Source organism: Macrosteles quadrilineatus, unplaced genomic scaffold (assembly GCF_028750875.1).
Source record: "Macrosteles quadrilineatus isolate MER2022 unplaced genomic scaffold, UCM_ALF_1.0 Scaffold_2__2_contigs__length_208266976, whole genome shotgun sequence".
Lineage (NCBI taxonomy): Eukaryota > Metazoa > Arthropoda > Insecta > Hemiptera > Cicadellidae > Macrosteles > Macrosteles quadrilineatus.
The window spans coordinates 49,084,978-49,157,066 of NW_026542595.1; the positions used below are offsets into that span (position 1 = coordinate 49,084,978).

General features: G+C 33.6%; 5 protein-coding genes across 5 annotated transcripts; 4 read left to right on the forward strand and 1 right to left on the reverse strand.

Moving 5' to 3' along the window:
• Positions 1 to 13,838: 13,838 nt before the first annotated feature.
• Positions 13,839 to 17,230, forward strand: LOC128984172 (translation initiation factor IF-2-like). Its single transcript, XM_054403465.1, has 4 exons — positions 13,839 to 13,919; positions 14,891 to 15,046; positions 15,375 to 15,461; positions 16,352 to 17,230. The coding sequence occupies exons 1-4, from the start codon at positions 13,839 to 13,841 to the stop codon at positions 17,228 to 17,230; spliced, it is 1,203 nt and encodes a 400-aa protein (XP_054259440.1).
• Positions 17,231 to 17,470: 240 nt separating this feature from the next.
• LOC128984173 (uncharacterized) lies at positions 17,471 to 19,372 on the forward strand. The gene is made up of 2 exons (XM_054403466.1): positions 17,471 to 18,155; positions 19,038 to 19,372. Exons 1-2 carry the CDS (start codon positions 17,471 to 17,473, stop codon positions 19,370 to 19,372), a joined length of 1,020 nt encoding a protein of 339 aa, XP_054259441.1.
• A 555-nt stretch (positions 19,373 to 19,927) lies between these two features.
• LOC128984174 (uncharacterized) lies at positions 19,928 to 23,152 on the forward strand. The gene is made up of 3 exons (XM_054403467.1): positions 19,928 to 21,215; positions 22,035 to 22,196; positions 23,067 to 23,152. The coding sequence occupies exons 1-3, from the start codon at positions 19,928 to 19,930 to the stop codon at positions 23,150 to 23,152; spliced, it is 1,536 nt and encodes a 511-aa protein (XP_054259442.1).
• A 2,587-nt stretch (positions 23,153 to 25,739) lies between these two features.
• LOC128984175 (uncharacterized) lies at positions 25,740 to 26,468 on the reverse strand. The gene has a single exon (XM_054403468.1). It carries the CDS (start codon positions 26,466 to 26,468, stop codon positions 25,740 to 25,742), a length of 729 nt encoding a protein of 242 aa, XP_054259443.1.
• Positions 26,469 to 29,182: 2,714 nt separating this feature from the next.
• LOC128984176 (ATP-dependent DNA helicase PIF1-like) lies at positions 29,183 to 30,289 on the forward strand. Its single transcript, XM_054403470.1, has one exon. It carries the CDS (start codon positions 29,183 to 29,185, stop codon positions 30,287 to 30,289), a length of 1,107 nt encoding a protein of 368 aa, XP_054259445.1.
• The last annotated feature ends 41,800 nt before the right edge of the window (positions 30,290 to 72,089 follow it).

Here is a 72,089-nt window from a genome sequence, read left to right on the forward strand (position 1 = left end):
AGTGCAATATTGTGCTGCTGTAAACATGTTGGTGCCACTAGAATAAACCTCTTTATTACTTAGTGTTAAATATTTCACTAATATTAGATGTTATATTTATCGTGTTTTATTACAATTAATTATGTTTGCATAAATTTATAATCATTAACTGGTGAACTTGGACAAAATAGAATATTAATAAATACATCTTATTATTGTCAGATGTTAAAAAATAATCAATAAAAAAATGTTTTGTTTGAAAATAGGCCAGTAAGTAAATATAAGGTTTTTTAAAACAATACTTAAACAATTAAAATCAATTTTGATTTCATTTATAGATTTGTTATTATATCATAATTACGCAGGTTACTGAGTAAAATTAACTACCATTTGTGACCCAACTTCACATCATTGTACGCTGGGTTTTACCGTGTTACCCTGGAATATTTTTAAACATTACTTCAGGCTAGGTGAATGGTGAGATTTAAATTCAGGGAATCGGGGGTTAAACCCCTTAGACCAGTTATCTCCTCCCACAAGATTTTTTATAAAGATAAGCTACTACTGTACTATACAGGGTGTCACAAAAAAGTGTGATGGGCTATACAGGACCTAATTCTACATGCAAAAATAAGTCAAAAATGAAGAATAATTTTTTTTGGATTTCGGCTTAGTTTAGCCGTAATCCGCCATTTTGTTTTTTGGGGAAAATATTTATTATTTCAAAATCCCTTTGAGATATTTTTACGAAACTTGGGAAAATTGTTTACACTATAGTAAGTAACATTTATAAAAAAAATTATTATTTTAACTTTCCAAATTTCAAAATTTCGGCCGTTTGAATTCTTTAATGCCAAATTTCATGAAAACCGGTACCTAAATCAAAATTTTGTAAGACACAAAAGTTTTAGTATTTATTATGACAAATCCAATAAAACAAAAATGAATAAAATCGGTTCATAAATAAAGAAGCTGTGTTTATTTTAGTAATTTAGACTGAAATTATTAATATTAAAATGTATTAAATGTAATGTAATAGTTTATGTAACGTATTAAGTAATTTCAGTCTAAATTATTAAAATAAACACGGCTTCTTTATTTATAAACCGATTTTATTCATTTTTGTTTTGTTGGATTTGTCATAATAAATACTAAAACTTTTGTGTCTTACAAAATTTTGATTTAGGTACCGGTTTTCATGAAATTTGGCATTAAAAAATTCAAACGGCCGCCATTTTGAAATTTGGAAAGTTAAAATAATATTTTTTTTTATAAATGTTACTTACTATAGTGTAAACAATTTTGCCAAGTTTCGTAAAAATATCTCAAAGGGATTTTGAAATAATAAATAGTTTCCTCAAAAAACAAAATGGCAGATTACGGCTAAACTAAGCCGAAATCCAAAAAAATTTATTCTTCATTTTTGACTTATTTTTGCATGTAGAATTAGGTCCTGTATAGCCCATCACACTTTTTTTGTGACACCCTGTATATACCACTGTTTTAACTTGTATACCACACACTGTACACAATACACTAATTGTAATTGTACACTGTTAACTGTATATGATAAAAATCAAAGCAGCTATTCGTATTTAGCAAAGATTGCAACTACACGAGGGTAATAAATTAGCAACAATGATTCTTATGAATGAATACTAGGGGGATTGATCAGATGAGTTGCTTCAAGGCTCTTTGAGAATATTTTCAGGCTTTATTTCGAGTCACAGCAAAATGTTATTTCTGTAATAAACTAGCATTGACCTCAATGGACCTCAGTACATCACAGAGGCATATTATGTAAAAAAAATACCTGAAAAATCATTATGTGGAAATGCAAAATGTCAGTACCAGTGAATGAGTAGTCATACTATAATTAGGGTTTTATCCACGAACAAAACTAAAAAAAGCTGTGATAATCATATTCTAGCACTCTGCATACGTGAAACTAAGTACCACGGCGAAACGAAGTAATTGTAAATATGAGTAAAAACTTAAAATATCGTCCAACGGAAACGTTTTTGGACTAAATATTTTTGGAAAAATCTAACCACAGCTTAAAGAGAATGAACCCCCGCTTGATGCTCAGTGCACAACAGTTCAGTGACCGCTTTATCTAGAGGTACCCCCCAGGGAATACGTAGAGTCATCATTGAGTACATTAACACGAGGGGTTGAACGTTCTTGACACGACCCACTGGAACATTTTACAGATAACCTTTGATTTTAACCCCTTTAATTTAGTTTATAAATTAAAAGGAATGGCAAAAAGTTGTTCTAAATATTTATCAAAGCGGTTGAGTATATTATGTTATGGCATAATATATTTTCAACATTATAACAATACATTTAAACTGTATTTCACAATAAAAATTATGCATGAATCATAATTTTTTGTCGTAGTAATCCAATTTGGGTTAGTATATTTTCATTCCAATTCCTTAAGTACTTTTTTGTTCAAAAGCATATTGTCAAAGCAATACGTAAAGAATAGTATCCACGAAATATCTTTCTGGTTTCTTAGATGTGAAGTAAATCAGAAAATATATAAACATTAATATATTGAAATTAATCCCTAGTTTCTTTAGGTTTATTTGTGCCAAAAGAAATATTTTTTAATTAGACTTGTCCTTAGGTGATAGCTTGCAACTGAGATGTTATTGGTTTGATTCCTTTGCTAAAAGACCATGAAGAAGATGAGAAACATCTAGGTTAATACTAAGAAAATCAGTTTATCCGTATTTAAAACAATCCACACTATGCTGTTAATAGATTGATGGATAAAATATAAATTAATTAAATTTTGTATTCACTCAGTTTCTTGAGCTGTACATGGATATTCAAAACTTAAATAATATGGGAATTGTTCCCGCATCATCTGACAGCTTCCTATCTCTTTCAAAAGTATTCTATGCTAGAATCAGAGTTCACGAGTGTCTGAAAACTTGTTAGTTGAGTTCAGTTGAGTCGACGTGTTGAATATTTGCAGTTATAATGCAGTCAGTTGCACTCCAGCGAGTCCTCAACAAGTAATTTCAATATTAGTTCAACAAAAACGATCTAATTATAAACAATATACTGTTCTCTTGTTTTATAACCAAAAGTCAATCACGATTCATAAAATTAACCCTAAGATAGATGATGACACTAGCGCTCAGTGTCACCAACCTGAACCAGACATAAAAAAACCAGCGTTAGATTTTACAATGGAATGAGAAGTATACTTGTATAGGTGGTCTATGGCAAAACTCAAATACGTATGCTATTACAAATTCCTATTCAAACCCGTTGTACTTAAATTGATCCAGTAAAAACTCCCACTATGTAAAAAAAATAAATAATAAAAAGGGGATCACATCTAAGCCACGCGCAAATCCTCTATACCCAAGCAGATCGAGATAAAAAGTACGGTTGAAAAATCTTAGGTTATATTCAACGTATAATATTCCATGGGAGGTTTTAGTAACTCTCTCTATACTTTACCTAACCAATAGCCAGCTCTTCTACACGACGTAGAAATTAGCATACTCTTCTTTATATTGTACTAGCTGTAACCCGCGGGCTTTGCCCCGTTTAACTTCTTAATTTTCAAGATTATCTCGTTCGTATGGCTCAATCACGTCCTGGTTGGAGCTCGTTCGCTACGCTCACTCACCTTTAGGTTGGAGCTCGTTCGCTACGCTCACTCACCTTTGGGTTGCAGCTCGTTCGCTACGCTCACTCAGCTTTAGGTTGGAGCTCGTTCGCTGCGCTCACTTGCCTTCAGGTTAGCTCGTTCGCTACGCTAACTCGCCTCCAGGTTGAAGTTCGTTCGCTACGCTCACTCACCTTTTGGTTGCAAATTAGCTGTTGTCATAAATGTAAAAGAAATAATAGTGCTGCACCCTGTTGGTAATCCTTGTAACTTTAATGCTATTGAACATCATAGAACAGAACCAACTTGTTTAATTGAAACAGCTGTTAAGATTCAATAATTCCATTTCTCATAAGGTTAACATGGGAAACTCCAGAGCCACTGGGGCGGAGCCCGAAAGGATTTTTGAAATAAGAATATGCCTATATGTTAATCGGGAATGTGAGCTATCATCATGCCAAATTTCAGCCCAATCCGACCAGTATTTTTCGAGTTTACTTTTCCCATACACACATACAGCAACCACCTCTTTTTTATAATAGTATAGATATGTTTACAATTTAAAAGACTAAAAGAGTGTAAGTTGAATTCATACAAAATAGCCTACCTAGTATACAAAATACTTCCACACAGGTTCAGCTAAGAGTTATGTATTGCTTATAAAACGTTACCTTTCATGAATTTGACTAATGTATGTTCAACATCATTTAAAAAAAATGTAATGATTAGCTGTTAAATGTAATTAGTATATAGTATTGAGTTGCTATACTCATGCGAGTAGATACAAGGATTTAAGTTGAAGGCTATAGAGATATTTGAGACATGAATAAGTCACCTTTATATGCAAGACTCACCTCTCAGACGCCGCAACATTTACATGCATGGAGGAGGAAAGAGAGTTTTCTCAGCGCCTTTGTGTGTTTGAATCTGGATTATGCTGCATTGTGCTGCTTTATAAATCTACTATCAGAGACTAGATTACACACATTGTTAATTTTTACTGACCTAAGCCTGCATTTACTACATGCCTAAGTAGAACAATAATATTAGTTTTTGCTGCCAGATGTAAGCTGTTACCACTTAAAAAAATAAGATACTAAGTTCAACTGACGGCATGTAAAATATTTTATTATGAATCAATATTTAAAAGTAACTGAGGATAAATTATTTGAAAGTTGAGTACAGCGTCTGGAGTCAAATATCTAAATAGGATATTACTGATAAAAAGGTATTTTACAGATTACATAATAAGTTATTGGCTAACGAGAGTAAAAGAAACATATTCTTAAAGGAATCAAGTTAACAACAACCAATTACTTGTGGCTCCATCCATTGGCCTACTGAACAAGTAGGTCGCATCTATTTCATAATTTTGGTTTCGTGCCAGAACAAAGTTACAGTACCAACTTCATAGTTAATCAATATGATCAGATATCATATATTACGTTACCTGCAATCCCTGATTAGGCAGGGTGCCAGTCTGTAAACCAGACTAGTAACACTTAACTTTACGAGTACTATGTGACTGAGCAATAATATATCTCGTTACAAGGTTGTGTACTGTACTAGCCAAGGTGTAACACTGTACATTACGAGTACTTTGTGACAGTATATTTATGTTTTAATATTTGACAAACTTAGTTAAATCACAGATTAACATACTAAGTTAGATGTCTTTTTAAGCTCTTTTAAAAGGTTTAAATATCAATTTTGAAGGTTTATGTTTGAGGGTCAAAAATAAAAACCAATTTCATCCCCTTAAAGTCCCGTTCCCATGGTCCGATCATACTGGTTCGCGAACTATTCATGTTTATCCCGCCCTACACATTTGGACACCAAATTTCATCAAAGTCGGAGCGAAATTACTTGAGTTATCGCGTTCACGGACACATCATGCGAAAAATTTATAAAAATTTGAACAAATGGTGTTTTTTTGGCCTCAAGGGACATCAAATAAAAAAGTATATTGGTCCCAGGTCTAGGTCTTACCATGCCACCTACGGTAATAGCTACTTCCCTAAAGGGAAATTCACTGAACATATATCACGTACGTTATTTTTACTCATTGCACGAAACGATCGAACCGTTGATCAAAGGTTCCAAACTTTTTCTATACCAAGCTATATTTATTTATACTAGAGCTCGCCCTGTGGTCGAAAACTCGACCAAAAAAAAATTTTATGAACAGACTTCTCTTTATTCACCCATGCTGTAAATAAAACATGTGATTGAAATTTATTCAATTTGTTTTGATTTTCAATTTATATTTTGTTGCTATTTCGTCATCAGCATGGCAACCCATAATAAGGCCCATGTTTTTTTATATTTTAAATTAATGTTTCGTGCTTATTTTTGAGCCTATTTTAATTTATAAAGGTATTCTGCACATCTACAGAAAAATATCTTTCTAACAGTATGTGTATACTTTCCCTGTGGTGTACACGAGCTGAGAAAAAGGTTTTAAAGAAACGTGCTTGTATATTAATATATAGATTTATTTACATTATTTATATTTATTTACATTTGGTATAAATACGAATTGTGCGTTGTCGTTCTAAAATAATAATTGCACAAGTTTATACAAGTTTAGTAAAACCGACGTTTTTATTTTCCAAAACCACTAAATACGAGTGCCACCGTCAACTAATACAGTTTAACATGGTGATGGACATTCACATGATATTGCTCTCATGATATACACTGTATGCATTTACAACCATCTGTTTGGTACATTTCAATATTCCAATATCCGCAGATAGCCAATGTAGCTGTCGTAACATTTGACAATACCGGATTAGACAGAATGACGTTTGCAATTCTATTTCGTCTGCAACATACTTTGATTCCTCATCTGCAATGGATTTAGTCGAACGATTTTTTATTTCATCTTTACACAAATCTTTCTGTTCTAGCATAGCTCATTGACAAAATACTTGTAGTAATCACTTTATAGACTACAAGAAAGAAAATTAAACTCAATTTCTAATAAGTATACTGTTTAAAAAAAAAACTCATAGTGTATTCATTTGATCTCTATCTGGAATGTATTAATAAAATGTTTGTTATTATTAATTAAAGGGAAACCTTTACATGGGGTTGTGACTTTTCATGAAATAGGGTCATCAATAAGTAGAGGTTCAATAAAAAACATAGCACTTTTATATTCCCAACGACTCGTTTAACAGTGTATTAAATCCTACCTAGTATAAAATAATATTAAACTTAGATTATTTCTGAAATGACTGTTTAGAGATGTCAAAGATATTAAGTTTGGCCATTTTTCGGGTTGTGCATGTGCTGATAAAGATATCACTAATAACATACTGTACGGTGAACCAAAGTTCTAATGTTGACTTAAATTAATAATTCCAACCATTCTGAGATAGTTAACAGCGTTATAAATTGAAGCTCCGTAGTTTGTATTCAAAGGAGTCGCCCTTAAGATCTTCACTAATGTGTAGATTTATATTTTTTCCTGATTCCAAGATTTTTTCGATGTATAGTTCAATGGAAAAAACTTTGTAAATACAGAGGGTCTCACTTACATTGAACAAATAGCTAACGTTTTTATTATAAGATATACAGTTAACTTCTTATGAGGCCCTCCCCTTTATTTTTTAAAATGTGTTTTGGGATGGTTCCGAATTTAAAAAAAAATATATTCGCCATTTTTCCAATATGGCCGACAACTGAGTTATTTCTTATGGAGCATCATGTATTGTATGATTGAACTAGAATGTAAATGTGATTTTAAGAACATTTTTATTCATTACCTTTTTTCTCTAAAGCAACTTGTTTAGGAGTTACAGCGTGTTACATCTAAGAAATAAAAGGCTTGTGGTGTACATTCTGCATCCTGTATGCCATAAAAAAATTTAGAGAAAATTCAAAGAATAAATAAGTCTTAACATTGCATATACGTTCTAAAAAAATGGCAAAATACGTTAAAAATATTGACACTGTTGTTTTAAAAATTGCCACAATTTTCAAAAAGGGCAGATAACTGTAATATCAGAACACTTGGTATATTATGGTCTTTTTAGGATGTAGATGCGATTTTAAGACTTATTGATACCTTCCAATTCTCTCTAAACTTACTCCTTTATGAGCTAGAGGATGGAGAATGTACACAAACAGCAATTTTTTCTTAGGTTTACAGGTTCTCAGGTTTGTTACACACTATAACTCCTAAACGAGTAGCTACAAAAGAAACATGTCATAAAAAGGAATACAAATGTTTAAAAATCGCATTTATATTCTAAAACTACCATAAAATGCAGGGTGCTCCAATAGAAACAACTAAGTTGTCGGCCATATTAGAAAATGGTGGATATATTTTTAATATTCAAATCTATTCCAAAACGCATCATAAAAAATCAAGAGTAGTGCCTCTTTAGAAGTTAACTATAATATGTCTCATAATGAAAAAAATTAGCTATTGGTTTACTTTAGGTGTTTTGAGACATATAATAATATATTACTTGTATAATATTACTTTTGGTTTCAAGGTTGTAAGTAAGAACTAAGGTGGACGATTTAATTGTCGATGTAAACTAAACATGTTATTCAGATTTTTACTTATCATCGTACTCTTTTCTCCAATTAATCATGATTTCGTATTATTGTAAGTTATAATCAAGAAAATGTTTATAACACATACTAAAAACTAAAATTACTATCGTAATAAAATATACACGTTTCTTTGTGTATGCAATAAATACTACCAATGACTTTGCAGTGAATTTTCTATTTATATTTAAAACCGCGATTAGTTTTGGTTGACAACTAATATGGGATGAATATTATTTTACAATATGTCGCAATAAGTCTTTAAACATTATAGATATGGATGAGAGAATGAGGAATGCTAAGATTGCTTTAGTTACTTCAGATTTCCATATAAAAACATACTTTTGCCATTAAAGTATGAAAGTACATTTACGTCAGTAAAAATACAAGAGAGAATGTCATATAATTATTTTACATTTCCTACGGGATAATGTTCTGTGCTTCGTGAAGATAAAGCGAAGATTAAACAAGTGAAAGTAATCAACTCTAAATTAGAAATATGGCGTAGCATAATTTCATTCAATCACTGTTTTGACTATTTCAAAACCTTGCTTCAAACTTATTAATAAAAAATCTTTTAAGATTTTGTACGCCGCCTCTATACTTCAACGTATTAGCTAGCCAAACTAAATAAATCTACTCTACCTCTCCGAATTCTTTCCAAGGTAGAAAGTACACAAATCAACCAGCCACAACCAGGTGAGACAGTCAATGCAGCCAACTCCAATCTCATACAAACATCTGATATCCTGAACATGACTCCGCAGTTGCGATGATGAGAGATGAAGCTCTGTAGCGGTTGCGTTCACAGCGATTAGTGTTTTTTCATCCTTATATATACAAAAAGGAGAATACAAAAAACTGCGTGGCTTTCTTTACTCACAGGATTTAAGGAAACTTCATGTACTTACAGACACATTTAACTTCAAAAAGTGATATCCTAAAATTTGTCTAACATAAACAAGTTGTGGTGTCGAACGAGCAAATGAATTCGTCTATTTCAATTCCGCCTCACCTTAAACTGGGCAATGAAAATCATTTAAAATGACCCTATGTGGTCAGCAGTTCTACTGTAATTTTGTTTTCATGTTCAATTATATCAACTTATAAATATGCCTAGTTTAGCTGAGACAGGTATAAATGAGCTTTCTACAGAGAAATTATAATAATTAGATATCTGGGAAGCACTCCATATCACAGGTAACATGAACTATATAAACAACCAATGTTTGTAACAGTTGTAACATTTGACTGTTACATTTTCAATCTATACTTATTTTAAACATGTAAGGGAAGCAAGTTTCGAATTTCTATATTTTCTGCTTATTACAGGTTCTTACAGTTCACATATTTGAGCAGGGACGGTGGTCGTTTTGCTGCTTATCTCCAGCTTTCCAACAGACATCGTTTAAAGGGACAGCCATTGTCCTCACTCTTGTATCTTCATAAGGGGTTTTGTATATAAGCCCCTAATCTACCTCAGAGGTATCATAATAATTTTAGGTTGTGATTATATAAGATTACAGTTGAACAACTGTAATTTTTTTATATTAAGAATATTATTGAAGGTCATAACACTAAAGGAGAAATGTCCATATTCAGTGGCCACATTATATGGAGAACCAATATAATGAGATAGTATAGATATGGGTTTGAAAATGCCTTTCAGGCGTGTGATACTGTCACATCACTATATAAAGTTATATATATTTGCATATTTATTGGAATTAATTCAGATTGGTTTCAGTATAAACTATATATAAATTATATTTTTTGAAATTTATGTTTTATTGTTTAAATAATTGTATTTAAAAGGATAGTTGGTCCAGTTAGGATTATCAGTTGACACGCTTTTACATACAGATATGAGCATCCTGTTGTTGTCCTCGAAAAGACCAACCAATAGGAGTCGTTTATTTCAAGGATTTACCAAGTATGGCAATGTAGATTATGGCGAAACTAGGAGAGGGGATATTTGCAGCTCATGGGTTTTAGCTGAAGAAGAGATTATTCTCTTCCATAGACTCCTGCTAGTAGCACTTACCTTCTGAGTTGTAAGTAGTCCCTCGGGTTACTGCCCAATCAGCCAAGTTCAATACTAATTGTTGTAATGTTTTAAATTCTAAATTTCAAACTAAACACTAAACTTAGGACTTACTTCCGAACCTTTTCCGAATATCAGAGAGCTCACTCAGCAATGATGCTGTTGGTTTATTTTAGAGTAAAACTATGATAAGCATTATTGTAATATTGTGAAAATATTACAGGCGAGAGGCGAAAATGAGTTTCAGGTAGAGACAAGTTTTGAAAGATAACTGGTCCTCGTTACAATGCACTTATGCTTAAACGAACATTTAAGGTAAAAAAAGAAGGACAATACTATAGCGGTAACGGGACACGACGTGATCGGGCGGGGGTTATGTCTAGACATAGCAAATAATAATATTTATTTATTACAAATTGACGACCTTCAAATGAAGCAAGAAGACATCTGTACTGGCCCGACGATGACTCCTTTGTGAGTCGAAACCGGTTGCATTTTAGCAACACATTGATCACATAGATGCAGGTATTTACACCATTATTTAGTATTTAAATGTGATCAGGAGGCTAAAACTCAATATAATGAACATAAGACATAAGTCTATTTAATATTGTCCGTGTGAACGCAAGTTTACGTTTTTACCACGAGACTGGTGAAAATTAAATGGATAAATATAAAGTTCACCTTCTTTACAGGTTTGCTGTGAATAACCTGGCGAATATGAATTGAATATTTGGAATTCGGCATATATTTAAAATCGGCATTACAAAGTCACTGTAATTTAAGAAGAATCTTCATAATTTCCATAAACCATTTTATTTATTGGTAAAATTTTAAACACATTTATTGTTTCATGAGAAAATTCTTTGAAAGAGGTAAATTATGCTAAGCCAAAGTGTGAATTCCACCCGGAGAGGCTAAGTCGTAGTCAGTGTAAAGAACACTCTCTCACAATCCCTTGTAAGCCGGGGATCAACCAGAAGACTGTGCAACATCACGGCTTGTGCTATGAAGGTGATTTTTCCATGATATTTGCATTTGAAAGTATAAATATACGTGTTAGCTTTATATCTTTGAAAGGTTCTTTGAGATATAATAAAATAATCTTTCAAATTGTGTTTATTTATTCTATGGTATTACTAATCACGTATTGATTGTATCCGTCTTACAAAAATTCAAGTTTGTGCCCGTTTATGGACAAACGCGATGCAGTCTGTAATTTTAGTGAAAAAAAGGCTCTGGACAAAGATTTAAAGAACATTAAAATTGTACATTTTCTTAAATAATGCTAATAACTCGAAAAAAAAATAATTTTTGAAATTTTCTCAAGCTCTTAATACCCCTTTCTGTTGACTCTATATTGCTAGTTCACAAACAAATTCAAGTTTATCCAGCTCTACACCTTTAAGCAAAATTTTATCAATATCAGGCCAAAATTACTCGAGTTATCGTGTTCACGGAGGTAAAATATAAGTATATATATATATATATATATACACATATAAACATTTTAAACAAATAGTAGTTTTGGCCTCTAGGGACATGAAAATGAAAATGTAAATCAGTCCCAGGCCTAGATCTTATTTTTATCTTACTGTATTACCTACGGTAATAGCTACTCCCTTGTTTTTGTTAATAAGGAAATTTGCTAAAAATTAACAAATTATCTTAACTGTGGAGTAATAATTCTAGGACCATAATATGTACCAAGTTAGACTATAGTATTACGTTTGTGTCTATAAAAATACTAATTGTGTTGAGAGTGACGAGTTGTAATAAACTCAAAATAATTCGCCGGTAAATCTTAATTGATTAGTTAATTTAATTAAGTAAACACGGAGATTAAATTTATATTTTAAAACTAATTACAATATCAATAGAAGCGGGTCGCTGAGTGTAATCATCAAAGGCGATCATAAGATTGAACCAACTTCATTAGCAGCTTTTATTTTGGAGCTTCTGTTTACAGAGCTCCAGGGCTTGATTGTAGCTATGGCGTTTCTAGTTTGTAACACAAAAGAGATTTTATACTTCAAATATGTATTACCTGTTGGAAAATGCGATTGAATTAAAATAAATATTAAAACTAATTATAAAAATATTTTAATAACTTAAAACTTGTTATGACTGGAGATAAATTTAGTTTTTAAGGGATACGTGAATTTAAATTTCACAAATAAAAAAAATATTAAAAATACACTATAATTATTAAGTTATATTCTTCAGTAAATTTGATTCAACAAACTATTCAATTTGTTGACTTCATAAAACGGCATTAAAAAATGTTAGAGAATATTTTACAATGAAGCCAATGCTTATGTTGTAATTAAATTGTAATATAATCATAAAAACGAAAATCCTATCCTATACTCTAATACGAGCAAGGTTTGCTTGTATGTATGCTTGCACCAAGATCTCGAAAACGGCTCCGACGATTTTCTTCAAATGTTGTAAATAGTTTATTTCTGGCCTAAAAACGAGTTTACTGCAGTTAGAACTGCCAACAAAAATCTAAATACGTAGAAAAATGAAACTGAAAATCACATTTTTTTAACATTAGTCTTATGGGTTGCTAGGTAACCATGTTGGCTGAATTAAATAACAAGGAAAAAGTAAACAACAGACTTGAAGTTGTAGCATGTGTTCATAATAAGCCTACTACCCACAGTATACAAGCAAATTACAAATACAGTACAAAAGGAAAAACATCAGTTAGTTGTTACTATTAAGCAAAGATTATACTGAAGATTACTCGATACATTGTTTGTAGTACAGGCTAGCAGTGCGGAGTGTAGGAAGTCTGCGGCATTTGGATTAATGTATCTAAAATACTAAAATGCTACGGGTATATTTCCCATCCTTATGGAACAGCTGAAGCCAATTTTATTGTTAGTTCTGTCCGGTTTTCTGTAGATGTCGTTTTTTGTTTACAATTTGTTTATATTATTTTAGGGTTAGTTTCTCATTATTTGTGTCTCACCGTTTGGTTATATAGCTAGGGGACGAGTTATTGTTTATGATTAGATAGTTTTATTTGGTTAAACGAGGGTTTAAATTACTGAAATAACAAGAAACAAATTGTAAACAAAACACGACATCCATGGAAAACCAGACAGAACTAACAATAAAATTGGCTTCAGCTGCTCAATAAGGATGGGAAATCTACTAAGGGACTATGTTTTATCATGCTCTATCTATGCTTAAATGCTAAGAGAAGGGTAAGATATTTATGTAGTATGAAATTATGGAAAAGTGGTATGTCAATCGTATGAGCTTTATGCAAGCGCATACATTGGTAACTATATCTCAACTCTAGAGGTAAAAAGTGTATTACTATATCACTAGCTCGAAAGAAGTCGATTAAATTTTATTCTTATTGTGGCCAACTTGGTTTAAAATCTACCTAGAGTCGACTCAATCCGATTGGATTGTATTATGTAATTATGTAATACGGCAAAACTAATACTGAAATGAAAATGTTGCATTATGCACATGTGGTTAAAAGTCACATGTTTGTGATTAACGTATCAACAATAGAGTTTGGTTTGTAAACATATTGCCTCAAAAGATTCGTTACTAGATGGAAATGTACTCAACAAAAAATCTGAAATCATGAAAAGAGGACGACCACCAAATAAAGGTTTGAAGAAGTTGGGGAATTTCTTTAAAAGGCACAAAGCTGATGAAGAACAGGTAAGCTATAAAATATATACCTTTATTAATTTAATTACATACATTAAGTTCGTGTGGTATGTCATTACTAAGTAGCTTACACCACGAATACAGAAATTGGAATAGAGTTGCTTATTTTATATTTCTCTATAGCTCATTGTGTAAGGTACGTTAAAAAGTTATATGACAATTTTTATGATTGGTAGTTAAAAGTTATTAGGCCTAACTAATTAAAACTGATCCATTACTTGATTATATATGATATCAACTTTCTTCAAAGAACATAACATTCTTTTTTTATTTAATTGCAAAGCTAATGGACACCCGGTTAGCCTAAACGTTATAGAGTCCCAACTAGGAGAAAATGTGAGTTTTTTTTTTAATTTTGTAAACATCGTTATTAACATTAGTTACATATTTCATTTAGGATTGATTAAAACTATTCTATAACGGTAGGATAACTAAGGAATAAACTTATTTGTTTGAAAAAAAAATTTGAGTTCTTAACTTTTGTCCAACTGATTGTCCAACTGGTCAATATGGTTAAATAAATATAATGATATCAGTTTCTCTAATAAATTTAAGTAGTTAGGCAAGCTCATGAGGAATTTAAGGTCAATATGGTTAAATAAATACAATGATATCAGTTTCTCTAATAAATTTAAGTAGTTAGGCAAGCTCATGAGGAATTTAAGGTATGTTTTCAATACTTCAAAACCTGTGTAGATAAGAACGGCTTTGTAGCCTATGAGCTAGCATCCAGCAATTATCATTATTATTATTTGTAAAATCTAATATCATTCAGGAATTTGTTCTATTGAAGTAGCAAGAGTGTTTTAAAACTAGTGTTTTAAAGCAAGTAGAAAGTTTGTGCCTTTTTCACCCAAACAATAGAGAAGCAGGTCGTAAGTTGAATGTGACATGGTGTGGAGACCGTCTTGAGCATTGTCCTACACACAAATATCTTAGTGTCATACTTCGGTCCAAAAAAGCTTCATATTACGGACACGAGTTCTGGATGGATCACTCTCAAGCAATCGGGTGGCAAGGTGGGAGGCCAACCCTCGCATACCAGCCAGGGAGGAACTGGCTATGCCTTCATCACGGTGTGGAAGACTCTAGCTAGATCGAATCAGGGTCGAGATACAGTACCAAAATGCAAGACAAACATGCAGAAATGGGTCTCTTACATCATCACATGACGAAGAAAACGTTTTGTGTGCGTGTGGTGTTGTTCAGGATCCCGGCCATCTACTGATGTCCACGCCTAGACCAGTCTTGCACATTAGATGACCTTTTACAAGCGAATGACAAAGCCATATCGGTAGCTAATTTCTGGAAAAGCAAAGTCAGATTTCCGGACACGGAAAGTAAGTAGCCTAAGTAGCATGAGGAGGAAGAGGGTTAGTTACAATTTTTTAGGACCTTTATAGCTTAAATTTACTTTCATTGACAACAAATTTTTTTTTATTTTAGGTTGCAAAAGAACTTGAACCTGAACCTGAACCTGAAGGACCTGAGGGGTCTGGTGTATGTGTCTTAGAAGTTCAATCTGAACAAAATGTGAGTTGTTATTATCATCTCAACCGTATTATTAATGTAAAATTATTCAAAACAATTAATTAATTTAGTTTAAAAATATTATTTTGTGATAAATTAATAATACCAATAACCAATAAAGTAAGTAATCAGTCACCAATTTTACGATGAACGAAAAATAGCTTACACTTAGATACTGTACAATGAAAATTACCTTTCCAACAAGCATAAAAGACAAATATTTTAATTTCAGGTCCCAAATGGAGTGCGCGTGTTAAATGATCAATCAGATAAAAATGTGAGTATGAGTAACTATACCTGAACCGCATTGTTACGGTACTAATGAATAATTTAAAAAAAATTAACCGTTCATTTTGTGGTTAATTCATATTTGAAATAACATTTAATGTACTGTAGAAAATTATGAATTTGGTTCAAACAGAAAAATGTAAAAAATATATTCTAAACACGCAAAAGAATCTGTCATCATTGTTATTATATGTGGTTAAAAATTGCATAACTCGATTTTTTGGACAGTGTAAATGGCTTATGTACCGGTACCCAAAGACTGCCATAGAAAGATAACGTTTGCCCAAAGTAACCATTAATGGTAGATAGGAGAGAGGATACTCATATATTTTCATGAATTTTTACTGTAGGTAGTAAACAAATAGACCTCTGTTATTGTTTGTTGAAATTGTTATACATTTATGTTTATTTTCCATGATGATTAGTTATTCTGATTCTGGTATTGGAGTATGCCAAGAGTAAGATATAACGCAACAAGTGTAGACAGGAATTTTATATTCTAAAATTGGCCAGGTGATGCTTAAATTTTTACTCTCAGTAGACTAGGATACAAATTTTGCAGTACAAATTAACGCAACCTTAATACAGATTTTTTATTTGTACAGCTGATGACTTCCAACAAACCCATTAGATGTGCGAAGATAAGGGCTCTGGAGATAATTTCAGATGTAAGTGCTCAAATAAGTCAGTCTATGGTGGAAGAAAAGGTAAATTATTTTGAGCAAAGAAGAATGTCAGAAGACAGCCAGGTTCGTGCCACTCGCCTTGAGGAACAGCGACAAAGAGACGCCAACCGCAGAGCCGCCGAGGACGAAGACGAGCGAGCACGAAGCCTCGAAGAACTGCGGCAAACATCCGCTAACCGCAGGGCCGCCGAGGACGAAGACGAGCGAGCACGAAGCCTCGAAGAACTGCGGCAAACAGCCGCTAACCGCAGGGCCGCCGAGGACGAAGACGAGCGAGCACGAAGCCTCGAAGAACTGCGGCAAACAGCCGCTATCCGCAGAGCCGCCGAGGACGAAGACGAGCGAGCACGACGCCTCGAAGAACTGCGGCAAACAGCCGCTAACCGCAGGGCCGCCGAGGACGAAGACGAGCGAGCACGAAGCCTCGAAGAACTGCGGCAAACAGCCGCTAACCGCAGGGCCGCCGAGGACGAAGACGAGCGAGCACGAAGCCTCGAAGAACTGCGGCAAACAGCCGCTAACCGCAGGGCCGCCGAGGACGAAGACGAGCGAGCACGAAGCCTCGAAGAACTGCGGCAAACAGCCGCTATCCGCAGAGCCGCCGAGGACGAAGACGAGCGAGCACGACGCCTCGAAGAACTGCGGCAAACAGCCGCTAACCGCAGGGCCGCCGAGGACGAAGACGAGCGAGCACGACGCCTCGAAGAACTCCGACAAGCAGCCGCTATCCGCAGAGCCGCCGAGGATGATGACGAGCGTGTTCGACGTCTTGAAGAACAGAGGAAAATAGATCAATAAAAGGTTAAATTACCTGTGTCCGCCGGTCGATCCTGTAGAATCCTATTGCAGGATATGCATTTCGGCGATGTTAAATACAGGTTAAATTGTTTCAGGTAATTTAACCTTTTATTGATTGTCAACCGATCCGGAACAACAAACAACATAAAATGAAGGAAAATAGATGCCAACCGCAGGGATAATGAAGTAGTAGACGAGCGTGCTCAACGCCTTCTAGAACAGCGTCGTCGTACAGCTGAAATGCGACAGAATTCTGAGCGCAATCAACTTCAATCCTATAAAGCCGCTGCCTCAAGCCTCGTAGAGTACAACAATTTGGGAATGTTTGACATTGCATGTGTTCATTGTGGTGCTGTTCATTTTTTAAAAGAGAGAGTGCAGAACAGAATTCACCCTAATTCTTTTGGTGACTGTTGCCTTCATGGTCGCATTGAACAACCTGCGCCAGAGTTTCCCAATGAATTGGCATTGCTGTACACTAAACAACACAGACTAGCCAAACAGTTCCACGATAAAATTCGAAATATTTCTGCCTGTTTTGCTTTTTCTTCATTCAATGTTGCTGATGACAGGACTTTCAATAGTAAAGGTATTTATACATTTACTGCTGGTGGACAAGTGTATCACAAGTTAAATTTGGCGGCTCAGCCAGTCAGCAACAGTGAGGGTGATTTGGAAAGACCTAGATATGGCCAAATGTACTTCATTGATCCGGAAACAGCCGTTGCAGAACGTATGAATGAACCAATGAATCAAGGCATCAATCAAGAACTCATACAGATTTTAGAGGAGATAATGAGAAGTCAAAACCCATTTTCACAGGCTTTTACGATGATGAGGGAGATAGTTGAGGAAAACAATCAGCGTGCTGAAGCTCTTGGTGTCCAACCACCCCACGTCCACCTCCTGTTTGCTGAACGTGCAGGTAAAATAATACTGTTTTCTCTAATTACAATTATTTTGTATGTTATTTGTAGTTGCTGCAAAAATATAAAATCAGAAATATAAAATAAACAGTAACTAAACATAAAAACTTATGCAAACTTATCAAGTAAGTAGTCTTGTGTTTGTTACTCCTCGATAAATATGATGACTCTGAAGGTAAATTTAATTGAAGGGTCGCCACAACTAACGTTTTGCTGCAATCTCAGTACTAAACTCTGAAAACTTCCATACAAGCATAAGCAAACGCGCCGTAGCCTTTTTTATTTCCTTTCTCCGTAGCTTTCTATATTACATGTAAGAATGACTACAACAGCCTGTTAAAATAATAATACCCCAACCGCAGCAAACCTGCAGACTAAGCAAATTTCCATTTGCCTGATTGGATTTACACTAAAATGCCTCCTGAAAAGTATCACATTTATTCCCTATTTTAATAGATTAGTTTAACGTACTTAGGTTTGCTGGAACAGGGAGGGTAAAAAGGTGTTTTGTTGTAAAATGTTAATAGTTTAGTAAAAAATGAATGTATTTTACAAATTCTATCAAAATATGTTCATAAACAAGCAAACTACAACAGTTGACTTATTCTCCATAAGAATAACATAGGAATTTTAAATTTACAATTTTGTGGAATTTTCTCCGTAACCATTAGGCGCACAATAACGCTTCAATATACTAAATTATTTTTTTTTTTAAGCTCTACAAAATGGTTTGGAAAGAAATTGTGAAATTTTGTGTTTTTAGGGTAAAAAACGAAAAAAACCTATTTTTATTTGTGTCATTTTTCTCTTAGAACTAAATAATGATTAAAGTTAAGATTTTTTTGTTTTTCATATCATTAATTTACGATGTTTACTTTTAGGCGATGATCCCAGGCGATTCAACTCACCAACTTATAATGAAGTTGCTGCTGTAATTACATTAAATGCAGACCAAAGTATTCCGGAAAATGAGATGGTTATTAAGGAGCGAGGAAAACAGTTAATAACGCTCAAGAACATTGACAGCCGAGTAGAACCATTCACCTACCCTCTCCTCTACCCAAAAGGAACTTTTGGGTTTACTGTAGGGCTTCCTCTTAAAACGCCTTATGCAAGCCGTGCACACATGACGAGGATGGAGTTGGCTCAATACAGGTTAGCCTTTCGTCCAGAACAAGCCAAGGCTCTTCCTCCTGAACCATTGCTAGAGGATTAGATCTAAGGTCGATTGGATTTAATGCTCTCCACTTTGGTGGTAGACTGTTTCAACAGTACGTCGTGGACACATACATCCGTGTTGAACGTGATCGTATTCAGTGGATCAAATATAACCAAAAGAAACTTCAAGCTGATCAGTATGCAGGAGTAACACATTTTCTAAATGAATTGGCTGAAAAGAAAAATGCTACAGTTGCTGAAAAACTGATTTTACCATCATCTTTTCCCGGATCAACTAGATATTTCACCGAACACTTTGAAGACGCTATGGCAATAGTCCGAAGGTTTGGCTCTCCAGACTTTTTTATCACAATAACGTGCAGTCCAACATGGCCAGAATTAAAAGAAGCTGCATGTATTGAGCTCTCTGATGGTTCTAAACTTCAACAGTTCGCCCAGGAAAGACCTGACATTAGCTAGGGTAGCCAAATTGAAATTTGACAGCATAGTTGAAGATATAAGTTAGAAACAGATTTTTGGGAAGTCTTCTGCTTTTGTTTACACTATAGAATTTAAAAAACGAGGATTACCCCACCTACATCTTCTTGTCATCATGGCAAATGAAGACAAACTCCGGTCTCCAGAGGAAGTAGACACTTTCATTTCGGCAGAAATTCCTAATGATGACCCAGTTCTAAGGGAGTTGGTCCTCAAATGGATGATTCACAATCCATGTGGCGAACTTAATCCGTCTGCATCATGTATGAAGAATAAGGGTGGATCAGCTAAATGCCGCTTTGGATTCCCCAAAGCTCATCAAGAGTTTACGTCAATTGTTGACAACAAAAAACCGAATTATAAGAGACGGTATGACCCACAACTGGATCCAAATAACCCAGAATTTTCTCACGTCCATGCGGTGTACCGCAAAAACAGTGATGGACAAAAAGTTACACGGGACAATAGACATGTTGCTCCATACAATGGCTATTTACTGAAGAAATACATGTGTCAAATAAATATCGAGTATGTTGGTAGTGTTAGAGCCGTTAAGTACCTCTATAAATACATTTATAAAGGGCATGACTGCGCAAATATAAAAATTGTTGAAAATGTGGCCCGAATAATGTATAATGAAGCAGAAACATTTGTTGAGGCACGTTATATTTCGCCCCCTGAAGCATGTTGGAGGCTGGCTGGAAATGAAATCCAAAGGAAAAGCCATTCGGTGCAACGTTTGGACATCCATCTAGAAGGTCAGTACCGTGTGGGAAACATGGAACAGACACAAGAAGATGTAGCGGACACTGGCCTGAAAGGGTCCACCTTAGAGGCGTACTTTAAACACAACTCTAAACTTCACATAGAAGAAGAGAATGGGAATGAAGTAATCTACTACTTCTACTGGCAGATGCCAGAAAAGTACAAATGGTTAGGCAAAACAAGTGAATGGGTGGTACGACAGCGAAGCTCAAAAACTATTGGAAGGATCCACACCGTGAACTTGGTGGCCCAACCTGAACTTTATCACTTGAGAATGCTCCTCTTTCATACCAAAGATGCCAAAAGTTTTGAAGACCTTAAATTTGTAAATGGGACTGCCTATTCCACTTATAAACAAGCATGCCTGGCAGAAGGCCTTACATATGATGACCAGCAATGGATTGATGGGCTGCGGGAATCCGCTTTGTCAAAGATGCCGAGTGTCATGAGGACACTCTTTTGTCAAATCTTGATTCTCGGATCACCAGAAAACCCTAAACGTCTCTGGGATATGTTTAAGGACGAGTTGGCAGAAGATTTTCTTAGAGAAGCAGAGATTTCTGGAACTCCTCTAGAAGATGCTTACAACAGAGCATATAGAATCATAGCTTACAAGCTAAATACTGAAGCTACAGAAGGTAATAATCAACTTATAAATATTACTTATTACAAAACTTAAATTAAGTTTATTTTGGGTGTATACCCCTTCAAAATTTGTAATATATTTATTTATATTTTATTTTAAATGATAAATAATATCTTTCTCTTAAACTGACAGCGAGTAGGTTAGCCATGCCAATGGTCGATGAATGTTGTCTATTGGTCTACCAAAGTTAAATATCAATCTTTAGTGAATTCCTTCAACATATCATACACAATACCATATCAATATTAAATTATTTTAATGTCTTTAAAAGTCATTTCAAAATAATTAATAAAGATGGTCTAATACAGTCCTTACTATTATTTATTAATCACAAATTTATAAAAAACAGATGATTTCAGAATCAAACCTTTGCAGATATTTTTATAACAGTCTTTAAAAACTAACCTAAAATATGTTAATTTAATATAAAAAAGGGTTGGAAATTAGTGTGTGTTTTAAATAAAAGAGCACAAACCCCATTTAACCATATTATTCACTCATGAATAATACATTCATGACACACATTATTCTAACCATTGTTGTAAACAGTACTTTAATTTGGGAGATATCGACCTTGAAACATACATAATTGCGGATCTTCCAGCAAAATAAATCGTCTTAATAACAAACATTTTGAGCCTTTGGGTGGTGATTGATCACCTATAATTACTCCCAATTATTTACCCAAATTCTTTCAGCTTTATTAACTTATCGTTATTTGTGATGTGTTCCAAAAACTTTAATGACACTTTCTAGAAATTTTTAATACTTAAACGTGCTTATTTTAGGCGCAACTTCCGTTTTTGGGTAGAGAACTATGGAATGGATGATATTAACGACTTCGAGATGAATGAGGAGGTTTTTAACGTAGGGCAATCTCATGAAATTGGCCATCGCCTCTACAACAACCTCAATGATAAACAGAAGGAATTTGTTGATGCTGTCATCCAAACACTTGATGATGAGAGTTCAGGTACAGTACACTGTTAATAAACTGAGAAATTCAGGTGCGAGAATACCTAGGATACCACTAATAGTGTGCGGTATAATTACTATTAGAGGAAAAAATCGAGGTTTTGGTACAAAAGAGAATAATTTATTAAGAGAAAAATGAGTATGTTGTTATGTGCGGTGATTCTAGACGAATGAATCCAACAATGGATAATGGTCATATGATGGGATGTTAAATACAAAGACATTTAAATTACTAGATGAAACAAAGACACTTGACGGAACATACCGCCCCCTTTGAACCAATGGGGTTCAATAAATTAAAATATTACTTTTAACAAAAACAAAAACTGAGGGGGTATTTATGCAAAATTGATTGTCTGAGGAACACTCTTAAGGGATGGGAAACACTTTTATCGCTGGTCTTGTATACAGTCCGTTCGCTGTTTTAACTTTGACCACTCTGACAATGCCGTCCAGTCCAGGTGAAGTTTCCACTATTCGACCTAATGGCCAACACAGGGGAGCAGTTCTGGTGTCTTGAAGTAGAACAAGGTCACCAACCTTGAGGTTTTCATTTTTGATGTTCCACTTGAAACGCTGTTGAAGGGTGTTTAGGTATTCTTGGCTCCAACGTCGCCAAATGTTTTGGGTAAAAGCTTGGACACGTTGCCAACGCTTAAGGCGGTTAGAAGTCAAATCGGTGAGGTCCGGTTCAGGAACAGGTAATAGAGAAGAGCCAATGAGAAAATGGCCCGGAGTTAATGCTGTTAAGTCCGAAGGGTCTGAGGAAAGAGGAGTCAATGGTCTTGAATTCATAATTGCTTCAATTTTAGCAGTTAGAGTGAAGAATTCTTCAACTGTGAGAACTTCTTGTTGAATGACTCGATAGAGGTGATGTTTCATGCTTTTGACAGCACTTTCCCACAAGCCTCCTTGGTGTGGGGCAGCTGGTGGATTGAAGTTGAATTCGATTGAATGAAGGTTACAAAAGTCCAAGAGTTGTTGTTTGTTTTCAATAGTTTTGAAGAGTGATTTAAAATATGAATCAGCTCCGACAAAGTTGGTACCACAGTCGGAATGAATCGTTTTTGGAAGACCTCGACGTGATACAAATCGTGTTAAAGAAGCTAGAAATGATGCTGTAGAAAGATCAGTCACAGGTTCTAGATGAACGGCTTTTGTGGCAAAGCATACAAATACACATATATAAATCTTGAAATGTTTAACAGACCGTAGATTGTGAGATTTCGCAATGAAGGGACCACAGAAGTCCATGCCTGTTGTCTGAAATGGGCGTGTACAGCTGACTCTTGAACTGGGTAGATCACCCATAAGAGGTGGGGTATTTCTTGGTTTACACTTAAAACATCTTTAACATTTGAAAATTCGCATTCTGATAACGGTTCTAGCAGAGAGAATCCAGAAGCGTTCATTTATCAATGACTGAAGGAGTTGTGGTCCAGCATGTAAGTGTTTTGAATGGAAATGGTCGATCAGAATGTTAACAACATGATGAGATTTTGGCAAAAGGATTGGATGTTTACTGTCATAACTCAGAGATGATTGATTGAGTCTTCCTCCAACTCGAAGAATTCCTTCGCTGTCCAAAAAGGGAGACAATCTTCTGATCCTTGTACTGCATGGTTTGTCGTCTTTCAAAAGTGCAATATCTTCTGAAAAAGCTTCATTTTGTACAAGTTTCTTGACAAGCTTTTCAGTCGACTGTATTTCCGAGAGGGTAGGTCTATCACCTTCAGTAGTATTGACAGGGTGGTTGCGGCATCTATTTATAAAGCGTAACACAAATGTTAGGACATTTAGTAGTTTGGTCCAATTTGAAAATTTAAGCAAAAAATCTGGAGTTTCAGAGGAGGTGAGCACGATGAGAGGGTCCTTTTTTAATTCTGGAATTTCATTTTCTTTGAGAGAAATTGAGTCATCTGAAGGCCACTGTGACAGATTATTTGCTAACCAGGTGGGTCCTGTCCACCACAGGGGATGATCTTTCAACAACGAGGGAGAAAGTCCACGAGAAGCACAATCGGCTGGGTTGTCAGAACTTCTCACATGTTTCCACGAGTTTATAGGAGTCAACTCTTGTATCTCTGCTACACGGTTAGAGACAAATGTTTTCAGTTTGTACGGGGGTGTACTTATCCATGCTAGGACAATGGTTGAATCACACCAATTTTGAATCAATTCTATTTGGTAGTTTGAAGAGTAAATATTTACACAGTAGTTCATTATTTTTGCAAGTAAATGGCTACCACATAACTCTAAACGAGGAAGGGAGACTGATTTCAAAGGAGCAAGGCGAGTCTTAGAGATAATGTTTCGGATGATAACTTGACCATCAACAGTCGTACGAAGAAATACAACAGCAGCATAACCATGAAGAGACGCATCTGCAAATCCATGAAGTTGAATTGAACAGCCTGATGTAAGCTTTAAATTTCTTGGAATTAGGATAGTTGAAACGTCAGACAATTCTTCAAGAAAACTCATCCAGGACTCAGTCAATTCTAGGGGTAAGGGATCATCCCAATTCAAATTCTGTGTCCAAAGGTATTGCATAAAACATTTAGCTTTCATAGTTACTGGTGTTATAAAACCTACTGGGTCATAGATTTGGGCAATGATGCTCAACACTTTACGTTTAGTATGTGGAATTGTTGTACATGACTTTGAAATGTTGAAATGGTAAGAAAATGTATCTGTAATAGATGACCAATGCAGACCTAGAATGCTGAAATGGGCTTGTTGTGTGGCATCATGAAAGAACATGTTTCTAGATGTTCTTGAGGCATATCATTGAGAAGCTTCTTTGAATTGGAGGTCCATTTTCTCAATTCAAATCCACCTTTCTTCAAAAGTTCAATCAATTGATTACGCAGCTCTAAAGCTTTGTCTTCAGAATCATGCCCTCCAATACAATCATCCATGTACGTTTGATGTAAAAGGACATGTTTTGCGGATGGGTACGCGTCACCTTCATCAGCAGCAAGCTGATTCAGAGTGCTAATGGCTAGAAACGGCGAACAATTCATGCCGTATGTGACAGTGGTTAATTTAAAAACTGAGAGTGGATCTTGATTATTTTCTCTCCAGAGTATCAACTGATAGTTTTGATCGTCCGGGTGAACTTTAATCTGACGGTACATCTGTTTGATGTCGCAAGAAAAAACAACTTTGTACTTTCTGAAATTCATTAATATGTCATGAACATCAGTTTGAAGCTTAGGACCAGGGAGTAATATATCATTGAGAGAGATGTTGTTACTTGTTCGACAGGATGCGTCAAAAACAACACGAAGTTTGGTTGACGATGAAGACTCTTTAACGACTCCGTGATGGGGCAGGAAAAAATGTGGACAATTTAAAGGGGGTTTGACATCACATTTTGTCATGTGGCCAGAGGTGTTGTAATCTTTCATGAAATCAGTGTATTTTTCATGAAATTCAGGTAGAGAGGAGAATTTACGTTCAAGAGATGCCATTCTAGATTTGGCAGGGATCAAAGAATCACCTAATACGTCACTATTAGGCTTAAATGGTAGTCTTACTACATAACGTCCATCAGGATCACGGGAATGAGTCTTACCAAATGATTGACACAGTAAGAGTCGTCGTCAGAAAGCTTTGAATGCTGCGGAGGTTCTTCTAGCTGCCAAAATCGCTGTAGAGAGCTGTGCAGATCGAAATCACTTATTGTTAAGAAGGTTGACAAGTGGTTGGTTGGGTGGTTTTCACCGAGGCAAGGTGTTTTACCCATAATTGTAAAACCAAATACTGTACCTATAACTTTTGGTAAATTATTACCAATGGTGTGTATCTCGCCAGTGAAAATGTTGGCAAAAAGTTCACATCCTAGGAGAATATCAATGGGTCCAGTAACATTAAATGAGGGATCTGCTAGGCTATATTTTCTAACATGCTCAATTACATCAGGATGTACTTGTGATCTAGGGAGTGGTGAAGTAATTTTGTCAAGAATAACTACAGTATGATTCTGAGCTACGGGTTTACTGCTTAGAGTTTCTAAATCCACATTAGTTACACCTTTAGTCTTGGTACTAAGGCCAGAGATGCCATCAATAGGAATTACTGACTTACTTCGGACCACGTTCAATAGCTGGGCTGCACGTTCAGAGATGAAGGAGCATTGAGAAGCTGAATCAATCAAACCTCGGAGGATATGTGTGTGTCCGGAGGGAGACTTAACCTTGATAAGAGTCGTGGCTAGGAGTACTGTGGAGTTGCATTGGGAGAATTTATCACTTTCGCAAACCATGGATGTTGCACTTTGAGGGTATAAAGCTTCATTAGGTTCACTTAGGCCTATATGTTGTTCTTCATTGGAACGATTTCTGACTTTAGTAATAGGCTTACCGGTAGTAGGTTTAGGTTTCAAAAAATGCAAAAGTGAGTGATGAAGTTTTGAACAAGTCTTACAAGTACGCTTAGACATACACTGCTTAACCAAATGATTGCCGAGGCAATTTGTACACCGTTTTAAGTCATGTACCATTTGCAACCTTTCTTGAGGGGTTTACTCTGAAATAATGTACAACTATATACATTGTGACTTTCATTGCAGCAAAAACATTTGAGATCATTTGAAGTGCTTACAAAAGCCAAAGGTCGACGTTGAAAAGATTTATCATTTTGAAATGAAACTTGATTAGGGTTGGAAAGTTTTAGAGGAGCTACTTGTGGAGCGTGACAGAGAGAGGCATCTTCACTGTTGTTACAAAAGTCTTTAAGAAATTTGATTAATTCACTTGCTTGAGGAAAATCAGAAGATTTTAGGCGTTTTGATTCGAAAACTTGACAGAGGTTGGAGTTCATTTTTCGTAAGATCTACATACTTAGTAGGTAGTTGTCTTCCATGACATTATAGTCAAGAACACTAAGAGCTTGTTCATTTTCGTTGAACTCATTTAAAAATGATCTGAGGTTTTTGATGGATTTGTCAGTAATATTGGGCAAATCGACAATTTTACTGAGGTGGACAGAGATTAGCCTACGCTTCGAGTGATATCTTTCCCGTAAAGCATTATAGGCTACTGTATAGTTGCCAGACGAGATTGGTAGGGATTTAATTAGGTGTAAGGCTTCGCCTTCAAGTGAACTTATCAAGTACTGGTGTTTTTCAACAAGGGATAAGCTACTGTTGTTGTGGATAGTAGTATCAAAAAGGTTAATGTAGGATATCCATGTTTTAGTGTCACCATTGAAGGACTTCAGTTCTAGCTTGGGCAATTTTACAACGCTATGAGTAGGCCTAGAGGTTGGGTTTGATGCTACAGAGTTATTTGACAAGTGTTCATCATTAAAGTTCTGAATTAAAAGAGAAATTTCAGTTTGAATGTTAATTGAGAGTTCTGATATGTCGTTCTGGAGCTTTGAAATAGCTTCTTCATTGTCAGAAAAAACTTAAGTATTGTCATCAACATCAAGAAGCTTATCAAGGTTAGCTTCAAAATTGGCAGAAATTGTTTTAGATTCTTGCAAATAAAGGTTAAGTTTAGTGGTTTGAGCTTCTGTTATTTCTGATGGACACGATTGGATATACTCACTGATCGAATTTAATTTATTTAATTGCAATTTGCATCTATTAGAAAATGTTGAAAATCTCATTTTGAAAGTTAGGCCTAGGCCGTTCAATGAGTTTAGTAGCAGAGATATTAAAATCGGATGGAGTAATTAGAGGATGAGGACGAAGACTGAGGAATAAAATTAGGGTTTCTTTATTATTTTCATGTTGGTAATGCTTTATTTTGATAACTTACGATGAGATGCGGTGCGTTGTCTTCGAAGTACAAACATAACCTTATTTTTGAGTTTCTTGACGTTTGACGTTGCGATGCGATGTAGACGAAATGAAGTCGAGTCGAGATGAGAATGCGGAGCGGAACTAGCAGAACGATGACGATGTTGAACACTTGGAATGAGAGGAGTGTGGACTGTATCGTGACGTAGATGAAAAGTTCAAAATGGCGATGCGGTTTTGTCCTTGGCGGCTTCACGTTGGATGAAATACGTTCAACCGAGACATTTAAATTAACTTGAAAAAAGTCGCACTAATGTATAATCCGCGGCTCGATAGGACCAAAAATGTGCGGTATAATTACTATTAGAGGAAAAAATCGAGGTTTTGGTACAAAAGAGAATAATTTATTAAGAGAAAAATGAGTATGTTATTATGTGCGGTGATTCTAGACGAATGAATCCAACAATGGATAATGGTCATATGATGGGATGTTAAATACAAAGACATTTAAATTACTAGATGAAACAAAGACACTTGACGGAACAAATAGCATTGAACATATGTTTTAACAATTCCATTTAACCAATGTTAAATAATGTTTATTTTCGGCCCAAAAACGTCATTTGTTGATGTTTATGATCCATACCGGGTATTTTTCTAGTAATCGTGTACGATACCAATAACCTTGAATAATAGGGAGGTTACTTCAATATTTAGAAAAGTATGTTTTGAAACTATTTAAATAATGGTCAAGCCTTTTTTTACTTACAAGTAAATGACATAGTTAGTTATCAAAATACAGTTTCAGTTTTGAAATAAAACATATGGTTAACACATATTATTTGTTGCAAAAAAAAGAACAAAAAAAACAGAATCCTACTGCATCAGCTTTTAGAAACCAGCAGACTTGGATAATATAAGCTCGGATAATAATGAAGTTAACTGTAAATTGTACATTTTTGTTTTTAATCAATGTCATCTGATTTAATTCATTTTTTAGCTTAAATTTTGTATACTATCTTTCTTTATACTATTCAAACAATGTCACCAGTTTTAAAATCCTGACAGTAACAAAACATAATGTTGTGCACATGAATTGATGCAACACATGAATTGATTTGTTTTCAGGACCAAAATGTTTCTTCCTTGATGGACCTGGAGGTACAGGGAAAACATTTGTCTACAATACCTTGTACCACCTCTGCCGAAGTCGAAACATCATTGTTAAATGCATGGCATTTACAGGCATTGCATTCATACTTCTGCCAGAAGGACGCACAACCCACAAGACATTTGGTCTTAAAGTTCCTTTGACTAATGATTCAAAATCATCAATCAAACGTGGATCTTCAAAATTCAAGGAATTGGAAGCAGTCAACATGTTCATGATGGATGAAGCACCAATGCTTCCTAAATACGGTCTTGACTGCATGTACGAGCTCCTTCGTGATCTAGGTGACAGGAACTCCCCATTTGGCGGGAAAATAATGATTTTAGGAGGAGATTTTCGACAGTGTCTACCGGTCCAGCCAAGGGCAAATCGTACCGAACTTCTAGACCTTTCCATCAAGAAAAGTGTTCTCTGGAGGTACTTCAGGGTTTTCTCTCTGGAACAAAATATGAGAGTTGATGCGGAAGAGGAGTGCTTTGCTAGGTACCTACTGAAACTTGGAAATGGAGAGCTTGATACCAACGCTGATAGTGAAATTGAACTCCCTAATGACATCATCACTAATACTAATGACATTGTTAACGAGATCTATGGAGAATGTCTCTCCGACGGAAACTTTGAGGACATGAAGGATCGAGCAATTCTTGCACCCCTAAACAAGGACGTCGACACAATTAACAACACCGTTATCAATTTAATTCCTGGAACCGAGACCATTTATAAAAGTTACGATTCAATTAAAGATGAACCAGAAGGTGCCTTAAAGTTCCCCCCAGAATTCCTAAACTCTATCGAGATTTCAGACCTACCACCACACCAGCTCAGACTAAAAAGTAATACCATTATCATGCTCCTTCGTAACCTTGACGTCTCAGAGGGTCTGTGCAATGGCACTAGACTGATAGTTACAGCACTCTGTCCTAACATAATAAAAGCCAAGATCATCACTGGTGAACACTCTGGCCGAGACGTGCACATACCAAGAATCACCCTTGATTCATGCAAGTCTCAGCTAGGGTGTTCACTACAAAGACACCAATTCCCTATTCGGCCAGCCTTTGCGATGACAATACATAAATCGCAAGGGCAAACATTTAAATATGTCGGCGTCGTGCTACAAACGCCTGTATTCATGCATGGCATGCTATACGTTGCATTTTCGGGGTAAAGCGTAGAAGTGCATTGAAAGTGGTGGTACCGCCAGAAACAGGTGGTCGCACACGCAACGTAGTGTGGACCGAAGTTTTTAATTGATGTGGTTCGTGCATTTGAGAAAAGACTTTTGTTATATTATGAAATTCTATTTTTCTTGCACTATTTTTTATTTGTTTTGTTGTAAACATTTTCTTTGATAGTTAGTTTTATTGAAGGTATGCATTGTACTGTATCAGATGCAGGCAAGTTCTTTACTTGCTCTGCTCTTTAGGGATACTTTAAATGTATTGAAATATTTTGGAATATTTCATTTTTATATAATAATCTTATATTCTTATGTGAGCAATGTTTGCTTGCAGATCAAAAACAGCAAGGTCAAAGGTCGGGGTACCGCAGGGTTCGGTTATGGGCCACATTTTGTTTTTAATTTTAATTAATGACCTTAGTTTCAATTTAGATTGTAAGTCAACAATTTATGCTGATGACACCTCTTTACTTGTTAGCCATAGAGATTTAGATTGTATGGAAAATGTTGCCAATTCTGTTTTTAAAGATGCTGAAGAATGCTTTACAGTAAATGGATTGTTTTTAAATTCTAAAAAACACAGAGAATATTGGTGACCTTGAAAAAGAATCATGAAAACCATAAATTTGTTCACGAGTATGAAAATTTTGTAACATTACTTGGTATAAAAGTAGACTGTAAGCTGTCATAGTCTGACCATATTAATTTTGTAAATAATAAATTGCCCAGAGTTGTACATTTGTTAATAAATCTAAAAAGACATGTTTCCAGTAAATACTTGAAAATGGCATATTTTGCTTTTTATGAAAGTGTTATCTGGTGGATAATCTGGAGTAACGGAGTTGGAATTAAAAAAAAAAATAATAAAAAAAAAAGCTGTTAAGAGTTTTGCCGGACTCAGAAAGGTTAGCCCGCTCCAGGCCACTTTTTGTCTCATCGGGGACCCTGACTATTGTACACTTGTATATTTTAGAGGTATTGATGTTTGTCAAAATTAATTTAAATATGTTTTCTGTCAGAGAAATAATACATGATCATGTAATCAGATTTAGGAATAAATTAGATCAACAAAGGTTTAGGTTAAGTAAATCAATTAATTATCATGTTAATTTAGGTGTAACATTTTTCAACAAGTTACCATTGGCTTTTCAGAGTTTGCTTAAAAAAGCATTAAATAGATTGTATAATTGGTTACAATTGAACCCATTTTATACATTGGATGAATTTTTAAATATTAAAATAGAGTCTTCAAGCCTAGCCCAATTTTAGATTTTAAACATTACATGTTTTTTTGTGATGTTAGCTCAATTTAATTTTGCTTGTTTATCAATGTGAATCATATACAACTGTTTATTGAACAATTTTGTAATTTTGTTGAATGTCTAATAAATGTCTTATTATTTGTCTTATTTGCTTGTATGTATAATTTCACAAAGTACTTGAAAACGGCTTTGACAACAGCCTTTAAATGTTGGAAATAATTTATTTCTAGCCTAAAAACGTAATTGATGACCACTAACATCTAAGGCAAATTCGCATTTCACTATACAACTCAATATAACAATATACAAATTTAACATTTGCCACATGGGCTGCTAAGTAGTTATGTTGGTTGAACAAAATAATAAGTAAAAAGAAAAACAAAAGACTTGTAACATATTGTGTTTATAATAAACCAACCACAGTATACTACAATTTACAGTACAAAGGGGGAAACATCATGTTACTATTGAGCAAAGATTACACTAATTTATCTATATAGGGGATATTTTCCCTTATATATTGATTAATTTTCAGTATAATCTTTGCTCAATAGTAATAATTGAAGTTCCTCTATATGAGGTTTTTGCCATTGACTGTAAAATAAAATAATTTGTTGTGGATTGTCAGGTTAAATGTTCCATCATAATAAATGGAAATTCCACTTGAAGTTAAATAATTAAGTCCGAAATTAGTTGTAAATAAGACTTGATATTGTGAAATCCGTGGATAAGTTAAAGTCATATTGTGGTTAACCTGATAATAATAAAACACAGCTGGCCTAAAGATATTGCTTTAGCAACACTTAAGTTGCCTTTATATTGCTTTTACAATCGAAATCAACTATACCGAGCCATGGCTCGGTCCCCCGGTACTTAACTATTAATAGAAACACTTGACCATAATGGCCTTTAATAGACTTTATATGCATTTTTATATTCTAGCAGACTTGACTCGGTACATAATACAAATACTAACAACAACAACAATGATAACATGTAATAAACAATAAATAAGTAACATGCAATGATAATGGACTAGCAATTAATATAAGTTAGTATTTAAGAAACTAGCCTAACGTTGCGCATACAAGGTACTGTATGTAAAATATTGATATTATTTCTTAAATAAATTAATCTGATATGGCTTTACATCATACGAAATATAGCGTGTCGTTACTGTCAATTTTGCAATATTATTGCTCTAATATATTTCAACTTTTATAACTTTTATTTATACTCTTTGAACCTATATCCATTTCTTGGTATTCTTTTTCGTTTCACTTTTACTTTTTAACTACAAAAAACATGATCTAATATATTATTTAAGATAGTCCGAAAAAAGTATTTGTAAACTTGATTCGATTTTTCTATTTATGAAGAAAAGGGAGTTCAAGAACAATTCTACAAATGATTAATGTGTACGAGTGGAATTATAAAATTTATTTATCCAGCAGTTGTATCTACATTAGTAAGAGAAGTATTTAATTAATAGTAATACATTTATTGATACGTGATGGTTAAATTCATTGGTTTGTAGTTTGTGCTACAGAAATTATTACAGATTTCTTATTTTTGCATTGTAAACAGTTATTTAGGTGCAATTCACTTAACGCTATTCAAGTTCCGAATAATAGTGCTTTGAAGTGTAATCCAATCCCCAGTTATCATAACAATCGTATTATTTAGCCAATACTCCACAGGTCTGTGCTCCAGTACAACTCGACCATTGGCTGGAACTAATTGTCAAAGCAGTCTCTATAACAAAACTCCAACTTTGGAGAGCTTTGATCATCACAGGTAATTATTATTGAATCCACTGAAGTTATTAATACTTTAATCTGTGTCCATAAAATGTAATTCTTGTTATGAACAAATGCACATAAGTCAATTAAAAATCTTCAGCCTCTTTAAAACACAGCAATGAAGAAATTACATACCCTTATATGAAACAGCACCCGTTTTCAACATTTATAAAATTGAATGTGATTTATGTAAAAATGGAGGAAATAAAAAAAATATCTTTAAGTCTATTTTATTAGCTCTCAAAATATGGGGTTACAAGGCCGGAAGAAATTGTAGATCCAGGTTTGAATAAGACGAATATGTGTGATGTAATACATTCTGACATGTGTACACCTATATAGCGTTATACTATTTATACAGATTTATAAACTTTATAATATCTTATAAAGTTATAAGATTTTGAAGCTGAAACATCTTCAAAAAGTTTCACAAGAGTATTTTTTTCTTCATTCATTCCGGTATGATTTATAATGTTTGTTTATAAATAAATTAACATATGTTTGAATTATTTTAAAATTAAGTTAGTAGGAAAAAAAATTTTATATATCATAGTTTATTTACTTGATATGTTGTTACTAGAGGCTGAAGATGAGTTTTGATGTAAACTTGAAATATACCTCGACATTTTTTAGTAAATTGTGATTAATTTATTTTAGTGATGAGTAACCGAAAACCTAAGAAAAACATTATTTTTTTCTTGAGACGGGGATGTTGTATCCTCCCAAAAGTGGATATTCTTGTTAAGGTAAAAAATGCGAAGTATTAATTTTACACAGCTTACAGCTACGGACATCCGTTTTAGTTTCTGTTCTAAAGCTAGGCATTTTCCATCGCTGACGCATGTTGCATGGTGCACGTGTCACATTAAACAATTGATTAATTTATCCTGATTAGAACGTCTTCAATGTGGATTACAGTGTGGATTATCATTGCGGCATAGTGACTTGCCATTAAACCACGTTCTTTTAACTCTTCTCTTCTTTCCGAGTTTCATTTACGAAATTAATATTTTGTTGTTCGTTTTAACCATGACAATGCGCCATAATGAGTTACCATTAAACCATGATCTTTTAACTCTTCTATTCTCTCCAAAGTCCATTTACGAAATGTATATTATTTTGTTGTTCATTTAAGCCATGCCAATGCGCTATAATAAATTACCATCAAAACATGTTCTTTTAACTCTTCTCTTCTTTCCGAGGTTCATTTACGAAATTAATATTTTGATGCTCATTTTAACCATGACAATGCGCCATAATGACTTACCATCAAACCATGTTCTCTTAACTCTTCTCTTCTTTCCGAGTTTCATTTACGAAGTGAATATTTTGTTGTTCATTTTAACCATGACAATGCGCCATAATGACTTACCATTAAACCATGATCTTTTAACTCTTCTCTTCTTTCCGAGTTTCATTTACGAAATTAGTATTTTGTTGTTCATTTTAACCATTACAACCAAGTGCGAGTAAATATATATCCTGACTCCAAGAGAATGTGTGCATCTAGGCACTGTTGTAAAAGCATAACTCCAAACTGTTACTAAGTTTACATCACCGAGGCAAAAATCAAAAGACTCTACTCTGAAAGACATCTTTCCGAAAAGAATAAATAAAAAAGGCACTTATAAGAAGTGCTGATTAATAACCGTCACGATGCTTACGACTGTAAGTGAAATACTTAGAAACGCACAGTGCCCCAGAAATAATGGAAACTTAAGAAGTTCAAAAAGAAGAATTTAACGTGTAGAAAACTTAAAATTGTCTTACGTTAATTTTTGTTTACTGAATTTTTAAGTGTTTCTAAGCTTTGCATTTGTCTAGGCTTACGCATAGTGCAGATATTATCTAACAAAATGGTTAATTTATCCTAAATTAAATATGTTCAATGCGGATTACAGTTAGAGCGTTGCGCCATAATGACTTGCCATTACAACATGTTGATCCCTTCTCTCCTTACCGGGTTTCATTTACGTAATGAAAGTTTTGTTGTCCTTTTTTAATCATGAAACCCAACTACGAGTATATATATCCTTAAAACTAAACTATACTAATCAACAATCGATAAAAATAAATTCATACTATTAAACCTTTCTTTTAAATATACTAATGAACCTTAATTTGTGGATTTCAATTTTATTCCACTGCCAAAATCTGTTTTCTTCAGAATATCAGTCGCACGCATATGAGACGGTTGTAATCAGTTTGACAAACAAGTATGCACATGGCATTTTTCTGATCATTTTTTATATTTTAAATTGCCAGTGGTGTAGGACATAGCTTAGATATGTATTTTGATAATGAGTCAAATTAAAAGTAAATATTTTTAAAATCTTATTTTGTAACAAATTACTATCTTCAGTATAACAAGTAATGAATTTACGCTTGTTAAAAGATATATTCATTTATTTAATCTAGTCATAAGAACAATTTTTCGTACGGATTAATTTGTTAGCATTACATATTTTTTGCATTCACAAAAATCCTTCGATTTTTCGTTAGCTAAAAATTTGTGTCATTACTAAATAATTGCATAGAAACTTTATACGCTTTTAATGAGCACAACAATCATACGTAAAATAAGTTTGGGCAACACTGGATTCATGCAAATTTTAGAGAAATATTGAAATAACGGTATGCTGCACAGCCAATATCATTATGCTTATCGCAACAGTTCAGCTATTTCGTTCAGCAAATATTGCCAATGTGGCATTGGGTTTTACGATTCAGTTTTATTAAGCAGGCCTAAAACATTTTTTAAAATCGAAACACCTGAAAAAACCTTTGAATAGCTACCGCTTAATAACTGGGCCGTTAACCAGTACTCCACTGAAATCATAAACTGCTGAGGGCATAGTCTTATTCAATTTGACAGGATCCCTTAGAAGTGTTTTCAAAAAAGCCTTTCGTCATATCAGCATGTGTTGCATTAATCAGCCTCAGCCACTTCGTCATCAAGATAGCGGAAGGTGATATGATTAGCTTTTACATGTTAAGAAATACTTACTAGATTGTTTTTACAGAAGAAAATTACAAAATAGTGACTTGTGGAGAGTTATACTTAATGTTATAAAATATACTTGGTTACGTACATTTGAGTAACATATAAAACTACTAGGGTTACACCCGCGGGCTTTGCCCCGTTTAACTTCTTAATTTTCAAGATTATCTCGTTCGCATGGCTCAATCACGTCCTGGTTGAAGTTTGTTCACTACGCTCACTCACCTTTAGGTTGGAGCTCGTTCGCTACGCTGACTCACCTTTAGGTTGGAGCTCGTTCGCTGCGCTCACTTGCCTTCAGGTTAGCTCGTTCGCTACGCTAGCTCGCCTCCAGGTTGAAGTTCGTTCGCTACGCTCACTCACCTTTTGGTTGCAAATTAGCTGCTGCCATAAATGTAAAAGAAATAATAGTACTGCACCCTGTTGGTAATCCTTGTAACTTTAATGCTATTAAAAATCATAGAACAGAACCAACTTGTTCAATTGAAACAGCTGTTAAGATTCAATAATTCTATTTCTCATAAGGTTAAAATGGGAAACTCCAGAGCCACTGGGGCGGAGCCCGAAAGGATTTTTGAAATAAGAATATGCCTATATGTTAATCGGGAATGTGAGCTATCATCATGCCAAATTTCAGCCCAATCCAACCAGTATTTTTCGCGTTCACATGTCACCAACATACATCCATACATCCATACATCCATACGTCCAAACTTTCTCATTTATAATATTAGTAGGATTCTACAAATAAACATTTTTAAATTTATTGGAAATATGTGACAGTATAATATAATATAGCTTTTAATATATTTGTTGTATCTCGCGTTAGAACACATATGAAATGTTGATGATGCCTCTGAGTGCAATCTCGATGAAATGTTTAATTTCCGTTGTCGTCTCTCGCCATTCGTCACCGACCACAGAACTCGCAAGAAAATTTGTAATCTATGAAACCAAACGCGGTTGGATGAAAATAATCTTGGTGGCGTTGACTAGTCCATAAAATAGTATAAAGAAAATAATTTACATGTTCGCAATAAACTTGAGTTTTACGTCTTAGTCAGATCCAACTACGTTATGCTTTTCTTTATAAAAACTAAAAAAAAAAAACAGACATATGTCCTCTTTTGTAGTAAATGTAATGATAGCCACAGTCACAATCTAAGGAACTGCTGTACTTTTTCAATTCATTATAGCTTATTGACAAACCTAAGTGCTGAAAACCCAGTACATTTAAGTTACAGAATTAGTAGGAGAAATTAATGGTTAATTAGTTAGTTAGAGAATTAACTAACTGTGTGCATAGCTCTATTAGTGTAACAGATTAACAATCAAATACTTCTTGGTCAGTGGAGCAGGAGCTGACAGTGGTGTTGATAGACGGTATTACTGTCACGAATTACTCGTCATGTACAGTGTTACACCTGGGTTAGTACAACACGAGTTACGAAAAACGTTATTGCTCAGTCAATATATAGTGATTGTAATGTAAATTGTAATAAATCAAATACATTTGTATTACTGGCTATCAATTTATGGTAACCCAAGTCTGGATACTGTATCATTCTAATTGTTTTGAGAGATATGAAAATACCTACACTATTGTATTAGGTACAGAAACAATGATTTAGCATGAAACTAAAATTAAATCAAGTGGGTCAATGGTAACATGGTAGGCATACGTAATTGAGATTCGCCAACTTTGATATTTTAAGGTTAATTTATGTTCTGTTAGCCAAAGTGTTAATCTTACAAAGATCTGACAGTACATTAAAATAATGTTTAACTTATAATACTTAATATCCTATTTATATATGTATAAATAATATAATTAACCTAATATATAGTGTATATATAGACTGGGACGGGTGGGGGTGGCGTCGTCCTGTAATTCAGCTACTAGGAGGTCACGAATTGTGGATATTTATAGGCACGCACTGTGGATTAGGCACTCCCTGTTGTGGATTAACGTCCGCACGGGTGAGTACTACGACTATCCGCAGTACTATCCTGATAATTAGACCAATTCGTATAAACCAAGGAAAAAAGTGGCTCGGATTCCACTATAAACTGTATGTCCCTTAGTCGCCATTAGCTGTATGGGCTATTAATTAACAGCTGTGTCTAAGGAACATGTCGGCCTTAGTCACTAACAAGACTACAAGATCGCGCCACTAATCATACACTCATCTCCATTCATACTTGGCTTAAAATACCTACTTTGTATGGTCGTCATTTCAAAGAAAAGTAGTAAAGTATATCTACCTGTGGGTGCTGTACTAATACAATGTTACACTGGCAAAATCTTTTACTATGAGAAGGGCAATGCACTGCATAATGCTCACTCCCCTAATTCTTAGCTGTTTTATCACGTAATTCAATATGAAATACTTTGAACTTTACTAGTTAAACTTGCTATACTAAATAAAATAAAGTCCTTGTGGAATTTTGATTTGTTTAAAGTTTTCAAGAATGTCTATAGCTTAATTTGTATGTTATCCAGCATACTAGGTGGATGAAAGTAAAATCACCAATGTACGTAGTAAAAGTTTTTTGTTTTAGAGGTTTCTTGACATTCTTTCATGTCCTAAAATCCATATCAATAATTGTTTGAGAAAACATTTTGAATTTATATTCCTATAAAACCCAAAATACATACTAAAATTGACTTGTTCATTTTTTATTTATAGTTGTAACATTTTAAGTTTATAATTCTTGAAAAGGTAAAACAGCTTAAATCTGTCAGCAAAAAGTATTATATCAAGATTAAGATGTATATGCGTCTACTAAAACTTAACTTAACTAATTTTGCAGTAATAATAATACGTTAAATATATATTTAAATTAGTGACTAAAGAGAGTCTTAACCTATTTCCTTTAGTTAGGCTTATTAGGCAATTTAGCTATCAGTTTAACTATTACAAAGTGATAGCATAAATATGTCAGTCTGTTTCAAACATGTGTAAAACATCAAAAGCATGTCACTATCAGGTGGTTGCAGGGCTAATATCACTTATTAAGCTGATTACAGGCCTTTCTACACACGATGACCAAAAATACAGTTTATTAGTTCGACTTTGTCAAGGTATTTACGTTAAACCAATGACAAAACATTTGTAGCATAATTATATGATAGGGAACCTTACTGGAAGATTACTGTGTTTTTCGATCTGTCATAAAATGCTGTATACACATTTATTGTATGTAAAGAGCTGCGAAATCCATTATACCTTTGTGATAAATACATTAATGGTACAATATTTACAGTACAGATATCTTCTTGATGGTATTGGACAATTTTTGAACTTGTAAAAACAATCACCTATTAAAAACATTCACTACTGGTAGAAAGTATATTGAAGTGTACCGTTGTTTTTTTAACGGGTATAACACTGTTAAGTTTAAAGAAAATGTAAAACTAGTCAGATTAATATGAATGAATGGCAACGGAGCCATGCACTGCAAGAAACTGCGAAGTCATAAAACTCTTTAATCAGGTACTTTCTAAGCCACACTAAGCTTTCCTTTGTGGCCAAAGCCAGCTAGCAGCATGTCTTGACATTATCATAGAGAAACTTTATATGTATGACAGTTAATCTAAACTTATTGGTACAAGAAGTTAACTTACTCAGATAATTTTGTATATTTAAAATTAATAAAAATAAAAATTGATAAAACTAAGTTTGTGGCTCCTGAACAATAAATTAAAATTGACCATTGAAAATAAGTTACCAAAGAAATAGTTCTGAAGCCGACATTGACTTATGGAATACAACTTTTATTATACTTATCATTATCAATTGAGATGGGGACGCCACCTAGGTTTATTTTAGGCCAAATATGCGTGAAGGATGAGTGCCTAATGAAGTAAGTTAATCTGTGTAGTTTTGCTACTCGCAGATCAACGGTTTCATAAGCCGGGATTCTTTATTTAAAGCCAAATGATCAGTCAATGACAGCTGGGTCCAGCTTAAGCCAATAAAACTGACTTTTTCAGGATTGACCCGGCAACCTCTTGATTGCTATGCGAGCAATATAACCACTCAGCTACCAAAGTCGGTTTATATCCCAAAAGCTCATATGTTTTAAAATTGCCGTTATCATTATTCAGTGCACGGGGCGAAGGTGTCAATAAAAAAACTAGTATTTCTATACCAAATCCATTCCCGCTCACAAATATTTACTAACGAAAAACATCCATCAAACCCAACATTTAGTTTATACTATCGCAAATTGTATTACAATATTAAATTACAACGTTTAAGTGTTAAAGACGTGGTTTGTATTTAGTGGTAATAAAGATAACAAAAGGAGGCAAGTCGAGAAATCGATGTCAAATCTATTTGCTTAGGGTCTTTGCCACGACAGTGACACCTAGTAAAATTTACATGAATGAAAACAATTTAAATTGTACTAGTAGTTTTGCAGCTGATTGGGTCGTTAGGTTCCATGAATTTTGGTAAATTTTCAAGTTGGAACAGTTTAGAAAAGACGGGAATTGTGGTCAGCTGCATATATCCAATTATCAATGAGAATTATGAATTCAAGTGTTTAGTTCTTAGTATAAAATGAAAGAAACCTAACTGGCCTTATTAGTGGCTATACATAATGCACGGTTTGATAAAAGCTACAGGCTTCAATAATGAACATCCAGCCCGAGGTACACAAAGCGCTTTGTATCGCGTATCTCAAACAACCGTGTGATTCAAATGAGCCTCTGGTGTTTACATATCGTGCTGTACACCAATATGCAGGCTTTGTAAATATGACTCGCATTTCAGCAGTTTTTTATCATACGCTCTATGACTGATTCAGTAAAAGGTTTGTCATTAAGTAGCCTATTTATTGGTAAACCTTTTGAAACCTGTCTGCACGTCCCTTGGTTACAAAACTAATCAAATTGTTAAGTAGTAAATGTGAATTTATACTTCAAGATGAACATACTTCATGACGTTACGGTTTGTATAATAACTAATATAATTTATAATGTTAAAAAGTTTTTAACGGATACCGATATATACCAATCAACAAAATAATACCATTTACTGGATTCCACGTATATTATAATTCTCTCGACTAAAGCTAAACCGAATAAACCCTGTTTTGTGATGAATGAAGACGTTTTAAACTGAGGATTCTTTCCTTTATAATAACTTCCATAGATTTTCATAGGACAGTTTCATTGATTGAGTTGAATATATTTAATACGAAGCTATCAACGTATTTTTAGTTCTCTAATAGTATCTCTTGATTTATTTCTCTTGAATTTTGAATGAATTTACGCTTGGTAAGACGACTACAACGGCGCCGACAAAGTTTCACGGACAGCTAGTCAACAACTAAAACTAAAACACTGTAGATCCATTAGTATAGAACATGATGTTTGATTCGCGCAATACTACGAATTCGGGTACTGTATAAGCTTATAGGTAATGTTTATGAGTGAAATTAGCTTTAAATATTACCATGTCACAACGTTAACGTTGGGTATGAATATTAGGCCCTTTCGCATAACCCATAAAGGTCTGATCCTGGTTTTAGTAATTATTTCTATGTTCTGAATATTCTCAAGAACTTAGTAACTAAATGGGATACAAAATCGTCATATTGGTAATGGTTTACTCTTTAATAAGGTGTATTGAATGTATACATGTGTGGAGTGCAATATACAGGTGGTAGATGCAAAGCTCAGGCAATCGCATGAATGTCCGCGTAGTTTAGTACATTTCCTAATTTTGTAGAATGATCGTTTAATAAATGCATAACTGTCCAGGCAAATTCATTACGGTAAGAGAAAATATGTAAAAAATACTAAATTAAATATTTTTCTATCATACTTACTTTTATTCTGTATAAATTGATTTGAACTTGATTAGTTTTAGCATTAACTAAAAATATGCACTGCAAAGTTGGTTAGTAGATTAGTACTTGGAATTTGATTAACAAATGCATTTCCTCAAGCATTTATTATTTAAAGTATTTATTATATTATATCAAGTATTTATTATTATTTAGTACTGACTGGGTGATCTTTAAGTGCAAATCACTTTACCTATAAATTAATCATTTTCCAATTTAAATACGAAAATTAATAAAACGTCTGCTGTTGAACAAAGTAGTGGTGACATGTGAGGTATAAATAAGTCACCTCTGTATGCAAAACTCGTTTCGCAGACGCCGCAACATTTACATGTAAGGACAAAGAGGAGGGGAGATTCCTTAGTGTGCTTGGTTCTGTATTTTCTTAGTATAATGTTTTAAACTACAAGTTTAAACCAAAGAGCAAAGAATACAAATTTAAAATAATTTCAAAATACATTTTTATTCTATGCTGTGTGGTTTGAAACCAAATATCTAACTGCTCTTGTTTTTAATTACCACCTTTTGCACACTATTATAATTTTAAATATGCATATCTCTATTATTGATCAGGTTATAGAGCCTTTAAGCCAGGTTTTAAAATAATTTAACTGGAACTTCCTAAGATAATTTTATAAAATTAAACTTACTTCCGTACCACATGTAGGGATTTTTCAAAGAATCTTATGTCACCTCAACTAAAGGACAGTTTTACATTAAATTGGTTAGCAATTGTAGGAATTTGGCCGGTGCTGCCTTTAATTATAAATTTAATAGTAAATTAATACGTTTTAAATACAAACAAATCTAAATATAGTTGTCTTGGGTCACAGTACGTCCCTCTACCAACTGAACCTAATCCACAAAACATGTCAGTTTCTATCAAGCTGTAAAATTCAGTATTTATAGAACAAATTTATCACGCTAGACTCTAACTTTGGTGATAAAACGTGACTGAGTAGTCGATTTAACACGGTTTGGTTATATAAATGTCTTATATATATAATGTTTATCAGAAATTGATTAGAGTAGAAGTATCTCTCTTGTTCACGACAAGTAATATCTCCACAGATTTGCTTACTTTTACCAACGTACTAAAGTTTTTTGAAAAAACAAAATATCCAGTTACCAACTTACTGTTTTCAAATAATAAATTGCTACTTTGTAAAGAACCTACATGAATTTATTGTAAATATTAACTAATAAGTTTGAAAAAAAACGATTTATGTATTTCCCATAGTTTTAAAAAGGCACAGGTTATTGTCTGTAGATTATAGTAAGTACACGAAATTAATTTTCAATGTTGATAGAATGTTAATGATAAATTACAATAAATCGAGTGCTAATTGTCATGTTCTGACAGAATTCACGAGTAATCTACTTGTTGAAAGCTGTAGGAGCATTCTTACTTTTTAAGCCAATTATTGTCTTTCGTCAATTAAAAATTACTAATTAACTTGTATGGCATCGCACATTTCCTGTTGGATGGATATTGTAACTAACATCAAGTTATGAATTAAAACAGGGGAATAAATTAAACGGTCATACAGTTAAGTATTCTATTATCTATGTTTTTTATTTTTATTTTTCTAAAGTGTCATCTTATAACCTAAACAATAAACTTAGTTCGATATTCAAAGCTATGAAAATGTACTGTTTATGCTGCATGTTCATGAAACACACACACTTCTTGTAGACTGAGAGTTATAGAGGTTTATTTAGTTTATGTTCCGGGGTTTATTGTGGCCAGCTGCGGCAAATATAATCAAGTTATTACATCAGTAGACCCGCGGACTCTTGCATATTCATCAGCAGATTGTTCTGACCAGTGGCCTCTGATTGCTGCTTGTTATTACAAGTTCCTTATTCAATTACAAAATGTCATCTCTTATAATGAGTATCAATTCCCAATGATTGATGATACAACCTCATTATACTATGATCTACTCGTTAAAATCGAATGTAAAACATTCATCTGTTTTAATACATGATCAGCGCAAAAATCTGGGACAGACCTAAACTAATGATATTTATTTTCAAATCGTTCATTAATATGTTTGTTTTAGTGCAATAAGTAAGTATTGTAGTTAAAAAGACTGATTTGACAATTGATTTACTGATGGATTACTCAAACTCTACTTCAAACAGTTTAGCGATAAGCCGGTTACTAATGTTCAAAGTTACTTCAACTTAGTCGATCCTCAGATTGATGAAGCTAGGTGTTTCTTCAACGCTATACCATCCCCGTGTCCTACTTCTCACAGTTTGAAACCAAGTTATTCAGCACGTATTGAATAGTTTAGTCAGAGTTTTAGAAGTCCATCTCACATCGTATAATTCTATGTTTTGTTTTTGGCTGTTTAGCCAATTGTTAAGCCGATTGTTGCTTATTCTTACGTTAATTACAACAGTAAACTATTAAGTTAAGAATTGTTTAACATAAACCTTTTCTGTTGCCAGATTAGCAATATTCTTTCCCAAAGTTCAGACATCTTCTTAAATCAATTTTTACACAACCTTGTAGTTGTTATCGGTTAATTCTGTGGTCTCTTTAAATTATGAACATTTATACAGATTGGTATTGTGTCCTTTATCAAGCAATAAATTACAAGATATAGTGATTACTATAGTAGGCTCCAAAGATTGCTACAATATAAATTTACGGAAAGTAAATAAAAGAAACGTCTTATATTGGACACTCCAATCGAAATCGATCACCACTTACCATCTTTTTTGTATATTTACCGTCTTGTGAGTAACAGTATAAGCGTAAATATATGTTTTAAGTGTTATAAGACGTTTCTTTTATTTACTTTCCGTAAATTTTAATAACACGTACAAAACTGATCAATAAGTTATTACAATATAAATGTAATGATCAATTCAAGCTTAATGGATCAATGTTTTCACATAAGTTAAAGTACATCTAAAGTCTTATGGAAGGGAACTTCGCATTGACAAATCTAATTTTAAATTTAACAAAACCAATAATCTAATACGCTAAGCCAATTTTTGTGAACAGAACTCCTCCCATATTTTTGCACCGATTTTGATTATTAAAGTGTCAAAAAAATGGCCCTGATATGTAGTTTTGCAAAGTGTTTTTGGTTTTTTGAAATCTTTATTAGCTTGGGCAGGATCATCCATCAAAGTTGGATTTCCTCCCATAAGATTAACATGGGGAAATCTAAATATTTAATCGGTAACTTTGTCTCCAATAATTTGAGAGAACGGCTGGACGTAGAAACTTGGTAGAGGTCTCCAAAGAAAGGCCTTGGTCTGTAGATGAGTCATCAAAAGAAACACAAAGTAAATTCCCTTAGGGCTCTACCCCAGAAGCCTTTAAAAATACCTCAACAAATTTGTTTACATTTTGGCCATGTGGATAATATTTTTTAATGAAACATCTGTTGATTTTTCAATCCTTTTTGAAAATTATTATTCATGAAACATTAAGAAGTTCATTACATTGACCATAATGAGAAATCATCTATATGGCAAACATCAAAATTAATCAGTCTTGTAGCTGTATTATCATTCAATATTTTAAGTGTACAGTACATTTTTTTCTGTGTCATTGGCAACCTTTTTTTAAGGCAGATGTATTTATTTTTATAAATAAATTATTTTCTCATTTTTTTATTCCATTACAAAATCAGTGGAAATTCCTTTTATCACAGAACTCTTACAATAATTTCTTATTGAACTATCTTATATCTGCTGTACGGGTTGTTGTCTGCCTTTTGCCCCACTTTAGCCTATATTTTATCATATTATTCTACATATCATCATAGGTTAACGAGATTATTGTTATACATGTTTTCAATCATTGGAAATATCTTCGATTGTGTAATACAATACAAAATTATACAAGTGCAGAAGGGCACGTTGCCCATTTGAGCAGTGTCCATATTTTGCTAAATTAATATTAGTTTACAGCAACTGGATAAAGCATTTTACAGTACAATATTTATGTAGAAATATGTGCATAATTAAGAAAGTCATCAAGCTGTAAAACTGCAATTTACTATAGACTTTTCAGAGAGGTTACTTCGATGTTGTTAATTCAGCTTAGTGAAAACATAATATAGATAAGTATACAAATAAGAATTTAAAACTCTTAGAGAGCCGTTGAATGTTATTAGAATAACGAAATGGGTTGTGCATGTTTACTAACGCTACTCAGCAACAAAAACCATTTAAATTATCTCTAAAAATATATTCTTAAAGCGCACTGATCAGCAGCCTCGAAAATACTATGTAACTTACCCATATAGTTACAAAATGCTCAAACTCACGTTGTGACATTTATAATTCGGCTTATATTCCTCCAACAGTTATTCATCTGCAGAAGACGTTTATTGTGCTCTTATCATGTCTAATAACATCCAAACACAGAAACCTGGCCTAAAATGGTACCTATCTTGACAAATTATTTGAAGTGGTCTAAATTACGGACCATGGCTCACAGGGTTGTTAACATAATTTGAAATAACACGACATTTTGGTTGTAAAAAAGGCACAAAGAGTAAATACTATTTAAGCAGCTACTGTCATGACAGAAAGGTCATATTCCTTTTAAACTAGATCACATCATCCTTTATAAGATACGTTGTTTAACAATGCATGTAAACGTCAACATTTACGTAACAGCCGATTTACAGTATTTATTGTTTTTTCCAAATGCCGCATTGTTATGTAATTAGAATTATTTGTTGCCAATGAAGCCGCACAACCATATAAACGAGGAGGTCCCTAACAGTTGAAGAGTAAAAGCCAACTTCACTTCAAGTATATTCCACTACACCTAACTTTCCGTAGATTAATAATTAGCGTAAGCCTTGACAGTGACCGTCGATTTCGACGGGTTTAACCTAGTTTTATATAATACGAGTACTTTAACTGAAACAACACTATTCCGGTATGAATATATGTAAAATTTATTTTATACCATTTGTGTCTACTGAATATACAACGCCTACAAATCCCCACTATCAAGGGGAGGTGAGTTGATACCAGATGCGTGATGTTGAATATCTCCGTGCTAAATGTAGTCTTTGTCACCCTACACTCATCTGATAATAGAAATATGTTAAATTTCGACACTTACAATATAACAATTACTGAAATGTTATGTTGAATTATAAATTATTTTGTAACGTAACTTTTCATTCGTATTAAACACATTTTTCTTATCTTCTTAAGGCCTGAATAATAATTTGAGGGCTTGTGAAGTTGAAAATTTATGCCATTTCAAATAAAACATTCTTTTAGAGGCACTTTATAACATTTAAGGGTACGTTATAAGCCCAAGTCTCTTCTCTGTATACAGATGTGTTGACAATGTGTTTTATTTTTATTTTAAGAAATATTTAGATTGTTATATTATAATTATTAAAATAATTTTATTTTAAATAATTACTAGTTATAAGAAATATATGTTTACAAGCCATGACTCTAATGAAATGACGTAGTGTATGTATATTGACTAAGCCTGGGGTGGTATAAGTGTAGACCTACGATCTCAAGATAAGGGGAAATTGTCTTTATTTTTCTCGAAATAAATAAGACATTCACTTAAGCAACAAGTTAGGGATATTAAAATGATTGCGTTTGTTTTGATCATTAGCAAAGCTCGACATAACATATATCGATATTATGAATATCCATAAAGACATGTAGTGTCATTATCCGTGTTGAGACGCTTAACAAACATGCACAAATGATGTAAATAGACTATAAAACCTCCATTACACACAATTTTAACACAAGCAACAAAACTTATCCAAGGGGCTGAGTTAGATCTGAATATGGAAACTGTCACAAACATTCTGTATCAAGCTCTTGCTTCTTTGTCTGAAAACCGCCATGGAAAAATTTTCAAACGAATAAAATATTAAAAGTAAAGAAAAGCCCAAAGCATTATTCCAAATGATTCATATCATGTAATCTCCCCATGTAAGTGATGTATTCAAGTCCCAGAACAGTTGTTAGTGACGAATGATGTAAAACATTAACGCGGATATTAAACATTTCCCGGAGTTTGTGTAGCTGTTAGTCATAAAGCAAAACTCGTATGTTTACAGTTTGCAATATATACTCCAGCATTTACTAATGAAAAAATAAACCAATAATCCGAAGAATAAATAATAATTTTTTTTTCATTTCACAGTCTTCATCATTTATTATATTTTAATTTATTTTAATAAAATTTGCTAAGGTAAAATAATAAAACATGTTACCTACATGAAATATACAATACAGGAAAATGAAATGGAAAACTGAGTGTAGCTTAGTACTCTATCAAATCCATTAAATACTATAGATTGATTCACACATTGATTAATTTTATGTGTAGTTTAAAAACATAGTTTAGTTAACGGCTGAAATCACAATAATTTAAATGTTTATTGTAAAACATTCTGTGGATTAATTATCTGAAATGCAAAGGACGTTAAATAGAAAGGTTTATAAAATATAAATTAGAATTTTCAGAACGGTCTATCTTTTTAATGAAAATTCTTGTTAGTTCATAGTCATTAAAATGTTCTTTGTCTGTTACAATTACTTTACAAAATATGTATAATTTACTTAATGACCAATTATACTGCAAGACTATTATTTACAGGAAAGAGTTCACATAAAATCCAATTACGTTACCGTAAGAAATCTCCATTACTTCTTTGAGCTCATGATATATAGGCTAATAATGCTTTTAATATAAAATATAACAAAGGGATTACTAAAAAAAAATGCGTGTATTAAATGTCTATAGTCTGTTTTAAGAATTTGAATGATTTGATCATATTTTATAAATACTTAAGGCATGTGTGATGATAATAAAATTTAATAAAAGAGCGAATATTTACAACATAATTTATGCAATTCTTGACTTTAAAATTAAGCTTATAATTGTATTTAAATGAACCAGTGATGGATTGTACGGCACTTTGAGTTATGCATATGTACGCCTAAGATCCATGTATATGTATCACTTGCATTGTGGACAATGTGGCCTTTTCGATTTCTAGCCACTGATTGGATTTTCCTCTTACCATTTGCTATTAACTTAACGTAAGACTAAAGTTATTTACGTAAACCCGTCACAGCTCAATACAATATGTCAATTCAGGACATGTTTCGGTGTTAAAACACCATCGTCAGATTCAGGTACATATGTAGAGTTGATCAGTAGTTAAACGGCACGAATAAGTACATAAAACAATTAAACATTTAAGAAACAGGCCTGTTCTAACAAAAGATGAACGAACGCACATGTAGCAAGGACAGACTAGCCAGTAGTTTTAGAATAAATATTCCATGTCAAAGTTTAAGAATAAATGAACCTACCACATAGCTGTATTTTATTTAATTTGTTTGCATCAGCTGTCTGAATTTGTGAAATAAGCATTTAGCAGTTCTGATGGTTTACATTGAAATGTTAACGCAAAGGTAACAAAGATAGTGACATTTCTCATGCTTCTATGGAGACAAATTAATTTACTTACCTCACCTCCAAACTTTTGGCATCCAAGGGGCGTAGCCCGAAAGGTACTCAGGGAAGTGAATAAGCCTATGAACGTTCCTAGTATGTAAACCCCCTTTGTGCTTAATTTTGGCTGTATCGGTTTAGTATTTTTGTCTTGACAGCTGCCCAGACAGACACCCCCTCAATTTAATAATAGTAAAGATAGATAAAAAGCTTACCTATTATTTGAAATATTTTAAGGGAAACAGAAGTTCTTTTATAAGATTTCAAGAGTTACTAAGAATTTAGTCTTGAATTCAACACGACAATTATTATTTGGATATGTAAGACAAATAAAACTTTGAACTATGAGACTAAGGAGAATAATTGCCTAGTGACCATATAATAACACCATATAAACACTACAACTTTTCTAGTGTCAAAGGCATCCTAAAATATTTTTAAATGAACATATTTGAAGGGTTATCTCTTATGTGTATATCAGATATACCACTTTGTTAACAGTGATGTGAAGCTCCACAGTCAAAGTCGCCGGAGGTCGGGATGGATCATAAATCAGAGGTTGTCGGAAATGACGGATGGACGACCACGAGTCGCGCATTAGTCTCACAACAACACAATATTCACCTGTTGGGGTTGGCAGTAAAACTGTAAACGGAAATTTATGGGGGGATTCAAACCCGCTGGATAATAATGCTCTTCATTTTTATATAAAAACCGGTTTGAAAATGTCAAAAAATTGAATTACGTAACTTATTTTTGATTTCCTGTATGCAAAGTGAACATGAAGAGGTGTATAGTTTGATTTTATATTAATAGCAAAATTTGTAAAGTAATTCATGGCACATTTAACAGTAAGCTTCCTTACATTAGAAGAAAGAACACTGGCATATTGAACATTTTACCGATTTCCTTCCCATAAAAATTACTTTCTAGAGCTATAAGCTAATATGTTTAACGTGTTACAGTTTTCAAACTTATTGTTGAACCACTAATTGATTAATGAACATTGCTTGAGCCATAAAACTATAACGTAGCCCTCTTTTGTGTAGTTTTAGTTCAACTTAATCTCGATGAACTTCTTTAAATGTTAATCAAAAAGTGAAGTGTTGTGTATGGGATGGATTTCTTAGTAGAGTGGCAGAAGCACTAAGATGGTTTCGGGTTGACTACCCAGAAGTTTAATCACCTAATCCAACTTAAGTTGGCAAATGATCTGTAAACCGGCCGAGCTGTACAAAGATTTTAACTCATCTAACGTTATCAAAAGCAATATCTTTTGACAATACTTTACTTTAACTCCTTTCTCAAACTTTAGTTTGATAAACTTCACTTTAGAAGGTTAGGATAATTTTGTTATGGCATTGCCAATATTTTTCAAAATAACAATTGTTTCACAATAGATATCTAAACTTCAATGAAGTAAACAGATAAGGTACTAGCTAAAGGTATTGATTTTACAGAGAGCAAATTCGTATCAATAAACCCCCATTTTACTAGATAGCTCAAACTTGTATTAAATATATTTAAATCCTACTCTAAAAATTATGTAGTTTTTAAAATACTGTAAGTCCGTTCGTAAATGGGTTATATAAACATAAATGTGTATAATATTTAAAATTCTTTCCCATGCATTCTTATTCCCAATCAATGAGTTCTTTTTTTGAAATGACTCTAAATTGTACTGTTATTACCCATTATGAAGCACTCCAGGCGAGCAGTTCTACTTTATCAATGAAGTCTTAAATATGCACGTTTAGTATGGATGTAAAATATCTTTTAAGAGTGCCCCTTAAGGACTTAAATTTATGTGAGAGGAAACAACAAATTTAATGTATTTGTTTTTAAATTTTCCAAAAAAGTAGAGGAAAAGGTTTCTGTCAATTTCTATTAGATGATGAATCTTTCTCTTAACTTTATTCTGTGGAGAATTCAATATTATCAGTCATCATTTAGTTTCAAACTTAGCTAATTGGTTACGTTAAAGGATTATGTTCAGTTTTAAAGTGACTACAATGTGAGGAAAAATAACATCTCTGGACACAATTATGTAGAAAAAGAATCTGTAAATTATTCCGCTGAGTTTCTAAATGTTCTGCGTTTGAACTTTTACGGTATAATTTCACGAAAATAGGGTAAGAGATTACAATGCTACAATGTATCAAGTTAAATACTGAAAGACCTCTGTATAATGTTCCTCTGAACTGCACAATGTTTAGTTTCTTATATAAAACAAGAACTTTAAACTATTTCTAGATAAAAATATTTGTTTGGGGGTGGCTGTTTTGGGGGTAAAGGTTGTAATAGTAAACTCGAGTAATCTTCCTTTTGTTCTCTCAAAAAGTCAAAAGTGTCGCGTTTGTTTACAAAAGACCTTTGTTGAACTCGGAAAAGCCTTGGATTATCTAATATTACGTGAGAACTCTGGACGTTTGTATATGTTAAACGAGATTACATTTTCTTTGTAAAATGTTCAGAAACTTAAAAGTCATGTTTCTTTAACATGATAGAACCTTAGTTAATTAAGTAATTCATCCAATGGCGGTGTATTGTAGACTGTAAGTGGCATTTAAGATTGATAAAATATTGTTGCTATCGATTGAAAATATGTACGTCAAGATATACTCAGCCTATGTTGAATAAAGAGAAGCGTATTTAAATTATGTAAACCCTTTGGAAACTTGATTTAAAAGTCCTTTAAATGTCTGTTAATAACACAAAATTAGCAGATTCTTTAATTCAGTTCAACATATTCACAATACAGAAGTTTGGAGGTTACTGGAAACGTGTAATTAATAATTATTCGACAAAACTGAGCAAGTGAAGCTCAATGTAATACGTCCAGCGTATTAGTAAGTAAATCTAATCTATTTGCACATGTTAATTCCGAGAAGCTGGGTCGGACAGGAAGATTCATGCAAGCTCCTGACCTACAACCCTCAGTAGTTGTATATCTGGGCTGGCGACTGCAGCACACTTGTAATAAGAAGGACGCGACCATAAAATAGTAAATGAAACTTTATATTAGAACTCACTGATGACTATAAATTTAGCTTATAGTTATTGACTGAGGTGCAGGTCGTACTTGAAAGTAAATGTACCATAAGTCACAATAAAACATGTTATGGATCGTCGTTATTGAATACCCTACAAAGGAATGTGTAGGGGAATGTTTTAATAGTACTTGCTGGAGTTGACATAAAAACAGATGGCATTGAATGTCGTTCTTCTGAATGCATATGGTTATAATTCTGATTATAAAATAATAGGAGATATATTTCCATTTTTTATGTTTTGATCGAAGAATAAAACATGTATAATAGCATTGCAGATTCCTATGACATACATATATAAATACAAAAAAGTTAAATTAAAAAACACAATTAATTATATTGAAATGCATTGAGTTTGTTGTGATACAAGGTAGATGAGAACTTGTTCCAGATTAAAAGAAACTGGAGATGTTTCAATTAGATTTCTCAGGCTCATGAATATGCGTACAATAATGACATTACCTCAGCCTCATGTTATACCTCTTCATAACTGCAACTTCATGTCTTTTTATGAACAAAAAATCAAATGTATGAGTTGCTTGCAATGGAGTCTGTACCATTTCGTTAAGAGTTAAATGGCTAAAATGTAATAAATTTTAATCAAAATCGTTCGTGCCGTTTTTTATTTTATTTTATTTATTTTATGTCAAAATCACCATTAAAAATCAGAAATTCTAAAAATTAAAAACATTCCATGGATTTAAAACCTACATCCCAAATGTCATCGAAATCGGACCACAGGTTTGGTCTGTATCTGTAGCTCTGTACAAACACACGAACATCACTTCGAAAACATTTTTTGGTGTTCAGGAGAACTCGAAAATCGTTCCTGATAAAATACTTTCTGTATATACTAAGTATAATGGGAGAAAGTGGAAATATTTGAACTAAGTTAAAGTGTAAGACAATGATTCTGAAATAGTCAAATTACAAAAGCTACATCATGAATCAATTTCAGAAAGATAATAATTTTAAGTTTGTAATTATACGAAGAAAAAAACTATAAGCAAAACATATACAACTACACGTCAGGGTTCATTGATTAAGTCAAGCAGTTTATGTGCATGAATATTCAGTTTAATGGGCACTCAAAGTGAACGTATATGTTGTGTTTGTGTATGGTGGACAACTAGACCATACTGGCAGTCGTATGATGTGTTTATAACACAAACGTAATAACGTCATACTACTTTCTAGTATATCTGCATTCCATTGCTAGTATTTAGACCATTTTAAATTATTACTTGTAGCAAAATGTAGGAATGGATATAAATAAAAATTAAATATAAATAGAGCGCAATACTTCCTGAAAACATTGTTTAATCTTCAGTACATATTTACAAGATAATATCTTGAATGTGTGAATATGTATCTTGTATATCGGCGATGTTTTGTTAACAGTGCATATGTATCGAAATCTTCAAAAGGTTCTTCATGAATTAAAAATAGTTCAATTCATTGATATAAACCTAATTTTAACCATTATTACTAAAATGTGTCAATTTACAACGTTACTAGCCAGGCCCAATATCACTTTAACAAGGGATGCTAATCAATTAATAGAACATAAATCACTTCTCATAATCACATGACAGTTCAATTATTAAGCTGGTGAGGGGGGCATGCTTACTGAACTAACTCTAATGCGAGTGATTCAGCCCATCTAAGTAACACGCCAAGTCGTTTGTCACTAAATCCATACTAATCCTGTAAAATTATTTTGTTAACAGACCATTTATCAACCATAATTTAAACATTATTGCCACCAGGACTGATGTAGAATGATATGATAGGTTACGTACCTTTTTTATTCCGTCGTCAGTCCTAAAGTAGTCAAAGGGTGACTAGTTTCGGGTCAGAAATGACCCATTTTCAAACCCATTTTCATCAAATCGATTGGTCCAAAATCTGACAGAAGTCTTCGTTATGAGGTACAAACACATGTCGACACATAAAGTTCACACATTTACGACACAAAGCACATTTAATGAAAGTAGCCGGCTACATTTTATAAGAGACACACTGACGCAGGTAGCACGGCGGACACGACGGAACTCGTTAAAATGTATAAAATGTAGCCGGCTACTTTCATTAAATGTGCTTTGTGTCGTAAATGTGTGAACTTTATGTGTCGACATGTGTTTGTACCTCATAACGAAGACTTCTGTCGGATTTTGGACCAATCGATTTGATGAAAATGGGTTTGAAAATGGGTCATTTCTGACCCGAAACTAGTCACCCTTTGACTATTTTAGGACTGACGACGGAATAAAAAAGGTACGTAACCTATCATATTATAACCATAATTTCTTAGACATCTATAAAACGATCACATATGTGTTAAATAAAATATAAATACATTTTGAAAGTAGTTGTGGTCTAGTTTTAGTTTAAAAATGAATAATTAATGGTTTATACTCTTTGCTGCAATGTTTAAATTTACCTATTATACAGAATTTATGAAATGTTTATAACATATGTTAACTACAGTACTGTGGTTAGTAAGTTTGACTTCCCTTGAGATTCTGAGTGGATAAGGCGTCGTCAGTGTAACGTTTTTATTTTACTTGTGCTATAAGGAATAAAACATACAGTATTTATGAATTCAAGTAATGTTATTTAATCTAATGGGGGAATTTATTACTGTAATAGCTGATTTTAAAATACGATTGATCATAACACACTATTCGACTAAATAAAGTAGTTTGTTTTATTTTTGGTGTTCTTAATAGTTAAATTTTTGTAATTTGCAAGAGTACATTATATTGTGGCTTACAATTTAAAAAAATCAGCCTTTAAATAATAGCAAACAGAATTTTATCAGCATATATTCTCTTTGATTTTGGAATCTCGGTATGTTTACATCGCTTATTTACATCAACAATATATTGATGCGTGAAACAGAAATAGGCAACTCGCATTTCATTGTTTACAATCACTATCATGGTCTAAAAATGGGTTTATGAGCTTATATGGGTTTGGATATCAATAAAACCGAGGATTTTTATTTTTTGCATTGAAGTTTATCTCGGTATTTCATAGATTTTGCAGTGAAATCGACCAATAACCCAGGATATTATTTATCTCACTAAAATTTTTTAATCTTAATTTTTTGAAATAATGACGTGTCTTTAATTGACTATAGCCCTTAGAGATAAGTTTCAACCACTTCCAGATTAAGAGCAAAAAATTATAGTCTTTTAATTTAAATTTCTCAAGACTGTAAAAATGATGGTAGTAAGGAGTTTTTATCTTATCTTATATATAAAAAAAATTGTTTTTTCTTTTCCGAGTTCGTTTGGCTCTTCTACCCGATCGATTTTCATGATTGAGGTCTCGAATTGAAGGTTTGCACGCACAGATTTTCCATCAAGCATATGCATAATTTGATTATTTTTTGAATGTATGATTACTTCAATTTAAGATGTACTTCACCAGTTGTAATTTATATAATCATATATATTTTGGCTTAAGAACCTTCAGTAAAATAAATCGGACCAGTTTCAAGCAAATGCAAAGTGAACAACCATCATAAAAATTATTTTTCATGAAAAAGGTTTTCTATGATTAAACATCAATAGCTCCAGTATTGTTCATGTTTTTTATATGTTTTAGACTCAAAATAATCAGTAAATTATGAGCTTTATTTGAGCTATTGATCGTTTGGATCAGTTAAGCTCGAGATACTGTATTACTCAATAAAAAATCATAAATTTTATTATTTCTCGGATATTATATTTATTTTAACGCTGCGGAGCAGCATAGGTCCTCTAGTTGTGTATTAATTTTAATAATTTTTTGAGCGGAGCGAGCGAAGCGAGCGAAGCTCTTATACGTCGACTTTTATGCATTTCGTAATACGCAAACTCCTCCTAGACGGCTGAATCAATCGTTTTCAAATTTTGGATGGTGGTAAAGACCATATCGGTGAGTGCCAACATCTATATGGCGTTAAAAATAACTCTCAGGAATCCGCCCCACTGGGTCTCAAAGTTTCAATGTAATCCTTATGGAAGCAGTATTTGACACATAAACAAAGACATCTGATCAGCTGTTGACTTTTGAATGCAGTAGATAAATAAATAGCTGATATCATTATTCCACGGATATTAAAACATAAACGGTGGTATGGATCATAAAATAATCAAATGACGACACAAGCTTGAGGTCCGCGACGTAGGAAGTGTTGAAGGAAGTACTAAAGGTACACAGTCTGGAGTGTGGAAACTGTTTATGACGATTAGATTTAGGTATCTGCATTCCTAAAATTCTATGGGAAGGGAGGAAAACGGATCCGCGACGTAGAAAGTGGTGAAGGAAGTACTAAAGGTGAGCAGTCTGGAATGTGCAAACTGTTTATGACGATTAGATTAAGGTATCTGCAATCATAAAATGCTATGGGAAGGGAGCAAAACGGGTCCGCAACGTAGGAAGTGGTGAAGGAAGTAGTCAAGGCAAGCTATCCGGAGTGTGGGAACTGCTTATGACCATTATATTAAGGTATCTGCAATCATAAAATGCTATGGAAGGGAGAGAAACAGGTCCGTGGCGTAGGAAGTGGCGAAGGAAGTAGTAAGGTGAGCAGTCCGGAGTGTTGGAACTGTTTATGACGATTAGATTAAGGTATCTGCAATCATAAAATGCTATGGGAAGGGAGCAAAACGGGTCCGCAACGTAGGAAGTGGTGAAGGAAGTAGTCAAGGCAAGCTATCCGGAGTGTGGGAACTGCTTATGACCATTATATTAAGGTATCTGCAATCATAAAATGCTATGGAAGGGAGAGAAACAGGTCCGTGGCGTAGGAAGTGGCGAAGGAAGTAGTAAGGTGAGCAGTCCGGAGTGTTGGAACTGTTTATGACGATTAGATTAAGGTATCTGAAATCATAAAATGCTATGGGAAGGGAGCAAAACGGGTCCGCGACGTAGGAAGTGATGAAGGAAGTAGTCAAGGAAAGCTGTCCGGAGTGTGGGAACTGCTTATGACCATTATATTAAGGTGTTTGCAATCCTATGATGCTATGGAAAGGGAGGGAAACATGTCCGTCATGTAGGCGAGCTGTCCGTAGTGTAGGAACTGTTTATGACGATTAAATTAAGGTATCTGAAATCATAAAATGCTATGGAAGGGAGAGAAACAGGTCCGTGGCGTAGGAAGTGGTGAAGAAAGTAGTAAAGGCGAGCAGTCCAGGATGTGTGGGAACTGTTTATGACGATTAGATTAAGGTATCTGCTATCATAAAATTCTATGGGAAGGGAGGATAACGGGTCCGCGACGTAGGAAGTGATGAAGGAAGTAGTCAAGGCAAGCTGTCCGGAGTGTAGGAACTGTTTATTACAATTAGATTAAGGTATCTGCAATCATAAAATTCTATGGAACGGGGGGGAAACAGTTCCGTGGCGTAGGAAGTGGCGAAGGAAGTAGTAAAGGCGAGCAGTCCGGAGTGTTGGAACTGTTTATGACGATTAGATTGAGGTATCTGCAATCGTAAAATGCTATGGGAAGGAAGGGAAACAGTTCCGTGGCGTTGGAAGTGGCGAAGGAAATGGTAAAGGCGAGAGGTCCGGAGTGTTGGAACTGTTTATGACGATTAGATTGAGGTATCTGCAATCATAAAATGCTATGGGAAGAGAGGAAAACGGGTCCGCGACGTGGGAAGTGATGAAGGAAGTAGTCAAGGCAAGCTGTTCTGAGTGTGGGAACTGCTTATGACCATTTTATTAAGGTATCTGCAATCATAAAATGCTATGGAAAGGGAGAGAAACAGGTCCGTGAGGTAGGAAGTGGCGAAGGAAGTAGTGAAGGCGAGCAGTCCGGAGTGTTGGAACTGTTTATGACGATTAGATTAAGGTATCTGCAATCATAAAATGCTATGGGAAGGGATGAAAACGGGTCCGCGACGTAGGAAGTGATGAAGGAAGTAGTCAATGCAAGCTGTCCGGAATGTGGGAACTGCTTATTACCATTATATTAAGGTATTTGCAATCCTATGATGCTATGGGAAGGGAGGGAAACATGTCCGTCACGTAGGCGAGCTGTCCGGAGTGTGGGAACTGTTTATGACGATTAAATTAAGGTATCTGCAATTATAAAATGCTATGGAAAGGGTGGGAAAAAGATCCGTGGCGTAGGAAATGGTGAAGGAAGTAATAAAGGCGAGCAGTCCGGAGTGTGGGAACTGTTTATGACGATTAGATTAAGGTATCTGCAATCATAAAATGCTGTGGGAAGGGAGGAAAACAGGCCCACTATGTAGGACGTGGTGAAGGAAGTAGTAAAGGCGAGCAGTCCGGCGTGTGGGAACTGTTAATGACGATTAGATGAAGATATCTGCAATCATAAAATGCTATGGGAAGGGAGGATAACGGGTCCGCGACGTACGAAGTGATGAAGGAAGTAGTCAAGGCAAGCTGTCCGGACTATAGGAACTGTTTATGGCAATTAGATTAAGGTATCTGCAATCATAAAATGCTATGGGAAGGGAGAGAAAAGGTCCGAGACGTATGAAGTGGTGAAGGAATTAGTAAGGTGAGCAGTGTGGAGTGTGGGATCTGGAAACAGTTTGTAGCAGTTAAATTAATGTATCTGCAATGCTGAAATGTTATGAGTAGGGATGGAAGCATCCCCACGACATAGAAAATTGTGAAAGAAGTAGTAAAGGCTAGCAGTGCGGAGTGGGGGGAAATGTTTGTGGCAATTAGATTAACGTATCTAAAATACTAAATTGCTATGGAGAGTGATGAAAACAGGTCCACGATGTAGAAAAAGGCTTAGAAAGTAGTAAAGTATGAGCATAGTGTGAAAACCGTCTGTGGCAGTTAGATTGATGTATCTTTAATTCTAAAAATGCTATGAGAAGGGAAGGAAACAAGTCTATGACGTAGGAAATAATGAAGGAAGTGGTAAGGCTTGCAGTGCAGAGCGTGGGAACTGTCTTTGGCAATTACATTAATATATCTGCAATCCTAAAATTTTATGGGAAGAGAGGGAAATAGGTCCACGACGTAGGGGGTGGTGAAGGAAGTAGTAAAGGTGAGCGTGTTGAGTGTGGGAATGGATTAATGTATCTGCAATGCTAAAACGCTATGGGAAGAGACTGTAGACTGTAGGTTAAAATTATTTCGAAGCACGAATCGATACATTATTCGATACATGCAATCGTTTTTAATAGAAATTCATAACTGAGTTGACAACAGCTGATTTTTACTCCATAGAGAATAAAAACTATTTTTACTCCATAGAGAATAAAAACTATTTTTACACCATAGAGGATAAAAACTTTTTTTACTTCCTAAAGAGTAAAATTGCTACTTTAAGGCGGTGACACACTATCGATCTTTTCCCCGATCAAGACCTCGAACCGAGCAGGGAGAAGGGAGAAGGGAGATAAATATCAGCAAAATTTCACTCCGAACATTACCCCGAACAAGACCAAGACCAGACGAATTCTACCGAGCGCGGCAAAATGGAGTTTAGAGAGAGATGGAGAGTGTGTGCGAGTGAGAGCGAGGAGGTAGTAATAATAAAACAGTAATAAAACATGAAATAACATGTTACCTAATAATAATTTTAATTGCCTTTAATAATATTTATGTTTATATTAATTATAAAGGAATTTATGTATAATATCAATTAAAGGTAAACATTATTGGTATCATTGAGTTGACGGTTTCAACTTGTAAAATACATTTTCAACCTTGACCAAACAAACCAAAAAATTATAACATAAATTCCCATAATATAAAACGGCAAAATATTACCCAGCATTCATTTATTTTACTAATTATAGAGTTAAAATGCCATATTAAATTAGAACTATCATCGCTAGTGCAGGCGGCCGCTCGGTGCGGCGCTCGCGACGATGTACGGGGCAAAAATATACCGTGACACACTATCGTACATCACTCCGTACATCGGACCGATCTTTTCTTTGATCTTTCGCCAAAAAACCGCCTCCAGAGCGCTCGTCTCCCTGCTCGGCCTGATGTCTGGTTCGCCGTCTGGTTCGGTGTACGGACCCGTGACACGCTATCGAACATGCTCCCTTCGACCTCCCTTCTCCCTTCTCCCTGCTCGGTTCGGGGTCTTGTTCGGGGAAAAGATCGATAGTGTGTCACCGTCTTTAGACCCGCAACGCATGCATTAAAACGACTGGTATTACCGCAGTATGACCAAAACAATATAATATAAACCCTTGATGACTCCGCTCAATTTTGTGGATGCCTCTGCAAACGCCACCTAGTTTAACACCCTTAATTACAGGAGAGCCTGGGTTGTAATGACCTTATCGCGTGACGGAAGACATAACGGTTGGGGGTAATCAGGGTCAGTAACAATCTTAGATCATACCCTCACCACTAGTAGTCAGGGTGCATGGTACATTTAACAGATGTAAGACTTATTCTTACACTTATTTTTGTCCAGTTATATTTTCTGTTTACCAAATCGGTGAAAAGGAGAGAATTTTTCATCGCCTACAAGAGTGTATTTATAACACAGTTAGGATACTAACTAACAACATTTAAACATATACACAACATGTAGACATATATAATTTCTATAGTTATACATGTAAACATGTATATCTCTGCACTTTAGTAACGATTTGCTGAAATAATCTCAATCCAGACACCTGATTAGCATTTTATGGATGACGAATGTAGTAAAAGGTAGGAGAAAATGGAGCCCTTATCTCACAAAAGGGTGATTTTGGTCATTTGGTATTGTGTTTCAAAATAATTTAGGCCATTTAAAATTTATCTTGACATTCTCACCTGTATATCGAATATAAAAAATGTTTTAACTTAATCAATGGTTTAGTTTATTGGAGAAGACAGTGTTGCTATATAGTCATCATTGACAGATACACAGACAAACAAAGCTACTCAAGTTAAAATAAGTCTCGTTTCAGTTTTATTAGGATGTGAAACGTAAAATAGTGAATAAAATCTGCCACGAACTTTTCAACAAAACATGAACTTTTATTTATACAGGGTTATATATTTATTAGTATTTATTATTTATTATTATAGGTTATTTATTATTTTATTAGTATTTATTTATACAGGGTTAGTAAAAAGTGTGGAGACCCCCTGTTATTTTTTTAACGGCCCATACTAGAAAAACTAAACTCGGCACACCTTTATGACATGTTATGAAGTACTTTTTGGGCATAACCATCACTTGGTATACATCCCCAAAATGGGGGATTTTGGGGGAAACTCAAAATTTTCAAATACAAAAACCCATCGAGTGACCCCTCATTTTGAAGGTCCTGGTAAAAGAAAACCAACAACGCAAAATAGAGGTCTTTATCTCAATCCAGTAAAAAATGGCAGCCAATTGAAATTCTCAGAAGTTAAATTTAACATACAGCTTTCCAAGTCTGGAGACCCGCTGTAAATTTTGTAGCGACTCACACTAGAATAAATAAACTCTACACACCTTTTTGGCATGTTATGAAGTACTTTTTAAGCCTAATAGCCACTTGCTTACCAAACCCAAAATAGGGGATTTTGGGGGAAACTCAAAAGTTTTAAATGATAAGCCCCATCAAGTGACCCCTCATTTTGAAGGTCCTGGTAAAAGAAAACAATAAACGCAAACTAGAGGTTTCTATCTCAATCCAGTAAAAAATGGAAGCTGATTGAAATCATTAGAAATCGGAAATAACTTGCAATTTTATATTCAATTGGCTGCCATATTTTACTGTGTTAAGATAGAGACCTATTGTTTGGGTTGTTCATTTTATTTTATTATGACCTTCAAAATGAGGGGTCACTCGATGGGGCTTATCATTTAAAAATTTTGAGTTTCCCCCAAAATCCCCCATTTTGGGTTTGGGAACTTATGAGAATTTCAATTGGCTGCCATTTTGTACTGAACTGAGATACAGACCTTTAATTTGCGTTGTTGGTTTTCTTTTACCAGGACCTTCAAAATGACGGGTCAATCGATGGGTCTTTGTATTTGAAATTTTTTAGTTTCCCCCTAAATCCCCCAATTTGGGGATGAACACCAAGTGGCGGGTATGCCCAAAAAGTACTTCATAACATGCCATAATGGTGTGCCGAGTTTAGTTTTTCTAGTATGGGCCGTTAAAAAAATAACAGGGGGTCTCCACACTTTTTACTAACCCTGTATATATGATAATGTATTAGGAATATTTAAACTAGAATTTGAGGTTCATCGATGTAATACGTTGTTATACAAATGGCAATGAAATGAAACACAAATGTTACATTATTTACATTTCGAATGAGTTAGGACCGGGAATCGTATTTCGAATGCAAAATTTATAAGTTTAACTTGACCACAATAGTAGAGGAAATCTAAAAAGAATCAAAAGTTTTAAAAATAGTTCAAATATACTTATTCGTATGAAATTCATTTTGTAAGTTTTATTCTGTCGAAAATGTTTATAATTTCCCCAACAATTTCATGCAAATGTGTGTAAACGTTTAATCCGTTCGGTAAAAAACTCTGTCTACACTCGTAATTAAAAGTTAAACAGAGGTATTTTATTGCTGGACAAATTCGATCTGTAAATTTACGAGCTCAGTTCGAGTTTTCATCATTGTAATTGCCTGTTCATAATTACCTTATGTTCAATATTAAACTATAAAGTGAATATAACTTTAATGTTAAATGTTTTCTGATAATGTACAAAAACGTGTTTCACCTTTTAAAGCATCTATCGTTGAATTAATCTTAAGCATAATTTATAATGTAGGAATATAACAATTCCATTTTTATGATCGAAAAACGTGCTCCAGAATAATATTAGTGTAATCGTTGATGTTAACTTAAAATGCATGAAAACCGAAGTTAATATTGAAGGTTTTTTAGTACTCTATTCTCACACATTATTGTATATTATATTTATGAAATAATTTAAGTCATAATCAATATCAACTGAAGACTTCAATTATCCTTATAGGCCCAAACATTTCATGTAGTCCATACAGTTTAGGATTGATGGAAAAAGTCTCTAAAAGCAGTTTGAATTTACTTAGTAAATAAATACAGATTTTATTACATTTTTGACAGCCCTCATACAAAGTACAGTAGGCCTACAGAATGTGGCATATCCTTCATTTCCCCGAATGAAATGTAAATTTACTAACCAAGATATTTTTCCAATTACAAAATAAATTTTCACCCTGCAACAGAAGACAATATACTCACATCTGTTATTTAATCACATAAACGGGTCATTGGTTTATGTACCATTAGCTTATTTTATTTTAGGTGTAACAAGCAACATTTTAATTTTTCCTGCATACGTCTTAATTTTTATCACTCAGTTTTAAATCATTATACCTTAACAAAAATTTACTTTAATTTTCTTATAGTTAATTCACACTTTAAATCCACCTATTGGAGTGTAGTTTAATAGAGATATTATGTCCCAACTAATTGTATTGAGTCTATTCATGCGGTAGTGGCAACACTAAAATAATGTTTTGGGTGTACCGTAGTTTTGTAAAATAGTGTGAAAGAAGAAGAAGTGCGTAAATTTATCACTAAATGAAACTTGATACGTTGACTGAGCCATCATGGTGGCCGTGTCAAGCGGGTGATTTGATGGATTACAGACTGTCTTCAATAAATTGAAAGATATTCTCAAAATACCGCCATTGCAGTATATAGCACGGGAATGCTCTATGAATGCACTCTGTTTTACTACTGTTGAATTATGATCGAGCTCATAATATGGACACATTAATTGAGGATTCACTTAAACTTTCTAAGAATGATAAACTGTTTACGCTCACAAGAAGAAATGTCAGTAGTTAGCCGTCATGAGTTTAAAAGATAAACACTTCACTTCGAGCTAAACTGCACGTTAGATGGTAGGAAGGATAATTATTAAAGTTCAGGTTGAGTTCAAAACAATAGACATTGAATAATCAGTAATTAACACATTACAATGACACAATTATATGCCAAACGAACAAATCTTGGTTTCCAAGATATTGTTGCATAGAGATCTACATAGGGATTTAAATGTATGTATGTAAAAGAAATTTCATGGAAATTAAGTTTTTAGAACGTGAGACAGATTTGTCTTTAATAAAAAAGGATAAATCAATTAGCTTGAATAAATCTAAGAAATTTTATCAATTTAAATTATTATCAGGAGAAAGTCAATAGCATCGTTCAGGTATGTTTTAGTAACTTGGTAAGGTATGTTTTAGTAACTTGGTAAGGTATGTTTTAGTAACTTGGTAAGGTATGTTTTAGTAACTTGGTAAGGTATGTTTTAGTAACTTGGTAAGTCTTCATCGTTTTGCAAATTTATCTCGATTCTGGACCTTATCTTGATTTAGAAATTTATCCGTTCAACTGTCTATTCGAGAAACTAAAACAATTATAAATAAAAGACACCCTGTGAATATCCTACTCGGTATGTTTAGCTTGTAAACAATACGTTTATAAACGAAATAACCTTCACAAATTACTCTACCACTTTCTGCACTCGACACTTTATATATTACTAAATATCTAATAATGTGTGACCATGGGCAGTTTTTAAAATAAATCTCACACTCTACAGTACAGAAGTTTTTAACTCAAAAGCAATAAAAGAAAAACTACAAAGCAAATTTATAATCTCACAGTATACTAGATATGAAAATTACAATCACTTTCGCATTTGAAAAAGTATTTCAAGGTAGTAAATATCTCTTCAGCAGCTGCTTGAAAAAAAATTAACATTGCTCCTATGGTTGGCAAATCCAAGATGGCCGTTGGCTTTCATGGACTCCCTTGGAAATACATTCAAAAAAAAAAAAAAAAACATTTCTTATCTCACAGTATACTAGAGATTGACATTATTGGTGTTTGAAAAATTATTTTTGGATGATAAGTAACTCATCAACAGCTGTTTTAAATTATCCAAGATGGCCGCTAGCCTCCAGGGACTAATGTACTGATCACGTGACAGTACAAGACACCGGTTAGAGATAGATAGATAGACTGGAACAATCATCGATCTCACCACTCATCATCATCTTGACAGTGTGCATCGTCAAATTAAATAGATGTCCGTGATTTGAAATGTCAATTTATTTTGTACAACGCATTATTCTGTTTCCACACTAAAGAAAAATAACAGACATTCCCATCACACGATAGTTTAATTTAAAACACTCAACGCATCATTTAAGTAAAATGAACTCGTAATTTCACCACATTATTTAAATTCGAGGAAATACGTTTAAAAGACAGTTGAAAACTTTTATATTGTACAAAATCTCATTTTGTGGATTTTAAGTGTTATATTTCTGTAAATTGTGTTTGTACTACGCCAAATACTGTATGGAAATGTTTGTAAGCGTTTAATCTGTTAGACGACAGCATTGATCTACACTCGCAATTAAAAGTTAAACAGAGGGTTTTATTGCTGGACACATTTGATCTGCAAATTTACGAGCTCATTCCGACTTTTCATCATCGTTATTGGCTTCTCATTATTGCCTTTTGTACAATATTGAACTGTAAAATCGTTCGAAGGCTAAAATGGTTTGTACTTTTCACAGTGACAACCTCCATATTATATAATTGAAAGCAATAAATTAGAATATGTTCAGCCTCTGGGTAACGTTATATAAATAAAAGGTTAAATAAATTGCTTAAATAAAGTGTGTAAGGTTTGTATTTTTATTTGCTAAGATTTATTATTATTTTACTTTGCAATTCCAAACAGGTTGTTAAAGAATGGTAAAGTAGCATTATTTATTAAGACTTTTTTGGAATATGAATAAAATTATTAAACGTTTCTCATGTCCTCAACCAAGAGCAGTTGCCCCAGTTAAAGCAGATGTTACACCATAAATATATAAATTGCTGGAACAAAATTATATCCTTGGCTTATTAGATTGAATATTAATTTTGGGTATTCCTGGTATCCATAACCTCTGCTGAGAGTGGATACTTGTATCCAAGGAGAATAATTTGTTGTAGTGAGAAGTTTGTAAATTAAGCTTTAACTAATTACAAGTTTGTGTTATGAAGACTATAAAACAAAACCTGTTAGTCACTTTCTTTGAAGTAACGATGGTAGATTTTTTAATTACTGGGTTACGTTAACATTACCAAATTTACGTTTCGAAAACAAAATTTCTGTTTAAATTTTAAAAATAGGCAATAAGAACAATATTTTCCTTGCCTAAACTCCAATCATGCAGAAAAGTTTTCTCAGAATCCAATATTCTAGCTCTTCCATCGATCTGCATTCTTAAAACTCACCTTTGTCAAACAAAATCTTTCCCTATTCACTGAGTAAGAAAACCCGCGTATTCGCCAATATTCACTCCAGAATTCTCACAATTTGCCAAACCCTAAACATATTACATCTTTAAATAAACACACTGCCTTTACAACGGAATTCATTTGTATAATAGAATAGCCTCCTTCTTTCTTTAAAACTGGAATTAGACCACTCAAAATTTAAACTATGCATAAAACAACATTTGATTAAAACCACGAGTTACAGCATCAAGGAGATCTCATAGCCACAGGAACGAGACCCTAGTGTTGTAAACCCTAGTGTGTAAAGTAAGTAGATTTAAATTTAACTATTATTAAATATAGTTGTAAATATCTTAATCTTATCACTAGCTTAAAACCCAGATGGAGAGCTGTATTTATTTTATGTTTGACTTAGCTAATGCAATGTATTGTCAACTTAGCTCAATAAAATGATTTTTTTTTATTTGATTCACATACTTTGAACGTGGTTGCGATATTCGTAAATATACAAGAATGTTAACATAATTATAAAAAACGCGGTTATTTCAACCACTTATAAGTGGTTTAAGCTCAGCCGTAAATCTAGACTGAAGCACCGAGTGGCAGTGGCACATTGGACCACCACTGGGCTCTCACACTCTCATTGGAGAATTGTCGTAAATTAAAGAGAAACAGTTATTGCTGAACATTCTTGCTTAGTTATCGAGGTAGTATATACGTTCTGCTGGATCATGATATTAAATAATTGCTTTTATCCATACACTTTTAAATGACTAGTGTGTAAAAATTACAAACATTTTCATTGCTTTCTACAAACTACTATTTTTGAGGCTGTACGCTAAAATCCTAGTAGGTTGGATGCCCGTAAACAAAATATAGAGCAAGATAGCAAAGCATTTATAGAATAATTTCTTAAAGTGACATCTCGATCGAAAGACGTAGGAATGCTTAAAGTAATTTTTTGTTAATTTATATTTACAAATCCAACCTGAAAAATAGTACAAATTAAAAAAAGTAAAAATTAACACCCCTCTCAGACCAGTTATAATTTACTTGACTTATACATATTATTAAACTGTTTTAGCCACATAATGTATCAAACAAATTATTGGATTTTTGTCAAGAAAAATGCATTCATTTACAATAAAATGTTTTGAAAGTGGGTAATAACATAACAGTTTAAATTTAAAATTAAACGTAAAGAACTTTGATATTTATGTGTAATTGTAGCTCAGCAGAATTCAAATGCGTATTATACTAAGGTGTAGGAAGTAGACTTTTATAGCTAATTTATATTAAAACCATTCTATATTCTTATAAATTTAAATTAAGCATGTTTTAATATTCCATTATCTTTCTCTTAGCTAAAACGCCAACGGTTCTAGTAAAGGAACCAGTTTTTTTATTTGTATAAACTTTGTAATATGATAATGAGTAATTAGCAGCATGTCAGAATCATTCTCAAAATTTATTGGTGGATTTATAAAAAAATTTGTTGCTATGTGTGCAACGTTAATATTTTGCAAATGACAATCTTTTTAAAAGACACAAAAATGTATAACAAACGCATCTAGTGTAAAATCTACGTTCTGCACACTGTGAAAATTACATTAGGACCTAGCCAAGCTGTGATGTTAAGCTGTCTCATGCAAATGTAGTGGGATCCTTGTAATTGGACCTGTAGAGATAGTAATTGATCTGTCGCTATGGTGATGGCTACACTTCAATCTGTAGTTGTACAAGCTAATGTAGCAACAGGTAAAGTCCAACACATCTCAAGTAGTCCTACCTACCACCTTACAATGGCCGACCCCACAATATACAATATGGAACCGTGAAAAGTTAAAAAAATCATTGCAAGTTCTTAGTGAGATAAATTTGCATGATTTGCTCGATTGTATCTGCCTATTAATCAGTGTTTTCAGATTAATATCTTAACTTGATCATTATTATTTTTCTTGTAAAAATAACAATACTGAAAAATGCGTTGTAGCTATAAGATAATTATTACAGAAAATCTATGTTTTAAGACCTTTAGATTTGTTTAGGTTGTGTATCGACAACAATGATTGTATGGATGTAGTCATTTATCACAGCTGTTCTGACACAATCTCAGTTGATGGGTTGTGCCGCGGGACATCTCCATCTCAAGTATCAGATATTGCTTCAGCTTCTAAGGTTCTCTCGATTTTAATAGTATACTTTAACTATAACTATTGGTCGTCCAGTGGTCGAAACTCGACCAAAAATATGTAGGCCTATTTTGGATTTTTTAGATAGAAGTGGTTGAGAAATGTTGGAATATCTTTGAGGATGTACCTTTTTGGCTGTAGTGAGTGTGATCATGTGTTCAATGTTCACATATCAATTTTTTAGGTTAAATAAAAACAAAAAAAACTGGCATGTTGTCAATTAAGGACAATTGTTTGTATTACTTACAAAAGGAGATTAATTTAAGATTAAATAAATAAATTTAGTATATGTCCACTGTCTGATTTAGAAAAAAATCAGTACTGCATTCAGTTGGCTACTGCATTTTATAAACCAAACTCGAATCTTGCTTCCTTGGCCTATCGTATGACGTTTTCCTGTTGGGTACTTGGTAAACGTATTGCATAAGTGAATTATTAACAATATAATTTAGCTGTAAATTAATTATAATTTAAATGGGTCAAAACTCAAAACGTTAGTCTATAAAGGCTTATCTCGTCAGCTCAAGAGTATATAATTCTGACCCCTAACTTGAAACCCTTAAAAGGTGGGTCTGGTCATAAGAATTTCCAAACGAAACGTAAATCATCATTATGTCGCAACAGTTTATCATGTGTATCCCAGTCAAAGCAACTACATTATTATATTAATATCATGATCAACATTAATGTTGCAAGAAGATACAATATTTTAATATTTGCTCATGTTAAGTAAAATTTTTTAAGTAACAATAACTTAATTTGAGGACAATAATAAAATAACAATATATTCTTTATTTGATTTGGAATTAGGAATCACGTCTCTATTTCACAGTAAATACCCTCGAATGACCAAGTGATTTATTTAAAGTAGGGTAAGTATATTTAAATATTTTTAATTAAAAGCATATATTATGCCAGTTTGTGTGTTTTGATTTAACCTAAAAATTTGACACGTATTTACACATGATCGCACTAAAAAGGTTGATCTTCAAAGATATTCCACCACACCTTAACCACTTTTAGCTAAAAAATCCAATTGCACTGAACACACCTCTCTATTTTTCACCCCATACTGTAAATAAAACATGTGATTGGCATTTCTACTATTTGTTTTGGTTTTCTGTTTATTTCGTTGTTATTTCGTCACCAGCATGGAAACCTATAAAGCCCATGTTAATATTTTTCAAATTTAAAATTAATTTTTTGTGCTTATTTCTGAGCCTATTTTAATTTTTAAAGGGATTCTGCACACCTACAGAAAATTATCTTTCTAACAGTATGCGTAGATTTTTCCTGCGATGCACACAAGCTGAGAAAAAAGGTTTTAAAGAAACATGCTTGCCTATTAATATATAGATAGATATTTTGAGCTCGTCATCTTTTAATTTATTTCATTAAGTCACATTAACGGGTTAAATGGTCATGGGCCATTAGCTTGTACAATATTAGAGGCATCGCTTAGCTCTATTTCTCGCCATTGTAAAACTAATAAGCCTATAACAACCAACATTTTCACGCCTTCTATAAGTTTTGAACATTTAATATTTTTTGCAAGTTTTTATTTAAAAAATATATTTTTATGGTTTGAATGTGATTGGTTCTATCTTTAAATCTTAAACCATCCCTTGGGGAATAGGTTAGTAGAGACATTTATGTTCCTTCTTATGTTGAATTTCGGAGCAAAAAAAAATTATATTTTGGATCAACCGTATTGTTGTAAAATATATTACAATATAAGGCCGGGAAGTAGGTGTTACAAAGCAAGGGTTACTGAGGTAACTTCATCGGCACTCGGCAGCCTTTAGTATTGCAATCATGGCCGTGCAATTTACAATGTTGCAGTTGACTCTCCAGTGATCTCTCCAGTTAACTTTACCACACTAACTGACTTTACCGATTCGTATTCAGTCAACAACGATTTTCTGGCACGAGCTTTCTTATAAATGCTCCCCGTTCAACTAATATTAAATTATGAGTGAGTATATTATAGATTAATACATAACCCGAAACTTATTTTTAAGAGATCCACATTTTCAAGAGGCCTGCAGCATTAGTATTGGGCTCAACAACACTAATGCAAATGATGTACGCAATTTCAGTGGTGACCACGATGCATGCAATCGTAAGACTCTGAAAATATTGTGGAAACCCTGTTGAACTTACGTTCTTAGAACGGATTACATATTTTTATCTTTATTAGGAAAATGTATAATAAAAACTGTTAAATTATCATTTTTATTCGTAACAGCTCTAACATTACATGATATTCTTTTGGAATTTATCAAGATGAGCATAGGATATTCACGATTCTTTCATCAATTTATTTTGGGTTTCGGATAAGGGTCTTAAATAATCATTTGTACAAAACTTAGGTTAAATTTAGTTATTTATTATATTTTCTAAATTTTTTTCTGTGTTGATACCCTGGTATTCATTTTGAAACGCTTAACACTTCATATTACGAATTCTGAGAATAAAAAACAGCTACTTCAGATCACATGAAGATATGTAGGTAATTAGCCCTCCTGAGTTTAAAAGATAAGAAGAACAAGTTCACTTAGGGCTAAATTACATTTTAGATGGTGGGAAAGATAATTAAAGTCATGTTGAACTCAAAGTTTTAAACAATTACTAATTAGTAACTGATGTTGAGAATTTTCGTTAAACTACTAAGGTGGAGCAAGTAATTATTTTATTTCAAGGTGAAATATAATTATCATACATAAAAATGTGTGATAATTTTATATTGATAAGAAATAAAAATCACTAAAGAATATTACGCTTTTGATCTGGAATATTTAACTAAATAGTTTGAAGTTCTTTATATTATACAAATTATTTTAATACTTAATATATTTGAACTACTCCGTTGGTAG

Excerpts from the sequence above, each read along its gene's own strand:
- LOC128984174 (XM_054403467.1), top strand. The coding sequence starts at position 19,928 with ATGGCAAATGAAGACAAACTCCGGTCTCCAGAGGAAGTAGACACTTTC. Across the intron at positions 21,216-22,034 it reads AAATACTGAAGCTACAGAAG|AGAACTATGGAATGGATGAT; the intron begins GTAATAATCAAC and ends GTTTTTGGGTAG. Across the intron at positions 22,197-23,066 it reads ACTTGATGATGAGAGTTCAG|AGGTGATGTTTCATGCTTTT; the intron begins GTACAGTACACT and ends ATGACTCGATAG.
- LOC128984172 (XM_054403465.1), top strand. The coding sequence starts at position 13,839 with ATGAAAAGAGGACGACCACCAAATAAAGGTTTGAAGAAGTTGGGGAAT. Across the intron at positions 15,047-15,374 it reads CGAATCAGGGTCGAGATACA|GTTGCAAAAGAACTTGAACC; the intron begins GTACCAAAATGC and ends TTTTTATTTTAG. Across the intron at positions 15,462-16,351 it reads AAGTTCAATCTGAACAAAAT|CTGATGACTTCCAACAAACC; the intron begins GTGAGTTGTTAT and ends TTATTTGTACAG.
- LOC128984176 (XM_054403470.1), top strand. The coding sequence starts at position 29,183 with ATGGCATTTACAGGCATTGCATTCATACTTCTGCCAGAAGGACGCACA.
- LOC128984173 (XM_054403466.1), top strand. The coding sequence starts at position 17,471 with ATGCGACAGAATTCTGAGCGCAATCAACTTCAATCCTATAAAGCCGCT. Across the intron at positions 18,156-19,037 it reads CCTGTTTGCTGAACGTGCAG|GCGATGATCCCAGGCGATTC; the intron begins GTAAAATAATAC and ends GTTTACTTTTAG.
- LOC128984175 (XM_054403468.1), bottom strand. The coding sequence starts at position 26,468 with ATGGTTTGCGAAAGTGATAAATTCTCCCAATGCAACTCCACAGTACTC.